This window comes from Rhinolophus hipposideros (genome assembly GCF_964194185.1).
Source record: "Rhinolophus hipposideros genome assembly, chromosome: 17".
NCBI classification, from domain to species: Eukaryota; Metazoa; Chordata; class Mammalia; order Chiroptera; family Rhinolophidae; genus Rhinolophus; species Rhinolophus hipposideros.
Genome location: NC_138063.1, coordinates 34,214,752 through 34,286,840, shown reverse-complemented (window position 1 = coordinate 34,286,840; position 72,089 = coordinate 34,214,752). Strand labels below are relative to the sequence as shown.

The 72,089-nt window shown below is 34.8% G+C and overlaps 1 protein-coding gene across 1 annotated transcript; it reads left to right on the top strand.

Moving 5' to 3' along the window:
* Window positions 1-37,215: 37,215 nt before the first annotated feature.
* DSG1 (desmoglein 1) lies at window positions 37,216-71,132 on the top strand (the record flags this gene model as incomplete). The annotated part of the gene is made up of 15 exons (XM_081078226.1): window positions 37,216-37,263; window positions 46,067-46,102; window positions 46,367-46,498; window positions 47,697-47,852; window positions 49,491-49,635; window positions 51,865-52,031; window positions 53,744-53,878; window positions 54,183-54,368; window positions 56,513-56,772; window positions 58,147-58,286; window positions 62,237-62,563; window positions 65,098-65,228; window positions 65,562-65,634; window positions 67,646-67,854; window positions 70,080-71,132. The coding sequence occupies 15 exons, from the start codon at window positions 37,216-37,218 to the stop codon at window positions 71,130-71,132; spliced, it is 3,198 nt and encodes a 1,065-aa protein (XP_080934352.1).
* Window positions 71,133-72,089: the final 957 nt, after the last annotated feature.

Sequence of the window (72,089 nt, the reverse complement as noted above, 5' to 3'; positions counted from 1 at the left end):
ATCCATAACCTCCACCCAGTTTCAGATTTTCCATTAGAATATTGACTCTCCTCTATGGACTTCCAGTACAAGCAAATGGGAAGACAAGAATGTAATGTGAACTGTTAGTTTCTACAATTGATAGATTAGAGATGTTCAGGATGCTTGACCTCTTCACATATACCTGTGGAATTCCACTTAAATAATGGCTCCCAAGTCTTTAGAGGGGATGGGTCAACACTGGAGCTCATTGCTAAGTTCTCCTGCAATGGACTTAGAACTTTAAAGATTAAGGAAAGGGCTTTTTTTTTTTCTTCTTAAAATTCTAGAAAGGTAGCCTCAGAGCTGTCCTTTCAGCTAGAGAAGAATAAATGTATATGCTTCTGGACACAAGAAAGCAAAGACTCTTGGGCTTAGGAAAGGGAATTTGCAGTGTATTTTGTTGGCCTACCTCTTTAAGTAGTTCTAAAGGGATTCAAAAAGTTTTTCTATAAAAGCAAATTTATAAGCAGCTCTGTCCAGACTCATAGGGAAGGTTTAATTACTTTTTAAATTAACATATAATATAAATATCGTGTGCCTATGATGCCTATGAAAGCATACCTATTTTAGGCTTATGGTTCAATGAATTTTTATCAGGTAACTACATCCCAAGTAACTAGATCCCCAATCAAGATCTCGAACATTATCAGAAGGCCCCCATCACTAACTTCACATGGAACTACTAGTCTGAATTCAAACAGCATACTTTTACCTGTTTTTTATTTTTAAGCTTTTATTTACTTATTTTAAATAAAATAATGCTGTATATTCTCTTCTGTATCTGGCTTCTTCCACCCAATATTATGTTTGAATGATTCATTCATATATTTGGGGGTAGTTATGGATTGGATATTCTCATTGCTGTATAGTACTCTATTTTATGAATATACTGTAATATATTATCCATTCTACTATTCATGGACATTTGAGCAGTTTCTAGCTTGGGGATATTAAGAATAGTACTGTGATAAACATATATAATCATTCATTTAGGATAGGTATATGAGGTCTGACAATTAAGCATGAACTTGTAGCAATGATATTGCTAATCTTCTTTGATATCAGAGGTATTATTCATTATGAATTTGTACCAACTGGACAGTTAACCAAGTTTACTATTTGGAAGTGCTGAAATGCCTGCGTGAAAAAGTTAGACGAAAACAACCTGAACCTTTCACCAACAATTCATGCATGGCTCTTGTATTATGACAATGCACCAGCTGGCAACCATCTGTGAAGAAGTTTTTAGCCAGTAAACAAATAACTGTATTGGAACACACTCCCTGCTCATCTGTTCTGGCCCCCAATGACTTCTCTCTTTACCCAAAGATAAAGGAAATATTGAAAGGAAGACATTTTGATGATATTCAGGACATCAAGTATAATATGACAACAGATCTGATGGCCATTCCAGAAAGAGTTCCAAAATTGCTTTGAAAGGTGGACTCAGTGCTGGTGTTGGTGCATAGCTTCCCAAGGGGAGCACTTAGAAGGTGACCATAATGATATTTAGCAATGAAGTAGGTAGCACTTTTTCTAGGATAAGTTCGCGAACTTAATTGTCCCTCCTCGTATATCAAGGAAGTGGAACTACAAAGCCATAGGGGAGATACATATTCATATGTTTAGTAGACAGTGCCAAACAATTTTCCAAAGTATTTCTACCAACTTACTATAATGCATGAGAGCTCCAATTGTTCTACATTTCGATAGCCCTCAATATTTTCCATCTTTTAATTGCAGCCTTTCTGATGGGTGATCATAGGGGTTTAGAGCTGTGTTCTAACATTTGTTGAGAAATCTTAGACCCAGGTCTTGATAATTCCAGTTGTAAATGATGTATTTGGATCTCACATCCCACTTAGGTATACAGCATCTTTTTTGTAATTGAAAATAAATTGATTTTTTCAGAAATCTACCCAGCAACCCAACTTTACCCATTAACCAAGGCTTTGAAAAACAATTGAGGGGTCAATTCTTCAATTCAATCACATTAAGTAAAACTGAAATTTTAAGGACACATTTTTTCAAATAATTTTATTTTTCTTCCTAATACTTTTACTTTTAATCAGTATAATTTCTCTCTTACGGATTTATCCAAAATGCTTTGAAGTTTTCTGAAGCCATATAAGAATCCATTAGAAAATTTGTTCTACATTAAAATGTTATTCATTAAGTTCTTAGCACATGATATCTACTGTGATAATTAGTAGAGATGGAAATACAGTCCTTTTTTATCAGCAAAGCACAGGCTAAGGAGAAAGACAATAGCTAACATCCTTTGACTGTTTTCCTTATGCACTTCACACACGTTACCTCATTTGATCCTTAAAACAAATTTAGGAGTAGGTTCTGTTATTGTCCTTGTTATAGATAAGGAAACTGAGGGCACAGAGACGTGAAGATACTTGACCAAGGTAGCAGTGATGTAGAAACGAGATTGAAACCCAGAAGTCTGATTCCAGAATACGCTTTTAACCATTACACCTTCCCTATGAGTCTGGACAGAGCTTCTTATAAATTTGCTTTTATCCATATCCTGATATTTGTTTTTTATAACAAAAAACATAATAAAATATGTGTTTAAAATAGGACTAAAAACAAAGTTTTCTGAGAGATGCAAATGGGAGAGATGAACTCTGACTATGGAATTTTATAGAAATGGCATAGAATGGGCTGGGTCTTTAACATTATGGAGTACTTTGAAGGAAAAAAAATAAGAAGAAATAAAATTTCACGTAGAGGGAACAATACAGACTCTAAATTCCTTGGGGGAAGGAACTATGTTTTGTTACTGTAACCCGGGAGATTAGAGAAAGGTCTGTAAATTAGCTAATGTAAATGAATGCAGAAATTTAGGGAATGTCAAGTATTAGGTGCATTCTGTAGCCTTGTACTGCTGTCCAGGTGGCTGATGGATGAGAGAGTGAATGAACACATAAATTGGTGAAGAGTGCATTCAGGAACAGTACTGTTGGGTCAGCATAATCAAAGTATAACCTTTGTTTGCCTAAGGTTTAAAATTTCTCATTCTGTACAATTTATTTTATACTATAATGTTGGGATTTTCGGCTGAAGTAACTTCTTTCTAAATTCTGGGAGTAGTATTGCTAAAGGGTCATTAAATTTAATTGTGTATAAACGAGGCCAAATTTAAGTTACTTTCAATAGTGATAGTTATCTTCACAAAATAGTTTTAAAAGTTATTTTCTTTAAAATGATTAAAGAAATCACTGACCCCAAATATTACTTTAACGTTAAAGCAAAGAAATACATATAAAATATGCCTCAAATAATAAATGTTCAATAGATGCTAAATAAATAATGGTTAAGGAAAGATATTTTTAAATTAGTATCCCAAAAGTACTTGGAAAAATATTTATACTTGTTTATAATCAAAGAAACATAAATCATAAATCATAACAACCTTTTTTTTTTTTTTTTTTTTTTTTTTTTAATGGAGGGCGCAGCTCATGCAGGGATCGATCCAGCAACCTTGGTGTTATCAGCACCACGTTCCAACCAACTGAGCGAACCAGCCACCCGCTAAATGATAACAACCTTGATATGACATGTTACACCTATAAAAATGCCAAAAGCGTTTGCAATGATAATGATAGCTATGTGTGGTGAAATTGGCCCAAGAAAACGTTAGTAATTTTACAAATTATACAGTGCTGTTGGGAACAATATAGTCTGAGAATCATGAAGAAATCCCTATCACAGTTATTTCATTCCTGGAAATCTGCTCATTTACTTACTCACCAGATGTTTATTCAGCACCCCTTTGAGGGGTCTAGAACATAAATATCACCAACATATATTCCCTTCTTTTAGAAAGCAAATATACTAATTGAGGGCAGACTTTTAAAAAAATGCTACTTTTTAATGTAATGGATTCTATAATATATAGTATGCATGGAAGAAAGAGAAACTAAGAATAAGTTATCCTAAGAAAACCACTTGAAACAGCAAAAAGAAATTCATGAAGATGTTAAATGGTACCTGCCATCACAACAAAATCAAGGGGGAAAATGGTCAAAAACACAAAACATATTGGCTTAATGAAACAGTTTAGAGCATTCTGATAAGAAAAGGGAGGCTATGACAACACCTCTAAAATTAAAACCATATTCAATATTATAATATAAAATGGTTCATACAATATGATTATGACATGTAAAAATATGCAGGTATAAGATGATGGATAAAAATCAATCATCTCTACTAGAAAAGCATTTTAATCAAAAATGGCATTTAATGCTATGTTTTCTTTCCAATGAAAGGAAAACCTTACTAATGTGAACACTTCCTGGGAAAGTGAAGGGAAAAACTATTCAGATTATAAAATTATAGAGATTATACTTAAATAGTAAGGTGAAAGCTCTGATATGTTAAATTGTAGAACGCTGAGGCAACTTCAATTTTTTTGCATTTGCACCATATCTTCCAAGTTCAAAATTATTTTCAATTATTATCATTATAAACAAAATATTCCTGTTTAATAAGTGGGTGTTGGTTGGTGACTATCTCCATATTTTCAGGTGAGAAAAATGAGGTTGAAATTATTTCAGTGATGTGTCATTTGTTCGATACAAGAACACAGACCTCTTTATCACAGGTTAATAATGACTTCAGTGGACTCAGGAGCCTCTAATCAGAACTTTTAAAAGTAACTTTTCTTTATCTCCCCAACTTTGAATATGGAACACTGTGTTTTTTCTGCCAGAGATTATTTTATAGCACCATAAACTCATTCCGGAAGTCTATGACTCTTCTGGGTATAAAGTGAAAAGATCCAAAATTCTGAATGTAAATTTGAGCCAGTAAAACTCTTCTCATAAACAAGCATCCCATGAGGTTTTATTTTCAATACAACATATTTTCATGATCAAAGTATATGTTATTACAAGAAAAATAGCTCTCTAAATTATGTGTATACTATGATTGGACCAGCTTTTCAGCATTGACCTCTGCTATTACCAGTTAGATCAATACTCTAAGACTTTAAAGAATTACTAGAAACACTTGTAACTAACGTCGTGGTGAATTAAAAAGTGACACTGAGACAGAATAGTTAATATGTTGCTAGGTAGACAGGGAGGTCACTGGTGGAATAAACAAAAAACCAGCCATATCCTGAAACTCCAGGCCCTGGAATGTCTCCTTCACTCCAGCACAGAGACATGGGAATACGCCTTGAGGTTAATAGATAATCTCAAATCCCTTCTGGCCGGACAAAGGAGCAGATCTGATAGATAGGAATGGGTTGGTTCGTTAATCCCTTCAGGATGAGCAAACAGGATAAACCTAATAGATAATTCAATTAGAAGGCTCCAGACCCCTTCCCCAAGCAGACAAGGGAGGGTATAAAAATAAGAGCTTTTGCCTCAGTCACTGGGCATCCCCATTCGGGACCCCCTCCTGTTTGGGAGCTGCAACCTCTTCTCCTGCCTCTAATAAACTATCCTCTTTTTAAAACTCTTTGCCTCTCCCTGGTTTGTGTGTCCACGAGACATGATCCCGGCCCACACCCAGAAACTGATAGCAGATCCAACATTATTTACGTCGTTTGGAGACTCACAGGAAAATATTCTTCCTTCAGTATTTGGGTTGTTCCTTTTTTCCCAAAAAAGCTATTTGTAGTTGTACCAATGAGTTAGATGGGTAGAATTTGACCTCTTACTCATAACTTTGAAAAGAAATGGCCCATGCATATTAGGCAACTATTTATAACAATTTACATTGGTCCCAGCTTTTAAAAAAATATTGTATAGAAGAAAGTTATTACATACTCTAATGATTCCATAAAAAAAAACTTTAACTCTGTAAAAGTTGAAAAAGAAAATTATATTTTCAGACAAAAGTTATTTTTGATTTCTGAAAAAAAACTACATCATGTGATTATTAATTGACTTTGCACATAGTCCAAATAAAACAAGTCTCTTTACTTTAAAAAAAATATGAATTCTAGGTATTGAGAATATCCAATTTTCAAGAATTGCACCTATTTATGCTTTCACAAACCCAAATTTATTAGACTGAAATTATAACACTAATGTTTTTTCATTCTTTTCAAATAATGATTAATAAGAAAAGTTATAAAGGTACTAACCAAGTACATTTCTTATTAATGTTCATTTTGGTTGATCTATTTTTATGATCTCGGTACACCTAAACATTTAGTTGTCCTAGATATAGTCTTTTCCCCTGTTTACTTGCTTACCCACTCCCAAATCTATATTTTAAGTAATTTCAATCAGGGCTTATTAATAAATCCCAGATTATTCATGAGAACCAACTGATTCAGAATGAATCTTTCCTAATTGTTTTGTGTTCACATGGGTGTTCACTCTGGCTCCTCTCCCAGTTTTCAGCCAAGGAAAAATTACCTTTCCACACCCAACTAAAAACAGAGTCAAAGAATAATTCCTTTGGTGAGCAGCGTCACTGAACAAGCAGTTTTAGTTTGGTGTGTATGTATGTGTTTAAATGAAGATTTGTTTGTAAATTAAGTCAAAGTAATTTTCCCACAAAGAATATAAGATCTTGTTGTTGCTTTTCTTAGAAATCGCATTCTCAAATTTACAACTTTTATTATGAAGTTTTTAAAATGACAAGTGTTTTTTTCCTATATAAAACAGTTTTTTTTTTTAAAAAAAAAAAAGCAAATTGTAATTCTTTTCTCAGCCCTGTTTTCTTCTTATCTCTAGCCTTCCAAAATAACATCTTCTGATACTATCATCTTTTATGTTGTTTAAATGAGCATGTCTTTGAGTTAGCTCTTTCTTTTCAGAAGGTAGAGAATAGTGCCCCAGTTTTGTTTTGTTTTGTTTAATTTCTGATAGTATTATGGCATAGAGCTTCTTACATATTTCACCCATCTGAATATAAAAGTCCAGGATTAGTTATTGTCTAGTTTGACCCAGGGAAAGTGTCTGATCCTTCCAGAGAGGTCTGCTTTAGGGTTCCTTTATCAGGGATCGCTTTGCTTTATGAGAGCAACATAGATTGGGTGCCATAAAAAAGAAAAGAGAAAATCCCTGTGAGCTGAATTGATAATCTGATAGAAGATAGAGAGGTTTTCATGGAATAATAAGGACACATCGGTAAGGTTTTGGAGCCTCCATTTTCTCTCCAAACCTACCTCCAGAAAGTATCACTCCTCTTCCCTCAGTGATGAATCAGATAACCCACTTGTCTCAGGGTGTGTTTTCTGCAGTGGTGGCTGGCAAAAGGCTCCACTGGAGGTTTGATAAACACTCCTGAAAATGGTCTGATGACAGACTGGGTGGGCTTTTACCATACAGTTTATGATTACAGGGTTTTAGATGAATGGGACTGTGAGAAATTCTAAATGAAATCATTAATGTGTGCGGATGAAGGAATACAAACAAATTTGAAAACATTTCTGTTCTCCACAAGGTCCTAAGAATTGACTTTTGACACAGAAAATGAATGACTGCCTGTAAGGTACTTCTGATGTAAGATAAAACATATAAACATCAACTACCTATGTCATTTGTATTATTCCAGAGTTTGGAGGAGGCATACAACGCTGCAATGTAACAAAGGTAGGAACTTGCCAACTAACCTCTTGTTTGGAAAAATAAAAAATCTTGTCTGACCCTTTTTCCGGGAATTCCACCCACTTTATAACTTTAGCCAGCTAAAAAAACTAGGTCTCTTTACCCTTCTTTAGGCTACGCCAAGATCTCAATCAAACTATGTAGGTTTCTGTATTATTTTTCACAGGATATAATAAGTGCAAGCTTGCATATTGCCAGGTGGCACAACCCACACCCTATTCATGAATGAATCTCAGGGAGCATTTTAAAAACAGCAGAGAAAATTGTTCCATTTTCCTTAACCACATTCTCTTTTCTTCCCTTATTTAATATCCTTTTATAGTAATTTTTTTATTTTAAAAAGAGACATGTAAATATTCTATTTTAATGTACAGAATTCAATTCAAGACTATGTAAATGGTGCTATCTAATTGTGTTTTGCAATGCATAGTAAACTGAATGCCCAAATATGTTTTTCTTTCTTTCTTTCTTTCTTTCTTTCTTTCTTTCTTTCTTTCTTTCTTTCTTTCTTTCTTTCTTTCTTTCTTTCTTTCTTTCTTTCTTTCTTTCTTTCTTTCTTTCTTTCTTTCCTCTCTCTGTCTCTCCCTCCCTCCCTCCGTCCCCCCTCCCTCCCTCCCTCCTGCCCCCCTCCCTCCCTCCCTCTCTTTCTTTCTTTCTTTCTTTATATTGTTATCCTCAGTTCAGAAAAGAACCCACAGCCATTGACTAACTTCTTTTTATATACAGGTTTCTCCGGCTATCCAAAAGTAGAGTGTTCCTGAGAGTCCTCCTCTCAGCTTTTTCATAAGCCAAAATGGCATAAAGCAAAGAAGCAACTATGATTAATTTATCTGGGAAATTTTTGAGCATTCCCAGACTTAATATTCAACATATGCACAATGTCTTTATTTCATTTACCATGATCTAAACATTTAATTATATCTAGTTTCACGCTGAGCATAACAGCCTTCCAAATTCTTTTAGGCTTTTCTGATACCTTAGGACACATCTTGCTAACAAATGCACAAAATAAATGGAGATGAAGCATAGCTACTTCACAGTTCAAAACTATGGTATCTGACGTTCAGAAGCTGAATGTAGTTCCCTGGGAAGGAGCTCAGAGGGGCCACTGGCTGCTTGGCGTGTGTGCTGACTCTATAAGTGCTGCTGCAAATCAAACACTGAATGTTGTTTTCACTATTTGCCATTTTTTATAAAAGCAAAAACCCTCTTCATATTTCTTTCAGTTAGCAAAAACAGGTACTAATGTACCATAGGTCTTTCATAAAAGTGAAGTGGTGTAATATGAACTTTTGAAAAGTGGGGGATACCTGTATTTATTCTCCAATATTAACTCTCCCTTCTCTGAATATTTATTAAGTTACAATATGAAAGGCGCCAACCCTTTTCTTCTAGGAGCTTTCATTTGAGTACGTATGTGTACGTATAAAAAAGAGGGGTGAATACATGGGGGGGGGGTATGTAAACAGTCAACTACAATTCAAGTCAGAATGAAAACAGAAGTAGAGGTATTTTGCATGTGTTCCTTCTGATTGTAAGAAATATCCAAAAGGTCAATGGAAGGAGGCAGCCTCTGTGCCTAGAGGTGGAAGCCAGGTAGTAAAGTGATGGGCAAAGAATGAGGTAGAGGCACTTTCTGCCAAGTCAGCAGCATGAAGGAAGCCCGGGAGATGACAAGGACCTTGTATGAGGGAGCTGAGCTGCCTCTGTCGGTAATTCAGTGCATTTCCATTTGCCTTCATCTCTAGGGCACTGAATGTCTCCAAGAGATGACCTGGATGACCACACAAAATGTCAAGTGAACCCATGCACACACCAGTCATGAATGAGTCGAAAGTAGCCCCTCATTCAAGTACTGTTTTCTTTTGTAGTTGGAAGTTTCCCGTTTAGTTTAGACCTTGGGAAGATAAAGTTTTGAACCTGGTTTAAGCCCTTTGTTTTATATGCTTTCAAATCCTCATTAAAAATAAAAAATAAAAACTTAATCAAAGCTTAAAATATTCAACAACAATCCAGAAAATGTAAAGTGTTTCCCAGGATTACTACGGGAGGCGGGGGAGACTGAAACAGATTTCCCTGAACCTCTTTGTGGATTCTCAACATTATTTTCTCCACATTATCTTCCTTATTCTCTGGTCACTTTGTTCTGAAACATGTTATTTTACTGATTTACCCAGCTTTTATAATTGCATATTGTGTTCCAAGCATTGTGTGAGAACGTGAGGAGTTTAAAACAATTTTGTTCTTGTCTTGTTTTGCTCTTTAGGAAAAAGAATGGGATAAATGCTCTGGCAGGGGAAGTCCAGACACTCCAGGAGCCTCTAGGAAGAGTATTTACTGACTGTCCAGCGTCGGGAGGGGTTCCAGAGCTCAGCCCAAGCTGATTGTGAAAATGAGAAGAGTCAATGAGAAGAGTCAAGCAGAAGGTAAAAGCACACAAGGGAGAAAGAGAGAACGTTAAACATTTGAGAAACTGAGGACGATGGAAAAGTGTAACTAAGGACAGCACAAAATGAAGTTGGAATGGCTGGCATACCACTGAAAGAGAGAAGGGATGACCAGCTTAGAGTTAAACATGTTGAAGTTTACTCTTGTTTGACACCATGGAGTAACCAACTCCCTCTGAGAACACTGAGCAACCTGTAGATAGGGCCAAGTCCACACCCTGTAGAAGGCATTCAAGGCCCTGCAGCCCTGTCTGTCTCCAGTGATAACTTTCCAGCCCAATCTTACAATCTTAATCTCTCTCTTCTCAAGCACAGCATGAACTCCCAAATTCTGAGCCATTGCTTAACAAGTCTCCTCTCAGCTTTACTCTACCTAGTAAAGTCTGACTCATTCTGCAAGGTCCATTTAAACATGCCTTCTCTGAAAAGCATTCTGAGACCATTTCTGATGCCTAAGTCAAAATGAACAAGTGTCTATTCTATGCTGCCGTGATACTCTAATCTTACTTCCATTAAACGAGCACCTAATAACATTTAACTAATAATAGCTAGTAAATAGCTATCCGTACCACTTGCTATGTATAAGGCATTTCTTTATAATTACATTAACTTAATCTAATTCTCATAACTGACATATGAGGATGTACAATAATTATCCCATTTTATAAATGTGCAAATTTAGGCAATGAAAGTTTAAGTAACCTGTCTGGGGCCACCAACCAATAAATGGTAGAGTCATGATTCAACCCAGACAGCCTAGCTCCAGGGTCCATACTCTTAACCACTGTCCTACAGTGAATTCCTGAAAACTAAAGACTGGGTTTCACTCATCTTTATATTCCCATTACCCCTAGTGCTGGGAACACTCCATAATCATCTATTACATGATTTATATTAATATTTTTTAATGTCAGGATGTCTTTTAGTAACTTCCTGTAATAATATGCTTTCGTTTCATCGTCCTTATAGTCAGTAAGTTCTTCCTATTATTCACCTTTGGTTCAGTTCTCAGTGGACACAAAAATGTCTTCTGGCTTTCAATGTTTCCCTCTCTACTAGATCATTGCAATCACAATATATTAGGTTGGTGCAAAAGTCATTGTGGTTTTTGTAATTATTTTTAACATTTTAAGCCACAATTACTTTTGAACCAACCTAATAAATATATCTCCATTCCTCCCATCTAAAAATAGTTTTAAACAAACATACAAAAAAATCTCTTGATCCCACTCCTCTCCCAGCTACCTCCCCATTTCCCTTTTATCCTTTATAGCAAACCTCTTGGCAAGAAGTCCATACTTAATTTCACCATTTCATCTCCTCCTATTCTCTCTTAAACCCATTTCAACCAGGCTTTCACCCCCATTATTTCTCGAAATTTGGATCCAACCAATAGTCAATTTCTCATCATTCATATAATGTGACCTATCAACATCATTCAATACTGTTGATCATCTTTACTTTGATACAATTTCCCGTTTTGAGTTACAGTATACCACATTCTCTTTTTCTATCTCCTTTTACTACTCACCACTTCATAGATTCTTTTGATGATTATACCTCTTCTCCTTAAGCTCTTATTGTTGGGATTTCATAAAATTCAGTGCTTGATTCCCTCTCCTTTCTTGTTATACGTCATCTGGTATCATGGCCTTCCAAGCCATGTAAATGCCAATGACTACCAAATTGTTATTTCCAACCCAGACCTCTTTCCCGAACTCCATATGTATTTTCCCAAATGCTTATTCAACATCTCCTCTGACAGACATCTCAAACTTATCATTTGCCAACTGAATTCCTCTTTGACACCCTCACTCTGCCCTAAACCTACTATAGCCATAGTTTACCCCCATTGCAATAAATTGCAATTCCATACTTCCAGTCATTCAGACCAAAACTCTTCATGACATCTTTGACTCCTCTCTTTCTTTCATACCGTATATCCAACCTGTCTACAAATCCTCTTGGCTCTACTTTCAAAATTTATCCAGGACAACTGCCTTCCACCTCCTTTGCTACAATACTAATTTTGGACACCAGATCTTTCACTGCGATCATGGCAATAGCTCCCCACTGATATGACCGTTACTCTTCCACTTCTCTCCAGCTTATTTTCCACATTGCAATGAAAAGGATCTTTTGAAAATGGAAGTCAAATCATTTTATATCTCTCTTCAAAACTCTAATATTTTATCATATCCAGAGTAACAGTCAAATTCCTTATGATGCCTTTAAAATGGCCCCACATTCTCTATCCTATTCTTCCCTTTAATTTTTCTAACATTATCTCTATGTAAGGTCTTTTTGCTTTAGGATATTTATATTGGATGTTTCCTTTACGTGAAATATTCATCCCCCAAACATCTGCATCCCTTTCCTTCTCGAAGTATATGCTCAAAATCATGTACTCAACAGCTTGTCCTAATCACTTATTTACAGTGGCACATTGCCACTCCCAAATTCCCCTTCCCTTGCTCTAATTTTTCCATAGCACTTGACACTTTCTTGTGTGTCATATAATTTACTTACTGTTTTATTGTAATTGTCTTCTCTGACCACTAGACTGCAAGCTCCAATTATTCAGGGATTTTTGGACTACAGATGCTCTTTGACTTACAATGTAGAGGATGTCTTAGAAGATATCTGAAAGAAAAAAATTATTTATTACTTTAATTTCCTAAATTGTTCACGCATAATCCTTTTTAAGATGTATTTAATGAGAATCAAAGTAAAAAACGTTAACTGAAAACAGTTATGTCCCATGTTATATATTTAACATAAAGTGTTAAATATATCATTTTAGAAAAGAATACTTTAGGCATTTTTCATTTAGGCATTTGGCCAAGAATTTTTATTTAAGCATTTGGCCAAGAATCTACTTTCAATGGGTATTCCTCAAGGACTTGGAATTACAAAGCAGAGAAGAAATCTCTCTTAAAAAAAAAAAAATAATCTCCATTTGAAATAAAAAATGTTTAATCAGATTTCCCTGTCAAATCATTTCAGTCCCAAAATGAAATGTTATAAAAACAAAAAACAACAACAAAAACGTAGGCAGGATTTAGAGAATACAGACTTTGAATTATACTTATTATATTTCCTATTTCTATAGGTCAATTAGTCATTGAGTGTTCATAAGCCCTGACTATTAACCCGTCCTTTTGCTAGGCACTTGAGAAACATATATGAATAGAATACAGACTTTGCTGTTCTAACAATCTAGTATGGAAGCAGACAACTTGACAGGTAATTATATAACAGAATGTATTAGGTATTATAATAAAAATGGATATTGGAACACTAGTTATTCCTAGAGAGTCAGGAAAGGCTACAAAAAGGAAGAAACATTTGAGATGCATTTAAAGAATAAGAGTTTGGCTGAATGAAAAAGGAAATGGGGGCGGGAGCGGGGAAGGTGGGGAAAAGACATCTCAAGAAGATGAAACCACAAGAGTAAAGTAACAGAGGAATGAAAGTGCTTAGCATTTGGAGAAAGGATAAATAGTTCAGTGGATTGCTGGAAGTTGAAAGTGATGAGGGCAGAAAGGAAGGTTTTAGTCAGGTTCTGAAGACTTTAGCTACCAAGTGAAGGACTATACTCTTCTAGGTAGTAATCTTCCCTTCCTCGCTAGTTTACGGAAGCGGAACCCCAAGTAACCATGCATACAGGGCTTGTAAGGACAGCTCATTAGGCACTATGTTAATGATTAAGATCTGCAGTTGTCACTCTCAATACATTTTTCTCAGGATGGGACAGTAGGACAACACAGAAAGGGTTTTGGTGGAGCTTCGATCAAAAGCTCTGTTACATAGGGAGCCTATGGTTGTTTGCACGAAGAGAACTGTCTTACTTACCCATCATATTCTTACATATTCTACATATTCTTACTCTACATATTCTTTCTTATAGGAGATGTATCTATGGTATTTATTGACCTACAGAACACATCTGAATCCCATTCAACTAATTTACACCTTTAAATGACTGATCTAATAGGATAAATGATCTGAGCATCCCTGCCTGCAAATCTGATACACTTGTTTTGTTGGTTCTTGTTTCCCTGTTGTTATGAGAGTACCTTCTTTCCCTACAAAGTTTATCCAGCCACCCTATCTATATCTGGAACAACCGGAATCCTCAGGATGTCTCAGAACATGCCCACTCGAACATTCCATGACATCTACCATTTTCTTCCTCTCCTATCTGGGCACCTCTGGTGATATTTCCTCCAGGGGGCTACAGTGCTCAGAGATGAGCCACTTTTACAGGCTTATCATCATCTTATGCTATATGCCACTGTCCTCCTGGCAACCTCAAAATGAAGACTATAATGGATTCTGCAAAGAAATGTTATAACTTTTTTTTCCCAATTGAGAACCATGTATCAGTGTCACCAGTAATCAGTATGTCTAGGTTTTAGTGAAAATATCATTTCATTTTTTTCATGAACACCTCCGTTTCCAGTGGAATCTGGCATGCACTGAGGTCAAGAGGCAAACTGATATGATGAAGACTGTGGTATACTCATGATTGTTTCTTGCCCTTCTGACAACCAGTGTTTTGTTTCCTGGATCTAATTTGTCTTCCTGACTCTCTTCTCAGGTAATGCTCCCTCCTAGGTATCTCAACAATCTCTCATGCAGATTTCAATTGCTGATGAGCCCATCCATACACAATGAACCCAGAGGCACACAGCTGCGTGGGAGAAAGGGAGCCTTTCCTATATTTCTATCCATGCTTTCTGTGTGCTGGCAGCCCCGGCCTTTTAGGAAAAACCACAGGAACAGGACATGTTTTATGCAGTTGTATATTTATTCACTGCAATTACCAAATACTAGCAGAGCTCTCTAAGAAAAAGTTTTAGAAGCACTAATATAGATATATGTATACAGATATATATATAAATATATACAATATGTAAACATATATATTAATATATATTAATATATAATATACATATACATATATATGCACATATGTATGTATACAGAGGTGCCAAAAAATGTATACATATTTTACGGAAAACACTACTAAAACTGTAATACTCAATATATACTGATAACAAAAGACAAATACAAGTCACGGTTGACTTCTGCAATTACAAGAGGTGCTCAAAGTGGTTACCATCAGCGTCTAGACACTTCTGATTACAGTGAACTACTTCTTGAGCAACGTTGACTAAAGTGCCCACCAGTATACATTTTTTTGGCACCCCCGGTATATGTATATGTAATGTGAATATACTGCATTTCCCTTTAGTATTCTGTGAAACTTTTTTTTTTTAAATAATCAAATGAAGTTATTTATAAAAGGTTACACTGTAATCAATGTGGGGTAGGGCGACCTCATGTACCTGAAAAAGACAAGCATAGTTTGGTCCAGGAGCAGAGCCTTTGTTCTGGAAGTGTAAAGAACAGTACTTGAGAACAGTACAGTGTGTGTCACTCAGAGTTTATCCTGGCCCACCCATGACTGACATTTAGGGGGACAGTGACACAAAAATTTCACCTTTGAAGGATACTGTAATGCATCATTAATTTGACACCCCTCTGACATAAAAGAGAGCAACATTCCTTTTCCTTGTCTCCAGGTCTAGCTCTGCCCAGTGGGAGAAGGGGGCACTGCGTAGGCAAGGGCAGTGGTGCACATGGCATCACCAGATCTGCTCATGAACACTTGGATGAAATCCTGCAAGAAATTTCAGAAGTGCTTGAGAGGGTGGTCTTGTTTTTTGCAATCTAAGGGCATGAATTAGCAGATGGGGGACCTGTCTGGTAAAAGATCAATTACAATTTTAAAAAATTAGAACTACTTATTGACCCATTTTTCCCACGGACTTTCCTTCTTTGCCTCTCTATGGTTTGTTTATCAGTTTTAGGGTATACCTTTGACTCATTTCTTGGGTGATTCACTATCTCCTTAGAAAAGTCCCTAAACATATCACACTGAAACCCACATCATGACTCTGTGCTTCTTCAACTCTGTGAACACTACAATTAGACCAAAGCTCCTCCTCGGTGGCAGAAACCAAATTTTGGACTTTACTAGTGCAGCAACAGCGTTTTATTCTCATACACTGCGTCCAGGATAAACTGTGAAGAGTAACATCACTTTGATTTGCCATTGTTCAAGTTAGCTCTTAATTGGCTTAAGAGCGCTGCCTAAGACATCATCTTGAGTCATAAGGAGCCTAGCATGTCAGGATTCTTACTCAACTGACTCCAACCCATCCTTATCTCTTATCCCTCAACTTCTTTCACCATTTTATCCCCTGCCCCATCTATCCCTCTTTTCCCTACCAAGTTTTCAATAGTGCTGCCCTCCTCAACTGCATCTCAGGCCACACAAGTGCTAGCATACTTAAGGGTGTTCCCTCCCTTCTCTCAGCCTGCATCCTGTCCTTTCAAGGACCGACATGCCTAATCTCAGTGGAGCCTCTCCACCCCCATACAGCCAAACCCCGAGGCTGAGCACAGGTTGCTGCGTGTTCTGGGGCTTCTCCTCCTCCACCCTGTTAGACCTCCCCACCCACCGCCTCTGCCCCTTGCCCAGTCTACACCCAGAGGCGATCGCTGCTCTCCCAAGCTACTTATATCATTATCTTCACTCCCCATCCTTAGAACCAGTTTTACTGCTCATTGTTCACTAGAGGGGAAAAAAGATCACACAACTGAGGCAGCACTCAAGTAACTTTCAGCAGGCAGCCGAGGAGGAATCCAAGTGCTCTAGGACAGTCCTTTTCAAACTTTTCCCCTCATAACCCATCACAAGAAATACATTTTACACTCTCACCCAGTGTATATACATATATACTGAAGAAAATATAAATTAATACATTACACCAGAGGGAAGAACAGAATATACCAACTACATCCTGCACAGAATTAATTCACGTGAATTCAACCCCACATTTAAGAAAAACTGGAAACATATGCTGTATATGTGTACTCTTTATTATATTATGTATATTTTGTGTTATAATAATAGTCAATACTTATTCAACACTGTGTACTTGGCACGTAATGTAAATCGCATAATTCACCTAACACTATGAGGTGAGTGCTGGTATTAGCCCTACTGTACCAATAAAAAAAACTGAGGCACAGAGAGGTAAATAAAATCCTCCAGGGTCACATGATAGGAAATGATGGAACCAGGATTTGAACCCAGGCCAACACACTGCAGGACTACTGCCCTGCCCCTTACTTTAACACATATAACTTTATATCACTACATAGGATTACGTTCACAAAACAAAGTATATTTTTTATTTATGGGTAATTTAAGGGTTTTCGTAGGTAATTATTATCAATGTGATTCTGATTTCATCCAGTTATTTTATAATCTTACCCCTGCAAGATGAAATTCACAGTAAATACATTCGACAGACACATTTTTTTCCCAATTTTGAAATGACTTAATGCTATAAATTGCTGTTAAGAATTAGTATGATATTTCTAGTTAAATATAAAAAAAACCTTTTAATAAATTACATATCCATATCTCAGGACAGATTGATATCATAAATAGAATACAAAACTTTTAAATGTAAATTTACTGGTGCATCATTCTATTACTCTAAACAACAAGGGGAAAATGTGTATGTTAATGCCAACAATATCAATTGAATAATAATTTTTTAAAAAATCACATCTACAAAACCATAACTGTGTTTGAGTGTGCAGGCAATCTTAAAATCAAAAGCATTAGAAAATTGAACAAAGACCAATATTTTTCATTTAGAAAAAACAATAAATTTGCATTCTTTTTTAGAACTATAAAGATAATATAACTTTTTTTGGTTCCTTTAATTCCGTGAATACCTGGGTCGTATCTTTATCTATCACGCTGATTGTCATGTTAGGTTGTAGTAATTTCAAACTCGTATCTGAATGGTATGTTTTTCTATCTTAATAAAAATGACTAAATGTGTGAAATCTCACATTGAGACTAAGCCAATGTGGAAGAAAGCACTAAAGGAGTCAGAAGACCTGAGCTGACTTTGGATAAGTCTTACCATGTTTCCCCAAAAATAAGACCTACCCTAACAATCAGCTCTAATGTGTCTTTTGGAGCAAAAATTAATATAGTAAAATAAGACGGGGTCTTATTGTTATGCAGGGTCTCAGCTCCCACTCCCTGCATGAGAAGGCAGGATATGGTGAGGCCGAAAAGGAACAATGGAGCCATAGATAGGGGAGTCATACCATTATATTCTCGCTGGCAGCTGGTTGAGACACAAAAGCAAACATCCGCCTGTACCCCAACAAGGGGTCTTCCTACATCCCAGTGTCTCTGGCTGCCGGGTGAGACACAGGAAGTAGGATCCACATGCTCTGCAATCTACCGTCTGCTTGCCAACCAACAACCCCACTTTCCAGCTGCAATCCGCAGTCCACTTTTCTGCCAACCAACCAACTCCCTACCTTAGCCACAGCAATTATATTAGCTCTAATGGCTAACCGGTAACTGCTGATGGCCACTCAGCCACGGCGGATGGCCATCTGATTACAGCTGAGGGCCATCTAATAACTGAGCCAGCACCTTTCCATGTGAGGCTGAGAGCCTGGAAACTCCTCTCTGGGACTCTGTCCCCACACATAATAATGGAACATAATGATTATGATATGATATGATATGATATGATATGATATGATATGATATGATATGATATATGATGTGATATGATATGATAATAATATCAGGTTTTATATTATTTTTTGCTCCAAAGGACACATTAGATCTGATTGTCCAGCTAGGTTTTATTTTCAGGGAAACATGGTATTTGTCATCTCAGGCCTCTACTGTCTTTTGTGAAGTAAAGTGGTAGCGCTATGTAATAACCACGGTTGTTCCCAAACCTAAGATTTGAATATTCTAAAGATATATTGACTACATACTGTATGGCAAGCACTGAGGTATAAAAAAAAAGTAATTTGCAATCATATAGGAGAGAAAAATGTATTACACAAAATATCATGAGAGAATTAGGTATTATGATTAAGAACTAACTGTGGCTTTACTTAAGGCAATTCTAAAGTTCCCTTTCTCTTAAATTTATAACAAAATGTACTTACAACAAAAATATTTATTTCTTAGTATCACAATTTGTGAGAAGTAGAAGGAGCCTCATATCATCCACCAGAACATTCCTACTTTGAGGAAAACAACTCTGAGACTCAGAGACATGGCAACTTTGCTCAAAGTATGATTTACTTTAAAATGAGTACTAGGAAGCCTTTTAAAAAATTAACCTCAATTTTCCTTGAATACTGCCAAGAAAATACAGGTTTAATATCGCAAATTTTTACATGAGACTTTTAGAACAGTTTACCTTCTTAATGTTTCTAGTCTTTGAAGTATATGAAATGCTTTGTCTTCAAAACTAAGCTCTATGAATAATTTAAGCTGGTACAGACAAATAACGAGTACATCTGTGAAGTTGCACTAATGGGTCACACCTACTCAGAAAAAAAAAAAACAAGCTTAACAAGTTCTTTCTGAGAACACACATTTACTCGACCTATTAATTTAGCAAAATAATAGTACTATTGATATAAAGTAACTATGGCAGGTGCTAAGATAATAAGATAGCAGAGGACTTGGAACAATGGTCAAGTCCTTTCCGAGTTTCACAGGTTTGATTTCAATTCAACATACACATTCACCACAGGCTGAATGTGAATGACCATCATGCAGGGCGTTAGGCAGGGTCTCTTGTCCCACTCCCCACATAAAAACGCAGGACATCGTGAGGCCAAACAGGAACACGCATGGAGCCACAGAGAGGGGAGTCATATCATTATATTCTCGCTGGCGGCTGGGTTGGAGACACAGGAAGCAGGAGCCACACATCCGCAACCCGCCGTCTGCTTCTCTGCCAGCCAACCAACCTCACTTGCTAGCTGCAATCTGTACTTGCTAGCTCAGCCACCATCTTCTTGCTAGCCCCCATTTGCTGCTAGCGTAGCCTCAGCAGTTATATTAGTGGCCAATGGCTCACTGGTTACAGCTGACGGCCAACTAGCCACAGCTAATGGCCATCCAATCACAGTTGATGGCCGTTTACTACCCAAGTGAGTACCTTTCTACCTGAGGGCGAGAACCTAGAAACGGCACTTCTGGCTCTGTCCCCACAGTGACATTTATGGTTATGGTTATGTCTGGGAGGGATCTCAAAAGAAGTAAATAAGTAGTTAGGCAGTAAAAGAAAGCTCATTCAGCTTCTAGCAATACTTATAACTTCAAAATCATTTTGAAATGCACGGCTTACCGTTTAAATCAAATATTCACCCAAACTTAGAGGATTTGGCAACTATCCATTACCACTTTGTCTCAGTATTGCTTTCAGGTGGGGATCTGGGAAAGTCTAATATGCATCAACCTCACAATTAACCAACTTTTAAAGTTCAGGAAGGTTATTGCCTGGCTAGATTCTGCAAATACCATCTTGGTGTTTAACTAGCCCCTACTAAGCAACAGGCCCTGAACTAAGGATACACACAGGTTTGAGAAGATGGATGAGACTGTCACAACTATTCGTTTGCTCATTGCTATCGAGTATTGGCTGGTTCTAGACATAACTCAGAGGACGGAAGCATCCACTTATCTTTTAACAAGTTTTTATAATCTTTACTTTTAAGTGCCATAACTATCTGAAATTCAAAAACAATTAAATAAACTATACATACAAGCCTTAAAAACAAAGATATTTCAAAAGATAGTTAATAATTAATTTCATAAATGTGTGCAAAAGAAACAAATGTTTCATTTAAAATATACTTTAAATTTAGGAGTTAAGGAAGTTTTCAAGTACTTATCATTTCATTTAAAAGCCTCTTGGTCGGCTACCTCTATTGCAGTAAAATGCATATGGCAGATAATTACCAGAATTTCTGATTTTATATTCAGTTTTCATTTTCAGTACTTACATTCTATTACTATTTGTGAATATAAAACAATATGATCAGGGATTATTTCAATGCATTTATTAATTTTTGAAGTTTGGAAAGTTTAAAACTTTTTACAATTTTGCATCATACATATGATATGAAAGGGTAATTCAAGCATCAGTTCAAAGACCAAATTAGAGGAAATCTAACTTTTTTTTCCAGTTTTTGTGATTAAAAAGAATTTTGTTGCATCCATTTTTATTTTCCTGCATTCATACTTGAAGACCATATTATTTATTAAGGTCAATAACATTTTACTTGAAACATTAACAACTTTATGCAAACATTAATGAGAAAAGTAGATTAATTGCAGAGAAGTTAATTTATCCATGTATCTTTTAAATAGTTAACTTACATTATTTGTCAGGTTTTATGCAATATTTTATGCTAGTTATAGTATCTAGTTGTAGGCCCTAAATAAATACTAGTGGAATAAATGAAATAATAATATTAAATTCTCAAAAACTTAGAAAATTCTCTGACTGGGTGAAAAAAAACCAATGAGTAACTCATTATTTCTTTTAAAATAAATATCTTAAGCTTATTCATTTTAATAGTTTAAGTGGTTCTCAGGTGTTTTCTATTTTTAAAGTATGAGATTTCCCCCCATGCTTTTTTTTTAATAAGATTTTATTGGGGAAGGGGAACAGGACTTTATTGGGGAAAAGTGTGTACTTCCAGGACTTTTTTCCAAGTCAAGTTGTTGTCCTTTCAATCTTAGTTGTGGAGGGCTCACCTCAGCAACAGGTCCAGTTGCCGTTGCTAGTTGCAGGGGTTACAGCCCACCATCCCTTGTGGGAGTCGAACCGGAAACCTTGTGGTTGAGAGCCTGAGCTCCAACCAAATGAGCCATCCAGGAGGCAGCTCAGCTCAAGATGCCGTGATCAATCTTAGTTGCAGGGGGCACTGCCCACCATCCCTTGTGGGACTCGAGGAGTTGAACTGGCAACCTTGTGGTTAAGAGCCCACCAGCCCATGTGGGAATCGAACCAGCAGCCTTCAGAGTTAGGAGCACGGAACTCCAACCGCCTGAGCCACCTGGGCTAGCCCCCGAGATTCCCCTTTTAAATATTTATATATTTTACATTTACCTAAAATATTTTGACTAGATTGTAATACTACTAATTAATATCTGTCAAGAAAATACTCAATGACTAAAGTTACAATTTCGTTAAATTTAATTTGTATTTTATTGTATTTTACAAGTAGGACAATTTTTATAAATATTTGAAATATTTTATAAACAATTGAAAATTAGAAGAAATTTTTGGAAGTACTAATTGTTAACTGTAAATAATAAATGGGGAATATGTAAGTTTGGGTCTATCAGTTATTTAGTCTATGGACAATGATTGGTAAATGTAAGATATAAGAGGCTCCTTGTAATAATTTTAACTTGCCAAGGTCCTGGCTTATAGGTTGGGCTCCACTGACCTAAGGAAAATTATAGATATATATAAATATATAAATATAAATATAAATTAATACTGTCATTTTCTCCACAAAGGTATCATGCTCTCTGAAGTGTGACCTCCTTGTGAATATCTTAGATTTCCAACACTTAGCATAGTACCTGACACGTAATAAGAACTCAATTCACTTTTATTGCATGAATAAATAAATTTTTAAATTTCAGTAATTGTCAGGTTATAAATTTATTATCCATCACCTTCCCAAATTATTCCACTTACGGGATTTTGTTGTTGTTGTCTTAATAATCGATGGGTATTCTTTCACCAAGTGAGTGTCTGTTGGATCAGAGTGTGAGTAAAGGAGGGGGCATTTGAAAAGCAGGTGAAATTCCTTGTTGGCCCTTGGGCCAGACCATACCATACCCTATTTGTGTGACTCTATTTGCACTACCTGCCTCACAACAAAGAAGCCTTCTGGGAAATGCTTTATTTAAAGAGAAAGTAACTCCTGCAGATCAAACTGCTTTTAATGAAGGCTCCTGGCATGGAGGAACACTGGCCCTAGCAGGTTTATGGGTAAGGTTTCATTCAATGCCAAAAAGAGCCCATATTTCTAGTATAAGAGAGAGAGTCGTGTGGGGATTTCACAATGGGATATCTAGCCCATGGGACTTTTTCCAAATCTAAAAGTCTTCATGACAAACAAAAGGCAATGAGAGAAGGACAACAGCAAAGACATTCACACCAAATGCGCGCGCGCGCACACACACACACACACACACACACACACACAGGCTGAGATCATCCTCTAGAAAGAACATACATAATAGATAAGCAACAATAATAAATTGTTAAACAAACAAATGTTTGGAGAGGAATACCTAGCATTTAAGAGAGTTGTTTTGGATTCTGGTTGTATAAATAATGGACATGAAACTTGCCCATCAGGAGTCTCATTTTCCACTTGTGCTGAGGACATGCAGCTTATCACGTGGCATCCTAAGTTGCTTCACAGATGAGTAACATAAACCAACAGTTGAATGAACCTAGGAAAGTAACACTTGACGTTCACAAAAGTAATTCTGATGTGGGCTGATGTGAGCAAGGAAGTGATGATTGCAGACACCTGCTAGGTGTGTCCTAATGAGAAAATAGTGGCAAAAAGACAATGATAACCCACAAGGCATGCAATCCCTGTGAGGCCCTTTGTAACCCCAGTCTAGAGCAAGGAAAGGAAGTTCACGTGTGTCTCTTCTTGGAGTAAAATAAAGTAGGGCTAGTTACAGCAGAGCGAACCCCAAGAACAATCAATCACTTATGAAATCCTGTGGCTTTCAATTCTACAGGTTTTGGCTCATTGTGACTTTGGCACAATCTGTTCCTTCTAGGATGATGTGCTTCTTTTCCCCACATCTTTCTCCATCTACAGACATTGTCCACATCCCATTAAGATCCATTTCAAATATTAACTCCTCTATTAAGACTCTTCTCACATACTTTCCTTCACAGACTTCATTTCATCTCTATTGAATTACTTGAAGTTCTACAAACTCACCATGATTTCTCATGCCCCTCATTTAATCCTCATAAATCCTTGCCCTATTAAGCAGATATTATCTCCATTTTTCAGATGAGAAAATTGAAACTCATGGATATTGGTTGACTGATTTGGCCAAGGCCACACAGTGGAAGAATCAGGATTTGATCTCAATTTGTCTGACTCCAAATTTTGTCTTCTTTTCCTCTACGCCAACCAATTTCTCCTAATTAATGGAAATATTCAGGCTGTTCACCATTGCTGAAAATGTCAGACACTGGCAGTAACAGCATAAATAATACAATAATACCAGGATCACTATGTCTCTAATCATTTGTGTAACAGTTGTGATATATGTCCCAAGACAACTTAGGAATAAAATCTTATTAACTAAGCTTCTATGTCAGAGGTTCTCAAACTTTAAGATACATCCAATCCACTTTGGGCACTTACTAATAATATAGTTTTCTGGGCCCCACCCTCTAAACATGTGGATTCAGTAAATATAAAATAAGGCCTAAGGATGGACATTTTAAGGGCACTTTGAGAAATAGTTTTCAATTATTTTATTTCACACATTTACCATCCAATTTAATATCTTTGGATGTAAGTAAATATTTTTGATGGTAAGAACTTTTATTAAGCTCCTCTACTTACTCTTTGATATGATTAGTCTGAGATGAAAATCAATGATATGATATTGACAGAAGAGTCCTGATAGAATTGGGAGTTTCTCTTATACTTACTTCTCAATCAATATCTTTGTATGCAGATTTTCCTGGGTGTTCTCACTGACTCTAAGTCTACAATTCTATGACTCATAATACGCAAGTTTGACTGCTTAGATGTGCAATTCCAGAGGTTAGTCATCAGCATTTCTTAGTACCTTGTTGATTATATCATGGAATTTTGATGAGTTTGCAGTTGCTTGAGATGAAAAACCCTCCCAAGAACCAGAAACATGTTTTAAAAAAACCTGTTGCCAGGTTTCTTGTTGTAACTCTGTCATAATTGCCCAAAAATATGCACTGCTTACTGACTACAACCACAGATTTATCCTTGAAATCCCAATGATAGGAAAATGAAAAAAAACAAAGTTACTGCTTGAGATGAAATGATGAGGAAATGAATGCAACAAATACTGATTAATTTTTAAAAGGTTGTAGAAAGAGAGTTTATACGGAGGTAACTGAGACATGGAGTCTAGAAACAGGCTATAAGAACTAAAGTGGCAAAATTTCTGAAAAATAGGCCTATATATAATTCAATTTAACTTAAAATATTGATTAGGCATATATGGGAGTCCGAAGCGATGCTAAGGAAGCCCAGGGAAGAAGGCATGCCCTCCAACTTTAAGGAGCTCTTAACTCTCAGGAAGCATGTACATAATATCCAGAGTACAATTTGTACTGTCATAAAAACCAGTTCCTGTGGCCACACCCTAAGCCTTGAGAAATCGTTCCACTTCTAACATTTAAATTCTAATATTAAAATTTTAGTATTACTGCCTATTATGCTTCCAGAAATCCCATTCCTTTGCCTCTAATACATATGTTTTTGATCTCATTCACACCTCTAGATCCTTATACCCTGCATTTTTTTAGAATTTATCACTTAGGGGATCTATTCCTCACTTTTTTCCCTTTTCTAGAACATATGTGATAGTCTATCTCTTTGGATACTCTTGTCAATACCCACTTTCACATATTCTAAATGATTAGGGAATTCCTAATGATCATCTAGTCTCAATTTTTTTGGCTTCTTCTTATTGTTTACCATCATCTTAGATCACTCAGCAAAGTCTGAAACACACATACTCTTCATCCTTGAAAGTCCATGTTGCCTTCATTTATTTCTTTATTAATTCAAAAATATTTATTAAGCACTATCATGTGCTAGATTCCAGGAATACAATTTTGATTAAAAATATATGCATGGTTCCTATTCTCTTGGACATAACAGTCTAGTGGTGAGAACAGAGAGTAATCACAACACAAATACATGTAAACTTGCAACTATGAGAGCTGCAAAGGACAAGATGTAAAAGAACCTTGATTTTTGTTCCCCTTTATTGAAAGAGCCATTGACAGTTTGTTAAAAGAGATGATATGCTTAGGTTTGCTCTTGGAAGGACTTTTTCCAGCACTAGTATATTAAACAGATTAGAGGCTGGCCAGAACGGATGCAGGTCTGTTAGGAAGTTAGAGCAGCAATCCAGTTGAGACACAATAATCACTTGGCTCAGACAGTGGTAGTGAAGATTGAGAAAGGGGAATGAATTTGAGAGAGATTTTAGATGTAAAATAGAATATGGTGATGGCTTGGAAAAGGAAGGATAGGAAGAAAAAGGTATAGATGACATCTTAGGCTTCTGCCTTATCCAACTAGATAGATGGTAATGCTATTGCCTTGTAAAAGAGAAGGAACCCTTTCTAACAAGGAGAACATGAATTTTCAGCCTGTTGAATTTGAGCTGTATTTAAAACTTCCAACAGGAGATGTCAAGTAGGCATTTGGTTGTATAGGTCTGGAGTTCAGAATAAAAAAGACCTGGACTGAATAGATCACATGAGACCAATGGAGAACTACAGACAGGGAAGAGGGATGTAGGACCACACCTACGAGGAAACAATGCATCAATGGTCCAGTGGGTGCTTAGAGAAGAATACACCTGTAAAGAAGCAGAATATTAAGGGCCAGAGTTGGGAAAGAAACAAGAATGTTTGCTCTTCCTATTTTTCTTCTATCTTCAGGACTGATCTGGAACCTTTTCATCTCAAAATTCTTCCTTTGATTTAAATTACGTTGGACCAAACTGGTTTTACCACTTCTTTGAAGCACCTTTTCTGTATGTTTTGTGGAATCTTCTTCCCCTTAACCAAACAAATGTAAAAATGCAGTTTTCTCTTCAGATGTTTTCATGTTTTTCTCTTCATGCTCTCCCTAAGTGATTTCCTCTATTCACCCAATTTCATTGTCGCCTTCAACCTGACAACTTTCACATACATGAAGTTTGACAATTAAATTTGTGAACTCATCCTAGAAAAAGTGCTACATACCTCATTGCTGAATATCACTATGGTCACCTTACAAGTACTCCCCTTGGAAAGCTAAGCACTGATTCCAGAGCCTAGTTTACCCTTCAAAGCAATTTTGTAACTCTTTTTCTGAAATGACCATCAGAGCTGTTGTCATATTACCCTTGATGTCCTGAATGTCATCAAAATATCTTCTTTCAATATTTCCTTTATCTTCAGGTAAAGAAAGAAGTTATTGGGGGCCAGATCAGGTGAGTAGGGAGGGTGTTTCAATAGAGTTATTTGTTTACTGGCTAAAAACTTCCTCACAAACAGTGCTGTGTGAGCTGGTGCATTGTCGTGATGCACGAGCCATGAATTGTTGGCGAAAAGTTCAGGTCCTTTTCATCTAACTTTTTCACAGTCTTTTCAGCACTTCCAAATAGTAAACTTGCTTAACTGTCCAGTTGGTACAAATTCATAATGAATAATCCCTCTGATATCAATATCAAAAAAGGTTAGCAACAATCGGTACAAAAAGTTCGTGAACTTAATTGTCAGATCTATCTTTCTACCTGTCTTCAGGTAGTCATTTCACATTATCTCATCTATTTCTAAAAGGTCAATTATGAAGCTTAAAGTATTTTCACTTTTTGTTACAAAATCAAAGCCTGCTAATGATGAAATGGATTAGAATATAAAATCAAACATGAAATTTCTTCTCCAATAAACAGATTTTCATTAATAATTCCAGAAAATTTCTATACGTATATAAAAATATATTTTCATGCAAAAGTGTGTACACACTGTTCTACATCTTATAGATCTACATCTTTTAAATTTACTGTAACTTTAAAAGATGCTTTCCACATCAGTATGTAGAGATCTGCCCCATTTTTTTTATTCTACTATGCAAATATACCCTAATTTATTTAACAAATTCTGCTCTGATAGACATTTGGGTTATTATCATTTCTTCACTATTACAATAATGCAATGAACATCTTTGCATGTGCATTTTTAATTAGTTGTACCAATGTATCCGGGACTAAATTCAGAGACTAAATTGTTGCATCAAAGTGTATGTATACTAGTATTTAAGTTTTTGTTAGCTATTGTCAAATAGCTTTCCCAAAACATTGTACCAACTTTCACTTCCACTTTCAGTTAAACAGATGATTTCCTACTTTCCTACTTCCTCCCCAGCAGTGAGTATTATCCAATGTTTTTATTATCAAATGCTAGTCTGATCTGTGAAATATTTTTACTTGTATTTGTTGCTGTTATTTATATATCTAATTCTCACTAAGGTTGAGCATCTTTTCTTCTGCCTATCAACTATTTTATGTTGTTTTAAGTGAAAGATCTATTTACATCCTTTGCCTGTTTATCTTTTGGGTTGTCAATTTTTCCTACAGATTTGCACAAACTCATTATATATTATGAGAACTGAACTTTTATTGTCACACATGTAAAAGATCATTTTTTATAACTTACCACCACTTTCTTTTCCTTTGCTTACACTTGTTTGCTATGTCCACGTTTTGATTTTTATGTTTCTGAAGTTCATCAACACTTTACGCTGTAGGATTTGGATTTAGATAAACATTCCTCTCGTCAAGGTATTTAAATCTTTACTCAGTTTTTTTCTTCTATGAATGGCTTCCTTTACTTTTAAATCTTTTTCCATCTGGAATTTTTTCTGGTATAAAGAGTATATTATTTTGTTCTAAGTATCCAGCCACTTGTTCAACTGTGATTTGAACAGTGATTTGAAAACCCATCTGTATTTCAGACTAGAGATCTTTTCTTAACCATACGTTAAATCTATTCCTGAAATCCTTAATCTACTTCATTGATCTTTTTATTCATTTTCCAATTCCTAATTGTGTTAATTACTGTAGCATTATGTTTTATACCTTGTTAGGCTTGATGTTTCTCATTACTCTATTTTTCACATACTAGAATTTTAATTTCTTTTCTTGGTTATTTGTTTGTTATTCCATATGAATATGAAATTATTTTGTCAAGTTCCAAAAAAAAAAAGGATTTGGGGGATTTCTTTATCATATTGCATCTTTCTGTACAAATAAAAACTATATCTTTCTATTTATTCATGTCTACTTTATCTCCCTCAGGAAAGCTTAAAAGTTTTCATGTACAGTTTCTGCACATTTCTTCTCTGATTCATTATGAAATAGTATACACTATAGTTGCTACTATAAACTGTTTTATTATATTTATTTCCTTATATTCCCTAACTAATAATTCTTTAGATTACTGAATATTGTTTATTAGTTAGGTATTCAGCCAGTGTGATAATATTTTATGTCATTTAAAATATTTTTAAATTAATTATCTTTTAAATTAATTGGAATTCCTATGTAGAAAAATGTATGATCTGTGAATAATTATAATTTTAACTACCTTCTAATATTTATATTTGAGTATTCCAGAAAATATTAAGTAATATAATAGTAGGAACTTTGTCCTGATTTTAATAAAAATGTGTTTATCTTGAAGGTCAACTATAATTGAAAAGAAAAAATGATCACAGGGATGTAAAGTACAACACAGGGAGTATAGTCAATAATATTGTAAAAACTATGTACAGTGTCAGATGGGTAATAGAATTATTAGGGTTATCACTTTGTGAAGTGTATCAATGTCTAATCACTATGTTGTTTTGTATACCTGAAACTAATATAAAATTATATGTCAACTGTAATTGAAGAATATATTTTTAAAAATTTAAAAAAAATGTGTTTACCATTTTCACACTAAGTATGGCAGATTTTTGTATGATACATCATTTTTACCAAGTTCATGACCATACCATTTCTTTATATTTTATTCTTTCCTTTAAAAATAGATGATAAAATATGTTGAGGTTTTTAAAGCACCTATGGAAGCTACCTTTCTTTCAATTTTAGTTTTTACAATGGTTAAATATTATAATCAAATTTTCTAACATTGAACCACCTTACATTCCTAAAGAGAATTTCAATTGGCCTTCAAACTCATCTTTCTCTCTCTAGTGTCTCTTCTGCATCCATTCATCCTAGTTTCCAGGACAAATTCCTCAAACACAACTTTGACTAGGTCAATACCTTGTTCTAAAGCCCACAGTGGTTCTTTGTCTGCCATTGAATATCATCCAAATTCTTCAGTAGGGCATTCAAAGACCTCCACATTGTGTTAACACATCAGCACTGCTTCCTCTGTACACATAGTACACATAGTACTATGTACACATAGTACACTACTGTACCAATAATACACATAGGTTCAATCTGACTCTTTTTTGGCCTGAAAAATACATCTTCCTTTCTGCCATCTTTTCCATCTACATCTTCATTTGTTGAGAATGTAGTCACCCTGAAAATTTCAAAATCTTCCATGAAGTGTTTGCCAGTGCCCATAACGTGGAAATTATTTCCCTTTTGCAGGGCTCACAAAACACTATACACTTTTCCTATAACACATATGTCAATGTGCCTTGTAATAGAGACAAGCCTCATCACCCCTTTGAGATCCAGTCAAAATTATAGCCTTCTTGAAAATAGAACCTTCTATGACCTATTTTTCTTTCTGCTGGCAATTAGCACGCTGCCTAGTAGGGCTCAAAAAATGTTGATGGAATTGAATTTTTAAAACCCCCGTAAACAATAATGAAGTAAACTTTTTATCTGCTCATAGGCTATACACACACCCTTGAATAGAAAATATTCTAAATAAATATCAATCGGTATCTTACCCTGAAATATACTGGTATCATCATCAAACGCAGTTTCTTCAAAAATGAAAGGCAATGGTAGAAAACCTTAAGACTGTGGAGGTAATTGTATTTGGTAATTGTTTCTACCAAATACAGTAAATAACCTAGGTTTTGCAATATAAATGTTTTGATTTGGTAGAAAATATGGAGTTACTGTGGTTTCTTGAGAAGAGGCATGATATTAGGAAAGCAATGTTTCAAAAACACTATTCTGGACAACTACAAAATGGATGAAAAGGGAAGAGTGAGAGGTGTAATTAGAAGTGTGGCACAGCAATGCCAGGTGAAGAGGGCCAGGGGAAGATCTGTGTGGTGTGACCAAACAATACAGTGAATGTTTAAATAAATAAAAAATTATTACAGTAAAAGACACATTGCCATTAATCACTCTCAAAATATTATCCCTTGCTTTGAATACACCATTTTTCTTGCCACTTTTTGAAGTAGCTCTTGAGTCCTCTTTCATGAGTGTCTTTAGTCGCGCTGTTATGACTGCCTCGATGTCCTGAATTATTTTGACTTTGGGGAAGAGCCAGAAGTTGAACGGTGCCAAATCCATTGGATTTGTGAATGGATTGGATTGGATAGATATTCCGTTGGATAGTGAATAAGGTGGATGAGGACATACCTTAATGTCTTTATTTGACAGAAATTGCCATATTCCAAAAGTGTCATGTGACAGGAAGCATTGTCATGATGGAGGATGATTTACAGCACCTTCTCATAACTGTAGCTCACACCTGATTGACTGCACTGAGCAAATTGAAACTTGTCACACACTGTTACTAAGGTTTGATGCGCCACTCCCCATATTGAAAATCCCTGGCTTTCTGTTGGATGGCACTCAGCAGCAGCATTCACTCTATTTTGTGATCATAACGGAGAGGCTCCGTGTCACACATCGCTTCTGGTATGGCAATTTCTGTCAAATAAAAACATTATGGTATGTCCTCATCCACCTTATTCACCAGATCTGGCATCGTGCGACTTCTGGCTTTTCCCCGAGTCAAAATGACCGTGAAAGGTAAACATTTTGAATCAATTCAGGACATCGAGGCAGCCACAATAGCTCAACTGAACCTACTCATGAAAGAGACTTCCAGAACCGCTTCAGAAAGTAACAAGAAAGATGGGATAAGTGTGTTTGAAGTAAAGGGAAGTATTTTGAGGGGGATTAATGGCAATGTGCATTTTACCATAATATTGTTATTTTTTTAATTTAAACAACTACCATATCTTTTATCACATTGTTTGGCAGCAGAAATGAAGACAGAAAGGCAACGTTGAGACTAAAGTAGATTATAAATTTGAAAGTATAGCGTGAATTGATTTAGGGAAACAACGAAAAAAAGAAAAAAATCAAACATTTTAGAAATTAATTCTATTATGTCATAAAGGTGTAGCCTTTAACATCAGTACGTCGTCACTTAACATCATCGATAGGTTCTGCGACTTGAAGCAAGACAACATAAAATGAAATCAATTTTACCACCGGTTAATTGGTATAAAGAAGAGTTAAGTTCCTACGGTATCTCATCAATGCTATAACAAAATGACATTAATTATGTGAGGGCCTGTTATATAAGATTTATCTGACGTCATCTCCAACAAAACTGGGCTAAAGGTTCCCATAGCACTCTATGCATGCTTCCATTTAGCAAGTTGGGGGAAAGTCTGTTTTCCTCATTCCAGCTAGTCTGGAGCCACTTGAGGGCAAGAACCATGATGCAGCCATTTTTATAACTCCAGTCTCTAGTATAATGCACGGCATTTGGTAGGCCAAAGAAAAAATTAGAACTGAACGAATGGTACCTTATTATCTAGAAAAAGGAAGAATTGAATTTGCATTTGCAATCATAAGGGTCACTGGGGTGGTAACTAATACATATAGATGTATGAGTAGAACAGCCTTCCAGAAAGGAGTAGTAGTATTTCTATCTCAGTATGTTTGCAGCTATAATGTAACCGCTTTAAGGGCAGAGTTCAAAGTTATTTTGAATGTACTGCAGCATCTAGGACAGTAATGAACATGCAGGGGACGCTTAATTAGATTTTTTTTAAAGAGTAGTAATAATTTAGTCTCTTTCCCTACTCTTATTTATCATACACAATTTAATTATTAAGATAGAGTCCAATATTCTCAAAATCATTTGAGATTTTCCCCACTTATGAATATTCTTTCTGTACAGAGAAAAATACTTCAAGATGTGTTGCTGTTGAACTCTTATCCCAGAACTGACTGGACAGAAATAAAATTAAGGTTTTCCTTAAATCTGGTTTAAAAGAAAGTAAGAAGAGTTAGGCTGTAGATCATTCTAGTCAATTAAATAACGTCTTTCTGAAAACATCAAACTAAAAATATAATTTGATCATAAAGATGTATCTTTTCCTCTGATTAATTGCTTTAATTTTAATGGTTGCTCTAGTCATCATAATTTCTCTTCACTCTTTCAATCAACTTTGCAGACTCTCCTAAGATTGACTAATTCACTAACAGGTCATATTTTGTATGATAACCTATTCATCTAGTTCATAGGTGAGCAAACATTTTCTGTAAAGGGCCAGATAAGTAATTATTTTAGGCGTTACAGGCCACATGATTTCTGTCATAATTACTCAGTCTCCTGTTGTAGAGGGAAAGCAGCCATAGACAACACATAAACAAATAAGAATGGTTGTGTTAAAAAAAAAAAAAGGCAGTGGGCCAGATTTAGCCAATGGCTATAACTTGCCAACCACTACTTTAGTCCATTATTCTTCTTTTACCATAAAAATTGTCAAATATATATATATATATATATATATATATATATATATATATATATAGAGAGAGAGAGAGAGAGAGAGAGAGAGAGAGAGACAGAGAGAGAGAGAGACAGAGAGAGAGACACACAGAGAGAGATACTACCATTTAGATTTGATAATTGTTAATATTTTGCTATATTTACATCTATTTTATTGATGAATTACAATAAAGGAAACTTTTGTGTCATGAGGTTTTGCTCCTACGTAATTTAACATGTATCTTTAAAAATAAAGACCTATTACTACATAATGTAATAAAATTGATAATAACTCCCTAACAGCCAGTATTTAAATTTCTCTAAGTATCCCCAAAATTATTTGTATAGCTATTTAGTTCAAATCAGGGATCCAATTAAAGATAAGACACTGCATTTGATGATTATATATTAAAAGAAAAGCCTCTTTTATTCTAAAACAGCAGCCTCCATCCTCCAGATGTGACTCGTTGAGGAATAATCTGATTTTAAATAATGTAAACAAGATCTGGACTCAATACATGCCGCAGGAACATTAATATAGTGGCAAATACAAAAAAAAATTGTTTATATTATTCTCCATATATTTACCTCAACTTCTCTACTTTTGGGATTTATTTTTACGTTTCACTTATTTTTTAAACAATTAGTAGAGCTTATTTGTGTAATTTGGACACACCCACGAAACCAGAGGTTTACATGTAACATAAAAGCATATTCCAAAGGGTTTCTGTGAAATGTATGAGTCCATGCTATGGGTGCTATGCAAGTGAAGGAGAATAGAGCAGTCAGTTACTTTAATTAGGCTTAATCCAGATCAGTAAAATCCATCACCTTTCATGAAAGACGCTGATTATTTTTTTCTTTCAATAGGATATTACAGTATCCCCAGCTGTGAACAGATACAGAAACGTAGGCACGTGGGATGATATTCTAGAGTTTGCAAAGCCTTATGAAAGACAGGAAAATCCTTTTCCCAGAAAAATCTTGATCCCTGTGAGAAAATCTATTAGTTTACCAGGGAAATTCCAAACAGAAAAAATCACCCCAAATTTCATAAAATTTCCATGAAATGAGAACTGTTGGTATGCACATGGAGTTACATTTAATAAACAATGCTCAGAGTAGAAACAGGGCATGAGACCAGACTGATGGAGCAAACTTTTGTAGCACAGGTATGCGACAGTGTAGTGTGAACTTACAGATAAGGTGGCTGGGAAATGTGAATATGAAAATGAAAGGGGTTTGTGTTGCCTATCTTTTAAAGTATCCTAACTCACTAGCATCGGGAAATAGGATCAGTAAAGAGTCAGGAAAAAGGATTGGACCAACTGAGATAATAGGAGTACATAAAGAAAAGGGAACTAAAAAGTGCTGATTGGAAACTGGAGGAAAGCTAGAATTCCCTCAATTGAGAAAAGGAATTGAATTTATAAAGGACAGAAAGAGTTAAAGCACAGAATGAGATAGAAGAGAAAAGCACTGTGCAAAACCACTGGCCGCATGTGGTTATTTAAATTTAAATTAATTAAAATAAAAAAAAGTTAAAAATTCAGTTCTTTAGTCATGGCAGCCACATTTCAAATGCTCAATAGCCACATATGGTTAGTGGTTATAATATTGGATAGCACGGATAGAGAACATTTCCACATTTCAGAAAGTTCTATTGGACAACGCTGCACTAAAGATGTTAAAATGAGTAGGAAAGAGAAAACAGCAGGGAAAGAGGTAAAGGAGGAGGAGTGGTGATTCATCAACTCCCTTTCCCACTTGTGTTTAATGTCACTAGTTCTCATGTGATGGTCAAGATAGCCACTGCTCTACAACCTTGGGGTTCTGTCACACCTCCTCTCAGAAAGGTGCTAGAGAGGTGGCTGCCTTATAAATGCTCTTACTGGTTGGGATTGTTGGAGCAGGACGTTAAATTGGGGTGGAGCCAAGGTTGGGCTTGGGGGAGAGTCATTAAATGGGTGAAGAGAGCCTGTGCACACCCTAGTGCCATGCCCAGAATTCAAAGTGGATAAAGCATTCACTTGCCACTGTAAAGATGCAAGAGTAGACTTTTTTCTTCTCTGGTGTCCAATGAGTCTTCAGTCATTCATGGTCATACAATCTTACTACGAATATATTGTGCAGATTAAGTCATAGGTCAACACTGTCTATTTTATTCAACCAATGAGAAATTTGTCCTGACCATCTTATTTCATTTTATTTATTCATATCAGCCAGTTCCTATTATACTCATTCATATTCACTGCAAGTAAATATTGGCAGCCTACCTCCTTACCTCCACGATGAATAGTATGGAATTTTAAACTGCTGTTGAGTAGCCCTCTTTGCCACACACCCACAGTGAAATGAAAGCATTCTGTAGAAGCTCTGCCCTCAGAGATATCCTTCCTTTTTGGGATATTTTTGGCAACTTTTTGGCCATAATCAACTTCTTATCCAATAGGTCTTTTGTTTCAGACTGCTATTTCAAACTCCATAGTCTTCCTGCCACTCATAATATTTATCCTAGACATTGCGAGGTGAAGACAGCATATCCCAAGAACACTATCAAATTATGCCTTGTAAGAGTCACTAATTATTTTCACAAACTTCAGGGCTGCGCAGTTTCCCATTTGCATGTGTGGGCAGCAGTTTCTTCAATGTATTCCCCATGTTCTAATTGGCTCACTATACAGATTCTTGGCTCTGGGCTTGGGAATCTTCACCGACTTTTAACCCACCTCACCTGAAGAGTAGCTTTCTGTGTTCCATTAGTATTTCAGGCACTGATCCTCATTTTTATAAATTAGCAAGAGGATTTTAATTGGAGGTTTTTATTGTTTATTTTTAATCAAACTTAGTGACATTAAAAAAATCACTGCTCTTGAAAAGGGCAGAACTTTAAAGAGAGAAAATTAGTTGGGGAAGAGAAAATATTCATTTAGAGAAAAAAAATAGACTTTCTCAGACTTAGACTGGTCACTTAAAGGGAACTGTGACATGCAGAGGACCTTATAATTGTGAGTATCATAGTTTTGCTTGTTTGAATTAATACTTTCTAAAATATCCTCATTCTTAACATTGGCAAATTTTCTGTCTCTCAGAGGACAGCTTTGAAAATGACTATTTCCTAACATCCCCTGAAATGGAAAGTTTATGATTTTCTACTGTGACCTGAGTGTCTGGCTATGAGCATGGGTCAGATAATCCTCTGAATAATATGACCATCCAGACTACACTTGCCTTTTTAATATGCAAAGAAGCTAAACAACCTGTGAATAAAGCATAGGGTGAAAAGCCCTCATCAATTGTATCATTCTCCATATTTCTGATCTTTTTAAACACCTGCCACTGGAAACCTTCAGAAAAGGAGTGAATCTTCCATGCCCTACAGAGAGTTACCTTTCAGCTGGAAGCAGGGTGTGTCCCTAAGCTTTTACCTGGGAGCAATGATGATCTTGTCAAGCATTTTAGTGAGACCAGCCCAAGTTTTTAGGGTGGGGATCTAGACTGGTTATACGTACCTTCGGTCCTTCTCCCAGAGAAGGCAGAAACACCTCAAAGCCTGCATGTAAGAACATCTACTGAGAAATTATTTTAATCAGACACCAGCTGAGTGGGGGAAAGAAAAAGAACAGAGAAGAACAAACAACACTCCCCTGGTCCTGGATGTAAGAGAACCCAGCAGCGATGAACTGGCAGTTTTTTACAACAGCTGCAGTGCTGTTCATTTTTCTGGTAAGTGGATTCTGTTAAAAATCCTCCACGATCATTCTCGTTGTAAAGTGAGAACATTTTAAAAAATGTTATTTCTTGTTATTTCTAATCTAAACCCATTAAAAGTTTATGTTAATGACGAGGTAATTTTTATGAACTACATGTTTAAATAGTGTTTCTCTCTTTAATTGAAGACTCAAGATCGTATTAAGGCATAAATGTCAATGCATCATATCACATCTGTGACATCGAAATCTTTGTTAAGTCATGCTGGGAAAAGATTGAATTTGAAAAAGTCATATCACTATTTAATAGCACTTTGCTGTTCAGATTCCCTTTTGCAGGTGGGCTTTTAAAGTAATATTACAGGTGTGTCCTGATTTTTTTAACCTAAATATTATTTTTTTCATTCTTTTGGTATCTTTGCTGGTAGATTCACTGTAGTTTTTAAAACACACAAATAGGATCCCTATGAAATTAAAAGCACAGCAGTTTGTGATTGGCCTGACTATCCAAATAATCTCATTGCTTTCTTGTGTGGTTGGGATCTATGTCACCAATATGGAAAGCCCCGCACTGCTGAACTATGATTTTATTTAAAACAATATTATTTTATTTAAAAAAAATGGCAGTATGGGAGATTTATAAATAACATAGTAGGTGAAGGAATGGCTATAATTAAAAAGTAAGTATAATTATTACAATACTCGTCCTTACTAATGGAAAATCAGTGATGACTGATATGCAAGTTGTATGTTGATGTCAGATAAATGTAATGAAATGTTTTATCATTGTCCCCCTTACACGTTATTAGTTCTCTTTTCAGACATAAAACTAAGCGCAGCGCCAATGTGTTGCATCAATTTCACTTATGTCAAAAATATTAAAATTGTAGTCTCACAGTAAGGTTAATATAATCCAAAGAGACAAATGCCAGTTAAATCACTATCCAATTTGGCAGGATATAGTGCTGTGGTTCATATTTGTTTCTACTTGCTTAATTTTGGAACTGGATTGTTGGGTTTCTATAATAACAACTTAGATCTTTGATATGTGGTATGCTGCTTAGTCTGAATTCAGTTTATTAATTAAGAGAGGTCATAACCAGTGGGTTTAGTTATAAATGAGCATCATATAAGCTGGTAGCTTTAGTTCCAAGCTGCTCTTTAAACATGAGCCCTATTCCTTGGACTTTTAATGGGTCTTTAGGATCAATTGATATTATAACTTGCGATGTGGCAGGGATTAATAAGCATTATACAGTATGTCATTTGAACATAAGCGTATTTGTGTATCATGAAATAAACAAACGCTTTTATTTTTAATTTCATATAAAGTTGATCCATTAAAGCTTATTTTAGTTACAATTGATTAAAGTTTATTCTGATGCTTACGTATTTTCATTGAATCTGTAAGATACCTTATTTCATTATTTTTATGATTATTTTTAATTAATTACATCCTATACAATCCATTTAATAAGCCACTTTCTAATTAGTCATTCTTTAGTAAAATGTATCTTTTTTATCAAAATCATGTATGCTTATTGAATTTTCTCTCCCTTTGTAGAGAGGTTTCTGGGCATTTGTATTTTATTTTCTGTTTTTGGATAGGTTTTATGTGGATTGTTTGTTGCCATATTTTACTTTGGAATCAATAACAAGTTTCTCATATGCCTTATGAAAATTATGTCTCAAAGAATTTGTTCTATAATTAATTTAAATGTTTCATTTTTACATTATCATAACTTTTTTTATAAAATATTTCACTTTTTAAGGTTTTGGAAAATCATAATTTATTTTTACTACTGATATTACCAGATGATTTAGATAAATGTCCTTTGGAGTTATGTAGTCTATTTGTGCTTTAAAATACTATTTTTTTCTGAAAGTTAACCACCATGATAGCAAATTATTCCACTTACCTTTCTGCCATACTCACTGTGAATATTTACTTTCACCAAACAAACAAACAAACCCATGTAAAGTCTTTATATTCTCTGCTCAAAGTCGATATAAATTAAAATGTATAGTAGGGAGCATATCTGGACAATTCTGAAGACCTTTAAGATACTTAAACTGGTAGTATCTTTAAGGCAAATCCATTTGAGAGCTGGGTGGCCATCTATTTGTATGTTGTGTAGTCTGCTCAATATATCTGAAGGTTTTAGACCTTGTTCAAATTAAAGGCCCAGATTGGGGAGAATAAAGAACCTGCTCTTACAGAGACCAAGATTGCCACATGACTATTCCATTATTTAGAAAAGTCTTCTGGACAGACACTAGCTTACACCTGTTATAACGCAGCAAGCCAAATAAATGTTACTGATTCTGCATTTATTTTTCTTTGTTTTTATTTTCATGAAATTAGTGTAGGGGGGGTGAGGTACAACAGAGAACAATGTTATCTATGCATCAAATATAAGAAATCTCTGAGAATGGTTGTAGCAGTGGTATAAGGAATGGCCTGGTCACTATGGGAAAGCAAAATAGAACCAGGAGAATTTTTATAGTTCCAATGATTTCTAATAATTACTTGCAATTTTGTCAGGTCTAACTAGTCAACTTAAATCAGTACAATAAATCTCAAGATGTCTTTTCTGTCAAGGCCAACTTTTACAGCAAAGAACTCATATAAGCCTATCTTTATCTAGTACCAAGAATGATCAAGTTTCTTTAGTTCGTTACATCAGTCTAGCTTCCTCTCATTCCATATTTTCTTTAAAAAAATAAAAACAAACAAACCTCTCTGACCACCTGATAAAGTAACTCCACAGTTTGAACTTAGCTGAAATTCTTTGGTATATAAGCAAGCGTTTGTCAGAGTATTTCTCAGCACTCAGGCTAAAATACGCAGAAAATAATATATACTTTATTACATAGTCCATCAATTTATTTGAACCAAACATTTTAAACTCCCATAATTGGGTCCACTAATGTCTGAAGCAAGGGAAGGACTAACAAACTACTACAGGCTAAGCAGAAGACAAACAAAAGAAGGGATTCTGTATGCTTTCTTGAGAACTTATTATAGTGATATAGATTATAGATATTATAATTTCAGTAAAATATTCTATAGAAAATGGAAGCAGTATTTCCATTCCTCTGTTCAGTAAAATTATAAATTGTATTTAAGCAAAGTCATTTCCATTTATATGGTGTTCTTAACTGCATATTTCACTACAGATTTAGAACCAGCATTTTCTTTTACTCTAATTAAAATAGAGTACAAATTGATCATCATTAGTTGCCACAGAGTAAAATCATTTTGCCATGTCAGATTTAGCTATAGAAAAACCTACAACACTGGGAAATGCTGTCTTGCTCAATCTGAAAGCTTGGCCCCTGAGGGACAAGATTCACGTATTTAACAAGGCTCATGAATCTAGAAAAATCACACCCTTGTCTATACCCAAAGCCCTTCATTTCTGATAACTCTTTCTTCACTCTACATTCTTCAAGGCCATTGTTGCTGAATATCCCCATGTCCTAACAGCATTGCCTAACATGTAAGCAGGAGGCATGCTCAGCATTGCAGCAAGTCTTACTGTGCTGCCATCAATGAGGTAACACTTTTACAGAGTGCTGGGTCATACCACCCTTGCTGGTTATGTGTGGCATGCAAATTCCTTAATGGACTTAGGCAGGTCAAAGTAGTTTAAATGACATTGGCTGATCTATGCCCCTCTGAGAACTGGTCTATGAAAAAAGAGTCTTTTACACTTATCTAAAGAAAAACCACATCCCTACAAATTAATGGTTGCTTGTTGCTCATAAAACTACTTGACTATAAGTTATGTGAGGGCAGGTTCTGTGTCTCATTTACTTGTATCCATCATAGTGCTTTGTACCAGTGCAAAATTACTCAACAAATGTCTAATCACACAAAGTAGAAGCATCAGAAAAGAATTTTTGGATAGTTTATATTTGTCTTCCCCCACACATTCCAAAAATCATCAAGGTATTAAACATAAAAATAATCATGTTAAGTCTGCCTAACATTTATTTTTATGGTGTAGTATTACATTTACTTTACATTTCATGTAAGGCTTACCATAATATTTTCAGGGTTTAAGCCCTTTAAAAGGCTTAATCCAGCCTTGGAAACCACACAATACCTATTAGGCAGGTATTTGCCAAATAAATAAATAAATAAATGAAAAAAGAAGACAAATCAACCTATCAGGAATTCAACTCCAGACTGACAGATTTTGTCCAAGTAATATAAAGGAAAGACAAAAAAGGAACTTTTTTAAAAAAAAAGCAAATTGTTATATTTTAGCTTTGTCTCAAGTTCATCCTTGTGATGTAGGTAATACATTAGAATTTTTTTAGTTAAATACATTAGAATTTTTTTCTTTTTTTATGTTGCATGTTTTACTTTTTTAAATTAAAGTTTTTTGGGGTGACAATTGTTAGTAAAGTTACATAGGTTGAAGGTGTACAGTTCTGTAAACCATCATCTGTATATCACATTGTGTGTTCACCACCCGGAGGAGAGTGGTCGATGAGGGTAAAAGGGATCAAATACATTAGAATTTGATGCTTAACAAAACTGCCAAGTGACTGTGGAAGTTCACCTCAGTTATTAAATGGAAAAGGTTTTCCTTGTAAAAATTATTTATTACTACTTTCAAGACCATTTTCATTATAGGCAAAGAAATGTAAAACTCAATATCCACAGAAAAGAACTAAAAATAAGTATAATTAGAGAATCATTAAAATTAGCATGGAATTTTTTGTCATGTAGCTTTTCTTTTCTTTTTTTTTTTAATATGTGGATTGGCTTCTACAATAAAGAGACTCATTGAGGATGCACTTCAAGTGAATTATTCACTGCTTTCTTAGAATTTTTGGATTCCAAAGGGCTTTAGTCTCATATACAGATGAGGCCATGCAGGCAAAGAATGGCTAAGTGACTTACCCCAATGTCCAGATCCAGTGGGCAAGACAGCTGAGATGTATTTAATGAATACTCCTGTATTCATCTTGAAGTCAATCTCCATCACAGCCTCGAATTTTCAACTTATTTCAGAATCCAAACTACTCTTCTAATTACCAGAGAATAACCTTTCCCTTGCTCTAGGGACGAGGTCTGATCATTCAGAACAGTGTCCTACTTCCCTTTCCTAATCAATTTATTTTAATCTCCATCCTTCCTCTCTTCCTCACCCTCTGTCTCTAAAGTCCTTTCTTTCCGCCTATTCCCTCCTGCTCTCTCCCTCACATCTTCATCAAGTACTTTCTCAACCTCTCCTGTTTCAAATCAGAACATCCTACTGTCCCCTTTCTCCACCTTCAAAAATCCATGTCTTCCTCTCCCCAAATATCTACTTGGATGCTACATCTAATTCTACTAACACTTCTTTTCCTTATATCACCAAATTTTTCAAAAACGTGGCATCTTTATGTCCTCTTCCCCTCCATCTTATTCCCCAATCCCTGGCCATCAGGAAGCGCTTATTCTATCCAACTGAAATCATTCTCCTTTCAGTTGAGGTCACAGAAAACCTCAGGATTTCCTCACAATTCTCTCTGCTCCGCTTTTTTAAATATCATATCCAACACTAGTTTACACCATATGTCTTTCAATTCTCCCTTTCTCTCATATCTCTGACATTGCATTTTACTTTTCTCTTATTTATTTGGCCACTTCTTTTCTATCTCTTTCTTTGTTTCATGTTCACTGTCATTGTTCCTAGTTATATAAATGTAGGAATTCCCCTAGTTTCATCCTCAGCCACAGGGTGTTTCTTTGCAGTATTCTCTACTTTAGGGATTTCAAATTCTCCCATGATTTCAACCGTTCTATCTGAGCAGATGTCCCTCAGATCTATGTCTCATGCCTGAACTATTTGCTCATGGTCTGACACATATTTCAAATCGCTGAACATCTCTACCAGTCATTTCTCTGGCATCTTCAACTCTGTGTTCTAACCTGCTAAATTCTGCTTCTGCCTTGCTCCTGACCTCCTAGTTTAAACCTGCCATCCCCTGATATTCTTCCCTCTCTTCACTCCCACATCCCATTTGTTCTCAAGCCCTGTCAATTTCAACCTTGTAGTGTCTCTCCCTTGATCTTTCCCAGTCTGTTCCCACTGCCACTGTTCCAGGTCAACTCCTTCTCATCCCTGGACTAATTTGATGCAGAAACTCAACTGCTTGTGGCCTATAATTGCTGCCTTTTCCCGCCACTCCCATCACTGTTGTCAAAATCCACAATTTTATTATGCTTTTCCCATAACCAACAAACGTCAATATTTTCCTACTGCACACAAGGATTTGGTGTTAGAATGGGAAAGGTAACTATATAATTTAGTCAACTCCTGTCATTTTACGAATGACAAAACTAAAGCTCAGAGAATTTAGGAAGTATATTGAGAGTGTTCTAACTCTACCAAGTGCTCTTTTTATCTCCTTATTTTGCCTTTGAAAGTCAAAGAGTGACTTTGTTTCAAAGTTTATTCTGGATGCTGAGCAAAAGACAATACGGTTATGCCAACACAACATATTTTTAAGCATACTTGGCAGTTTTTTAATTACTATTCCAATTGAGAGACTGACACTATGGTGAAACCTACTTGGTCTTCTGCCTAAGTTGGCTCTCATGGGAAAAAGAATGACCCAGCTTCATAAGGTTGGAAGGTTAGTCATTTGGCATAGTTCTCCAAAACAAACAGCAGGCACTGCACTTCAGTGTGGTAAGGGAAGTGCAAGACAGATAACACATGACACAAGTTCAGACACATGAACACACAATTCTGTAGCTATGAAGAAATGGCTTCCAAACAGACAAATAAGGTATCTCCACACCACCATCCCACACCCAGAAATGAGAGGAATAAGTGCTTAAGAGTTCACAAGGAGCAAGAAATACACATCTGCATTAACATCATTTCAGTTCTGCACCCAACAGGGACTCTATAGTAACATTCCAGTTACTTGTCCAAACCATTTGGGCTATTTATTTTTCTTTCCTCTTCCTCCAGTATGACTATTATTCTTGTTGTTAGTATCATATATACTAACACAAAGATATACTAACACAAGGATATCCTAATCTCAAGGATAATATGAGATTAGATGAAAATCAAAATTCTTTGAATTCTCAAAGTTGTAATGTCAGTTCTTTGAAGTATATTTTACTTCATAATTAACTTAAAATAGGATATCTTTTGCTTTATTATAAAACCCACACCTCGAGCACAAGATTAGGCTGAATTGTATTGGATTGTATTTAGCCACAAATTAATATCCAAACCTCAGTTCCCTCAGCTACAAAATGAAGATAATTATAGTATTGACCACAGGTAGTTGTGAAAACTGAATGCATGAGTTTCTCTAAACCTGTTGTCTAATACTTAGTTATCATTCTGTGAATTATAATGGTGGTAATGATAATGATTAACATTAAATATATACCATGAGTATATAACTCCTATAATAAAAATATTATCTCTTGAAACTACTCATATTAACCATAAATACATATTTTCTTGAATTATCAATTATAGCAATTTTTAAAAACTATGTACTTGGACACTGAAATTTTATTTTCAATTTAATGGTGAAATTAAAACTATAAAAAGTAATTTATTATATTTTGAAATTACTATTATTAGTATTTTTTAAAATGCAAACTATATTTTTCTTTTATCAGTAATACAGATAAAGCCTGATTTTGATAACAACTTTCATACTTTGCAATTCAGAAAAAAAAAATTCAAATGAAAGTTAAAAATGTCTTATGTAGGGAGAAATAACTAAATATTTATACCATATTTAATTAATTCTAAAATTGAAAACTTAATATATTCAAACTAGCCTTCAAACCCACACCTAATTTTTTAGGGAGATATTTCTTGTTTTAAGTAGACTGCTATATTAAACTTAGCACATTAGTGTCTGTGTTTTTAGAAATGCGTTTGGTTTTTAGAAAAAAATAAGTTAAATTATCCTGATATTACAGTTAAATCATATGTAAAGATCAAGGTCAGAGCTGAAACTAAGCAGAGCTCACTTACTTAATGCAGGAGGAAGACTAATGGAAGTTGCTTACCCAGAAATTTGTCCCTACACTCCTTCAATTTCTTCTCCTTGCTTTGAAAGGATGAATTTATAGCGTCTATTTTGTTTAGTTCTAACAATAAAACATCAAACGTGAGCTCATTTTTACATAGAGGAAATCATTTACTTTTCTTTCAGAACATTTTATTTTCATATTTCAAAGCAGGTGAAAAAATTTATCATCTTAAGATTTTCAAGAATACTAGAAAAGCATCCATTTAGAATTGGAATGTGAAGAAGCGAATATATTGAAGCTTTCTGATACTTTCTGTTTCATATCCTTTCTTCACTACAAAACTTTTTCTTTTCTATTTCTATCTGTGGCTATTCAGATGCTAAATCTATGGTCAAAACTTTTTGTATCATAATTTATTGTTGAACATCACTGAACAGCATCAGAGTATCCTCCAGCTCTTCAGACACAAGATTTTCTAAGAGAACCCATTTCCAACCGTTATAACCACTGGGTTCTAGCTTCAAATGTCCTAGCTCATATGATTACAAGTATCTACATAGGCTAAGATGAAAAGGTGGTTAAAAAAACAAAAGTAATAATAAGAAGAGCAAATTGAAAGTAAAAACTAAAAGGAAAGGAATCCTTAGCGTCATCATCAGACCTGAGAGATAAACCAGAACCAGTTGTTTAGACTGAGAAAATAATTGTAATGACTCAAATTTGTTTGATTTTTTTATATGATTTGATCACATGAAAGTATTTCATTAAATATTAACTTATGTTTATCTTATTTTTTTTATAGGTGGTGGTGGAAATTAACAGTGAATTTCGAATTCAGGTAACATATAGTAAATCTATTTCTTAAAATTGAAAACAAAAGAAAATGGTTCGGAAGTAACAACACATCCCCTCCCAAAATATGTCATTCTTACGAGTAAAGTTAATGTTGGGCTAAAATTAATAGAGTATGAAAATTATCAATTTTCTTAATTAAACATCCTTTCTTTCTGACATTACAATTACTCCCTCCTCCAAATTCTTCAGTGAAATGAATTATGAATAAAAATTAATAGATACAATTACTTTACCCTGCCCACTCAAGGTAAGAGATTATAACACTAAAAATGGCACCATCAAGTGGCATTCAATCAGAAGGCAAAAACGTGAATGGATCAAGTTCGCTGCAGCCTGTCGTGAAGGTGAAGACAACTCAAAGAGGAACCCAATTGCCAAAGTAAGTATCAACTCCAAAACATAAAATTGAAAATCAAAACGGGTGGACTTAAAGTTTAAATAGAATCTTTTTTTAAAATATTTTATGAATATATCTCATTGAGTAGTTATGATACAGAACTATAGTTATTCAGATGATGAAAATTGAAGCTATTAAAAGGATAAACTAAGAAATTTAGGCACTCAGGTAGACAATTAAACACTGACTCACCTCACTGGTGAAATTACTACATATTAATATGCATTAACCCAAACTCTAGATTTTAAAAATATAGTGATTTAAATCATAAATTTAACATTCAGCACATTCACAGGAACTGTTTCAATGTGTGCTCTTTCTGCCTCATAAACTATTAGAATTAAATTCCTACTTTTGTCTTGTTTGTGAATATTCACGATGTACCCTTTCATATTCTTTTTCCTTGCATTTCCCTTATATTCCTTTGTATACACACACACACACTCACATACACACCCAGAAACACATCCTTACACACAGATTCACTCAAATACAAAATATATATGTACACACACACACATACAGACACATTTTCACACAGATATACACAGACATTCCCCATACAACATTTTATTTCAAGAAGTGAGTCCTGGTTTCTGTAACCATTTATTTGAAGTAGTTTCCTTGCTTTCCTGCTAATACATTCTCCCTATTTTCAGAGTTAAGAGTTTCTACACAGAGTCTGCTATCTCTTGTTGCCCACAAAAATCCACTTAGATCTTCTAAAATCACATTTTAAAAAAAGTTTTGAATTGGAAGATTAATGTTATGTATTGACAACAATGGCCAACTCCTTAAGAAGGCAAGGGGTTCCTTGTTCCAGACCTCGTGTAACATACAGCCTGAAAATAATACAATCATATTGTAAATATTGAATGAATTAATGCATGCATGAATGATGATTGCATAGACTTAGATTTATTAGGGTGATATTTTACTTTTTTCTAAGTTGGTAGAAATACATATTGAATTTCTTGCATTACACTGTCAGTTATCGTTGAAAATGCTAGAGCTATAATTACTCCACTTTCCTAGGAAAATACTTCTCTATTTTCAGAATTCCCCCCAAAGTGACAAGGACAGCACATTCAACAATTCTCAAGAAAAACAGCTATCATATATCAAACATAGCAGACTTTATTTACTCCCTGTAATATTTTCATTTATGTTCTTTCTGCAGATTCATTCAGACTGTGCTGCAAACCAGCAAGTTACATACCGTATCTCTGGAGTAGGAATTGATCAACCACCTTATGGAGTCTTCATTATTAATCAAAAAACTGGTGAAATTAACATAACATCCATAGTTGATCGAGAAGTCACACCATTTTTCATTGTAAGTGGGTGCCATAGCGATATATAGGTTCGGGCCTAAATTATTTTTGGAATATCTTAAGCTCAGATCATACTTGATTTGATTTCAAGAGTCTCGGTATTAGGTACTTTTGGTTGTCTCTTAATTCATGAGCAGCCCATGACCCAAAAAACACACAGAGAAGACTGGGAGACAAAGGCTTGTTTTGCTCAAGTGCAAAACTGCAAAAATGCTAACCTCTGGTCTGGCCCCAAGTGGTAAGCTAAAGTAGTTGCTTGGAAGGGCAAGTACTCAACTTTTATTTCCTTTTCTTAAATTCAATCGAGTCGCTTTCCTCTCACTCCAATGCAGTGATGATTCTATAACTACTATGGGAGACTTTTCTGAGTTAACCTACTTTATTATAAATATATATTACTCAAGCTCATCTGAGCACAGAATGCGCCATGAAAAGACTTCAGTTCCTCAACTGAATCTTAACCTATTCTTTACAGTAGCTGTGACAAAGCTTAAGTATGTTCACTCTTCAAACTCTTCATTTTCCACCTTAAGCAGATGACCTCGTGACCAACGTCATTAAAAGATCCAAAGCCCCTCACAATCTCCTACAATTAATTCTCTCTCCTCAAGCTCAGAAATGTTCTACATTAAATCCAAAAGGAAGATAAATTTTCTGTTTTTTTTCCAGTTTATCTCAGGAGATTTCCATTGTCCCATAATTACCTGGTTCTTCAAGAACCTTAGTCTATCAAGTTTGCTTTTTCTTGCCTTTTCTGCTTGCTCTGTTGATCACTTCCATCATGGTCAACACTTGTTAATATTTAATATTAAAAATAAAGAAAGAAAATCTTCCTTAATCTTGTAACCTTTTCTATTAAAACTCTATTAATCCATATCCCAAAATACCTTCAAATAGTAATCTATGCTTGCTGTTTTCACTCATACTGCTTGTCTATATTCCTTAAACTATTTTAATTCCTTAGTCTTCTGTTCTTAATTTATATTCTTGCCTTATTTCCCACAATGTTTCCCACCAAAACTCTCTAAATCAGCATGCCAGCCTATTAGCTTTTCTTGAAACACAATGCATTTTTATATGAAATATACCAAATAGATAAAAGTACTTTTTTTACATTATACTTATGTACACTTCTAATAATAATAATATTAATTATACAAACAACCCGTATAAGCACCACCTAGCTTATGAATGCTATATTTCTTTGAAACCTCTATGTGACTAATCTTTACCACAGCCTCAAACCCCCCCCCCCATTGGTCCCTATTTCTAATTTCAAACAATGCATTTTCATCATTCTGTTTCTTTCTTTACATGAATCCTTTTGCTTGGAAAACCAGCCAATTGCCACCTCTGCCTGTTGAAATTCTCAAAGTCCATCTCAATCATTACATCCTACTATGAAGTCACAGTATTTTTGTTCTTCCTTTTGTAACTGATCATGTTATCTTTTCTCAAATGGTATTTTGAATTTGTTTTTGCCTCCCCTTATTGATTATAAGCAGTGCTTGTGCTTACACTCTAGTAGGAAATAAATGTCTTATTTTTCTTTTAATTACCCACAGTACCTAGTATAGTAATCAAAAAGTAAGAACTTAATATGTGTTGCACCATCTAATTATTCCTCTTTTCTCTCTTAGATCTATTGCCGGGCTCTGAATTCACAGGGCCAAGACTTAGAGAGGCCTCTTGAGCTCAGAGTCAGGGTTTTGGATATAAATGACAACCCTCCAGTATTTTCTATGACTACTTTTCTAGGACAAATAGAAGAAAATTCTAACGCAAGTAAGTATTCAACTTTAAGTAAACAAGAATATTCTGGCTTCCAGATCATTCTGAACAGCCAGGCAACTAGAGGCTAAACTATGTCAATATACTACATCACAAATGTAAGAGATAATCATAGGAAAGCATGCAAAAGAGAAAGTTGTGAGGAATTCTCGATAATGGCTTTCCCTTCAACTGTGGAAGCAGCTCCAATCCATCACACACAAGGAGCAACTCCAACGTAATGAAAAGAATTTTCTTGTGTAACTCATACACAGCTCTGTCATGGATTCCTAAGGAGAAATTCCAAAAGGACTTTGCAGAGTGGTGGCAGGGGCGGTGCGAGCATTTAGCCTTTCGGCCAGATTGCTTTGAAGGCCATCTTACCCACTTCTGTTCATATTGCTTTTTTCTTTTTTTTTTCTTTTTTTTTTTAATTATAGTTTATTGGGGTGACAATTATTAGTAAATTTACATAAAGTCACTCATAGAAATCACTTCCAGGCAATCTATTTTGTGGCCATAATCTTCAAGAGCTTTTGTTGACAGCAAATAAATGCAAAACCATGGTTTCCCTTTCTTATATATGATTTAATAAATATAGGTTTTGTTTGATTTTTAGTCAAGTCACTGATTTCATATATTTCAAATGTTTATAAACCTAATCCTTTGGCCCACCATGCACTTTTAAAGCTGATTGTCTCATGGCGCTAGTTGAGGGGCACTAGAAACCTATAACTAGATAGAGCATTTACCTGAAAGAGCTTCGACAATCATTACTAAAGGTGTACTGGCCTCCTTATGGATTACTACAAATGGCAACATTTTAACTGCCAAATATTCGATCACTGGAAGTGATAGTATATTAGCTACTTAGCACACTATTGAAAATTGTCCTAAATATATTAAAAACAGCAGAGATCGTTTTTTATTTGAATTCAAAACTTCAACTTACCATGGTTACTTTCAATCTTTAAGTGGTATAATTTCTTATAAATTCAAAAAATCCTTATATTTTACTTCTATTCATTAAAATACTATACCTATATTTTGACCTTTTAAAAATATCATTCTAAAAATGTTTTCTGAAAATATTCACACAATATGAAAAGTAAAAATGGAATAGAAATTTGTTGATTTTTTTCTCTTCAGAGGCAAGCACTATCATTAGTTACTCAGGTACATATGTTCTTAATTATGTAAACATATATAAACATGTCTTTGGAAATAAATGGGACCCTTTTCTATATGCTATTCCACAATGTGAATTTTTATTTAAATATGTTTTTCACATATTTCCATCTTAGGAAATATAGATTTCTTCATTCCTCTCAACAGTTGTATCAGATTCTTTGTATGGATGTACCATAATTAATTAATTAATTGCCTATTGAGAACTTTTTTGAAGTGGTGCTGAGAGATAGTGAAGGAGGGAGAGAGAGAGAGACGGGAGATACTCTGGTGCATTTGTGGTTATAAGACACAAATTGTGCTTAAAATAGTTTGAGTGTAAAGGAAAATTCTTGTTTATGAATATTGGCTGCTTTTCACATTCTCTAGTGTCCTTTATCAAAACTGCTTATAAGATGAATGGAAAGGATGAGGGATAGGACAAAGTATGTAGTTAAACAAGAATTTCTCTAAACTTACTAATTACCTAGCACTTCACTAGGAGTCATACAAAACACAACAATAATATATATATTTATTGTGTATGCACTATTCAGTATGAACTCTACATAATTTTCTCTCATTAAGCTGTTTAATTCTCTCATGAACTCAGTGAGGACAGTATTATTATCATCCCCTCACAGACATGAAAACTGAGGCCAAGATCATGTAGAAAGTGCTATAATTGGGAAAGAGTTGTCTGGCCTTAAATTCATTTTGTTTAAACGCAGCAGCCTTAAAAAAAAAAAAAAAACAGAGAGAGAGAGAGAGAGAGAGAGAGAGAGAGAGAGAGAGAGAGAGAGAATTATACTAGAATAAGAAATGGAAAGGCAGAATAAAACATTTCTTTGTTTTTTATCAGCAACGTCTATGTTCTTGGTAAAATGTGATCTTTTTGTCAATGCAAAGGTATAGAAAGCAGCTAAGATATTAGTATGTTGAAGAAGTAGAAAGAAAAACGGTAGAGTGCACATTATAATGACCAATTAACCTTAACACTTTGTTGGAAAAGCGATAAACTATACTATAACAAAAATGCAAACTGTCCACTTGCAATCAATATTCCTTGATTTCTAGATACACTGGTGATGAGACTCAATGCTACTGATGCAGATGAACCAAATAATTTGAACTCAAAAATAGCCTTCAAGATCATAAGCCAAGAACCTTCTGATTCACCCATGTTTATTATCAACAGATACACTGGAGAAATCCGAACAATGAATAATTTTTTAGACAGAGAGGTAATTTCTTTTTCTGTGAATGTGTTTGGTGTTAGTCTTATAGGAACTGATTTTAAAAGTAGGACTACCTAAGAAAGAAAAAGGAAAAGGAAACAATATTTAAAAATTTTAATCACATAGCCTTTTCCCATAATGGTAATGATGTAAGAAATCTTTAAAATGAAAAAATGGGGATTCCTCAAATATATTTTATACTGTCATTTTTCCTTTTTTTACTTAGGATTTGCCTCAGATTAAGAAAACTATATTCTGAGAGTACATAAAAATATGCATAAGGGAGAGGCAAAAGCTTCATTTTTTTAAAAAAATGTGTTTTTTACTGAAACAAATTTAAGAAACATTTGCTATTATATCCTCCATCTTGGTGAGTCACAATGCATGTGAACATGGCAGAAGCTCCAAAAATTTTTACTGGCTAAGAAACTTGTTTATCATTCTTTAACCCAGTGTATCCTAAGCTCATTTGACAATAGATATCTTTTTTCTTCCTTTGTCGCACCTACTGACAGCCCACTGATTATTTTAGGAAATGAATTACAGGATCAGAATGATAGATAGAAATTAAGTAACATCCTCATCAATCTTTTCTTTTACAAATAAGAACGTAGTGATTGTTAGCAAATTAGAATCAGCATTACATGGTTTCTAGCCTGACATGCGGTCCCACAATTTAATTTAAAAATATTATATTTTTCATTATTTTTTTAATATTGATAGAATATAGCTAAGCTGTATGTATTTTAGAGATATAAGAAAGTTTTATTTTCTAATTGATACTGAATTAATTTTTTTTAATCATTATAGTTATATAAAAATGACAGTCTCCCCGTTAATGATTCCTGTGGAGGTCTAGGATAAATCAGATTATTTTTACACTTTTTAATGGTCCAACTGTCATCAGTTTCCAGGTTACCTATAATTCTTTTTTGTCTGTTTGAAAATTACCACCAGAGGAAATTGACTAGTTAGCTCTTTCTCAAGCTTTCTTAAAGAACTCAGTGAAATTCCTTTAATGTCTAAAAGGTTTTAATGGTGAAGACCTCTAGAAAGTAAAAGAACTCTGCAGTCACTGGGAAACCACCCAACATTCTTAACCTGGGGTCCATGGAGAGACCTCAAGATGTCTTTAACTATGAATCCTCTAAGATTATGCCTACAATTTTGAATGAGGATACAATTATGCATTTGTCTGGGAAAAGATTCATAGCTTTTACCAGCTTCTAAAAATTTAAGCACCATTTAGTAGAATCAAAGATAGATCATCAATAATTCCACTGCCACAATCTGCCACCCCCGAGAAATGCAAACCATTTGCTATCTCTTTATTCTTATTGTGCATTTAGGGCTGATTATTTAAGTTGTGGACTTTTCATGCCAAAATCCCTGGTAAACCTTAATCTCTCTTCTCCTGATCATTTTGATGTGATTTACCCTTTACATATGTTTTCAAATCCTGAGCATAGGATAATGAATGAGGCCTTTACAGAAAGTTGCTTCTTATAAGAGGCTGGATAAGCGCTTTTGGGACTAGAAGTGGTGACTTCTATATTGATTCAGGTGATCTTTGTGGATTTTCAATCATCTGTGTTAACCCTATTTCCACCATAAATTTATGTAAATATTCAGCCAACATTTTAAAAGAACTTTGCATCAGACAGAATAAGGATTGCCTATGTCAACTGTAATATTGTTTGTAATGTGTATTTTTTTAGCAATATAGCCAGTATTCTCTTGCTGTAAGAGGCTCAGACCGAGATGGCGGGTCAGATGGTATGTCAGCAGAGTGTGATTGCAGTATTAAAATCCTTGATGTCAATGATAACATCCCATACATGGAACTGCCTACGGTAAGTATTTGTCTTTGAAATTAATAACTTTAAATTCATCACATTCTAAAGCTTGTTTAAACAATTCTACTTACAGATGTATATGTTATCTTTAGTCACATACAACCCACCTGTGGACACACATTTTATCTTGTGCTTGTTTGTACAATGCATAGGGAAAAAATGTTTGAACAATGAAAAGTGAGATTATAAACACAAATCTCTTTTCTAAACAATGAATAACTATAAGCATTCAGTATAAGTCTAGTATAGTTCTTCTCTCACTCACACAGTTTGTTAAGATTTTCTTACTTCTTTTTTTCAGTATTCCATAAGTATTGAGGAAAACGCTCTATATTCAGAATTGCTCCAGATTAGAGTAATTGATTTGGATGAACAGTACTCAGCTAACTGGATGGCAGTAATTTTCTTTATCTCTGGAAATGAGGGAAATTGGTTTGACATACAAATGAATGAAAGAACAAATGTGGGGATTTTAAAAGTTGTTAAGGTATGGTATAATTATCCTAAATATTTTTGTTTCCTTGGTCTTTTTCAAAATGTCAATCTTAAAATGATGTTAACATTTCACAAACTTAAGTAGGTGAAAGAATAAAAATTACTGTTCTTCAAAATGATATATGATATAGAGTTTTTCTACTTATGTCATTTCATGAAAACAGGCATTGAATTTTAATTTGAAACTCTTTTCTATCAATACAGTACTCCCTCACAGATCATATGAGTTGAAAGAATTTTTAAACATGTATCTTATTGTATGCTTGCAACACAGTATGATTGGTCCTTAAGGTTTTGTTTTAGAAGTTTGAAGAATATCTTTTAAACAAATTTAACATGGCTTTTAAAAAAAATGTGTCCATGTCAACATTGTAGGTCAAATATTATGCACTAAAAATATTCATCATGTAAACTGAAAGTTCTTTTTTCCTCCAATGTGTTTTGTATAAAATTAGGGTTAAATTACTGTAATTGAGGAATTATTACATTCCCATCTCACTGTGGCTGCTGACCAAAGTTTATTACTTGTATTACATAAATACACTACATACTTGGCCCAACTCAATAGAGTCCCCCTAATATTAATGATCTACCACATTTATCTGCAGTAGAATTTCCTCTGAGATGTGAGAGGAAAAAATGTCTGAGTCTTAGGGAGCTAACATTGAAGGAGTCACCCTGTGCTACAAGATGTATTGAGTTTATATTTTAAATTTGCAAAAGCCTTACATGGATTATATGTGATGCATGCAATATGTATTTTCATAGTAAAATGTAATCTCTTTTTAAGTATTTCTTTCCTTCAGATTAGCCCTAGGAAATAGGAATTCTGTCCCCATAGGAATGTATGATCATTTGTCTCATGTCTTTGTAAAGTTTCCTATAGCTTCCATTTACTGAAGCCATGTGAACACACTTTATTTCTCACAGAATCCCTATCAATTAGGTTATATGTCCATATTGCAGGTAAACACATTGAGGTCAGAGAGAGGATATAACCTGCTTAAGTTCTCGTAGCTAGTAAATGGAACAACGGACATTCAAACCTACATTTCTCTAGCTATTAAGCCAATATTCTTTCCACTGTACTACCTAGGATTCCATGTTTGGGAAACTGAGTCCTAATCTATTTCACCCCAAACTACTATATTACTATAGAAAATTAATCAATCTATCCTCAATATCTCTCTCTGTATAATGGGAATGATGTTGATTTTCCTCCCAGATATATATTAGTTCCTTTGTTATGATTATATATATGTAATACATACATGTGTTTGTGTGTAGTGCATATGTGTACATGATTTTATAGCCATTCTTGGAATTGCAAATAAAGTCAACATTAGAGCAAAGTTTGAAATTTTTAGCTAAGTGGAGAATTCAATGTATGAACTGATAGTCATCTAAATTACTCTATGTGAAAATTTAGAAAAATATATTTGGTATGGGCATAATGACTAGTTATTGTGGATTTTATGAGTAGTGGACATTGACACCATCTTTTATAATGAAATGACTGCTTGATTATTTTACAAGATAAAATTTTTTTCCAGAATATGTTGAAAAACATCAAGGATTTCTTTTTGTTATTTTTATACTACATTCTAATACCTGACTTATTCAAAGAAGTCCTACTTACAGAAGTAAAATTTCTTCTAAATAGTTCTTTATGGATAAAATCAGTCAAAAGATTGAACTTACAAATGTATCTGGCCCATACTTTGTATAAACAGAACTACTTTCTAAAAAAACATGACATGATAGAAGCTAACATAAACTGTCTTTGCACTACAAAATGCAAGGATTGACTATATTATTTTAAGGTTTTAATTTGGTGACAACTAGATCTCATGCCATATATTTTCAACTTTTTCAATAAAAGATCTAGGACAATTGGATTTTTTCTTACTATATTTTTATGTCTTTGTATTGAATTAAAGTAACAATAATAAATAATATAGTAATAGTAAATAAACTACTTTATAGTAAATAAAGTAATAATAGATCGTGTATATGTATTTATATTTAATTAAAGAAAGAGGTATAAGAAATTTTTTGCCTGTTATCGAAGGATTTATCTTTCTTCTGGAATTGTTTTCTTCTTAGAGTAAAACTATTTCACTCTGTGTTTCCTAGCCTCTAGATTTTGAAGCCATGCAGAATCTGCAACTTAGTATCGGTGTTAGAAATAAAGCTGAATTTCATCATTCAATTATGTCTCAATATAAACTCACAGCGACTGCAATCTCCGTGGTTGTGTTAAATGTAATTGAAGGTCCAGTGTTCCGTCCAGGTTCAAAGACATTTGTAGTAACTAGTAATATGGGACAAAATTATAAAGTGGGAGAATTTACAGCTATTGATCAGGACACAGGTCTTACTTCAACAAATGTTAGGTAAGACTGACGTTTTCTAACTAATTTTTGCCACATATTAAACTTAAGTACATATGCTCTTTTTAGAAATTTTAAGTATCTGAATTAAAATATTTTTCATTATTTTTGAAGCTATCGTTTAATCATAAAAAGTACTAACTACTGAATTGTTACTTAGAGTGCTTAAGAAAACATAAAAATTGTGCAAAACGTAGAGATGTAAAATGTGAAAATATTGTATTTTGAAAGTTTGACCCTCCTGTGTTTATATATGTTATTGACCTGATTACCACATATCAAGGTTTTAGCCCTGGAAGATTTTATGGACTGGTTTTCCCATTGCAAATTTGCCCAGTTTGAAGTCTTATATTTGTCAGTTACTTTCTTTCCTAAATCAACACTCATATAGGCCAATAATAACTTTGATGTGGAAAATATGTTATATTAAGGAAAAATTGTGCTATGCAGTTTTTAAAAACTGCATATTCAAATATTTCTGCTTAACCATAAAAAAACGTGTGTACATGTAGACATGTATTTTGCACATGTGCTTGTGATCAAGAATAACAGTGAGAGAAAGACCTCACAAAGGAATTTTAAAAGTTCTTCCTCTGTATTCTTCTCACACTAGTATTTCTGTTATAGCTCTTCTCACACTGTACCACCATTGCTGATGAACCTCCTTGTACCCCGAAGATGTGGATTCCCTGAGGGCAGATACTCCCCACCCCTGTCTCCTCCGAAAGTTCTATTCCCTAAGTTTAACACAACGCCTGAGACAGAGAGTTATCTAACTAGTATTTCTTTAACAAATGTAAATGAGGGGGGGAAATCTAAGTCAAGATGAGGAGAGAAAGGGGAACAGAAAATAGGACAGAAGCACAAGGCAAAGGGCATTTGTAGTTTGGTTTTCAAAAGAGGTCCTGTAAAGTCATTATGTACATGAGGAGGGGGAGTGGAAACAGGAAAAGGATGATGGCCAAGCTGATGAGGAGAAGTAACTTCTTTTGTAACAAAATAGTTCAGAATTAGGAGCAGCCCAGGAAGTTCTAGGGTCTTGGTCTTCAAAGATAGTTCTGATGCTGCCAAACACAAATGAAAATAAGACTGCTAGCATCAAAGGGTTATTCTGACATCCAAGTAGGCATAAGAGACATTCTGTCAGACAGGGCTGCTCAGTCATTCTTTTTTCTTAAACTTAAATCTTTGTCTATTACTGAATGTCCTCAAACAGCTGAGACTGCACTGAAAGAAAAAAAAAAATTCTCTAGTAACTGAAAACTATACGCAGGGAAAATAACTGCTGACTGGAAACATATGTTTTATGAATAAAACCTCTTCTTTCTTCTTTTTAGATAGCTGACATTAATTTGTACTGTTATCTTTCAAATACAGATATGTAATGGGAAATAATCCAGCTGACCTGCTCATTATTGACTCAAGAACAGGAGTAATTACTTTGAGAAATAAAGTTACCATGGAACAAGTTAAAATGCTTGATGGAAAATACCAAGGAACAATTCTATCTATAGATGGTAAGAAATGAATTTAACTTTTTACCTTCTAGAGGAAGATTATATGTATATGTATATACACACACACATATTAATATATATACACACACACATATTTCTTTGGTATGAGAATAGTTTAGAATTAGAAACAGCAATATACAGTGGGTGCCAAAAGATGTATACACATTTTAAGAAAGGAAAAAACTGCATTAAAATTGTAATACAACGAATGATGCTAGCATTCATTAGCATTCATTTGATTAACACCATCTTTTGAGAAAACATCAGACTATACATTGCTACCATAATTCAATTCAACTTCAAAAAGTAATACATAGGTAACATCTCTTAAAATGTGTACATCTTTTTGGCACCCCAGTATATACGCAGAACTTAAAATTTTAATCATTGTATTTTGAAGTAACCCTTTTTCCAACAAAAGTTATCATATTGGGCATTATAGAATCATGTCTTTAATGTTATGAAAGCCAGCATAATTTAGTGGATGAGACTATGAGCTCGGGAGTGAGACTGGATTAGTATATTGTACCGTCTTTTACTAGATATGGGATTTTAGAGAAGTAATTTAATCTCTCAGTCTTCTCTCTGGTAAAAGGGAACAATAATATTATGGATTTAGAAATATTTAAGGAGTTATTATGTAAAAATCTTAGAAGAGTGCTGACATTTAATAAAAGTTACTTCTTAATGTCAATAGAAAAATTTAAATTGTGTGCATTGTAAAATTATTTTCAAATCGTAGGCAGGCGATAAGCTATGTTAACTTAACTTCACATAATCTTTGGAAAGTTTATGTAAAACTTTTGTAAAAACAATTTGGGGATAGCATGCTTGTATTACTTTTCAAAACCAATAAAATTACATTAGGCTGGTCACTAAGGAAGGAAAGTTGCTCGAGGCTAAGTCTACTAAGCGATGCTTGCTACTTTGGCTCCTCTTCCTTCTTTATCCTCCTCTCCCTTTATCCTTCTCCCTCTCTCTTTTTATTTCTCTTTCAATTATCCTAAAAAGGGGTTGACCATTTCCACTTGCTTTACAGATTTGAAAAATAAAATAAAATAGCATTTCTTTAAAGTCATTCAACAATTCAGAATTTTTTTACCAAATTATACTATTCTTTTCCAGTCAAAATAAATGTAGTTTTAAAAATATATATTACAAATAGAAATGTTGATCCCTTCTACAGATAAAGCTTATTTTGATTCTGTGCTGAAATTATTTTAAGCAATTGCTAGTTTACTCCTTTTCTTACAACCACCATCAAGCTTAAATGGATGCATGAAGAGAAATTTCAAACGTGGCTTATGAAATTGTTAGGCTTATGGCAAATAGTGAGCGTGCTTTATGTCATCAAAAAATGCAAACTTCTGGGGATAAATATTACGTATGATGATAAAGATAAAAATATCCAAAACAATAACAATAGAATCAGCATAGCTGAGCTGAAAAGAAATGGGTTGTGCTTTATATAATTCTATACTTTTCAAATTATGTATAATACCCAATGACTCACAATGCAAAGAAATAATCAATAGTATTACTAGTAATGATAATAATGTTGATCGTAATTATAATTCAAAAAGTTGTTGAAAAAATTATATGCTATGACACATGTAAAGTGCCATAGTATGCACATAAGTATTGTTACTTCTGTTCCCATGCAGTTGGACAAAATGTACTTAGCTTTAAATTACCTGAGTTTATAGACAGGAATAGTGAAGTGTGTTTATAATTTGAAAAATAAATCACATTTTCTTTCAAAATAAAAGATATGCCATAATGACTTTTGCTGCAAACTTAGCTTCATAAATATGGGTTGCAAAATATTTAAAAGAATAAATGTTCAAAATATTAAATAACAATCTACATGGTTCAAAAGCATTTAAGATAGCAGAAAACGGGCGGTGGGGTAGGGGAAATGGGGAGATGTTGGTGAAAAAGTGAACTTCTAGTTACTATATCAATTAATTCTAGGGTTCTAATGCACAGCATTGTGATTGTAGATAACAATACTCTATTGTATGCTTGAAAGTTGCTAAGAAAGTAGGTCTTAAATGTTCTCACCACAAAAAAGAAATGGAAGCTATGTGACTTGATGGAAATGTTAGGTGACACTACAGTGGTAAACTTACTGCAATATATAAGTATATCAAGTCAACACATTGTACACTTTAAATTTATACAATGTTGCATATCAATTATAGTATCTCAATAAAGTGGGAGGAAAGATACTAGAACAAGGTTACCATGGAATTTTTTTTTTAATTGCTTTAGAGATAACCATAAATAAATCATTGCAAGGGCTACGGGGAAGGATAATGTTCCATCAACATCATTCCTACACTATCGCAAGAATTATTATGACCACCAAAGTCTAGCCAGAGCCTCAGAGTTATGACAAATTTCTAGCCTAATAGCACAAGTTGGTGAAGGAAAATACTGGATGCTAAACTTTGGAAATCTTATCTCTGAAAAAGAAAAATATCACACCTAGAACTTTCAGTATTGTGGTGTTTCTGCAGTGAGCAATTCCTTATCATGGATTTTCGTATTCAAATCCTGTGGAAAGTAAATAGGGCAGATGTGATGAATAAATCCCTTTCAAGACAACTTAGTAGAGAAGTTAGAGCAACAACATACAAAATACAAATACAAGTAGCTTCCATTCATTTAATCAGTATGTGAAACATGACTGATTTTATCAAATGTGCGTGATTGCAGCAATGTGTTTTTAATATTGGTCTGAGCAACTTTTCTCATTTAAAAATATCTTTTTAAATCACCTACTACATACTATTGTTTGTTAAATTGTTATAGAATACCTGACTATTTGATAGCTTTTAATGGACCAATTTTGTTACAAGACAAGGACACAAATGTAGGTTCAAATGTATTTGTTATTCAACTTCATTGAGGTATAATTTACAGATAATAAATGCACCCTCTTTACTTGTACACTTGATGAGTTTTGACAGATGTATACATCCATATGTACACTGCCACAAACAAGATCTAGAACATATTAATCACCGCAAAGAGTTCCCTTGTGCCCTTTTGTAATCACTGCTCCATTTGTGCCCCAGGCACCTGCTGATCTAAATGTAGATGTATTTTGATGTACGACCTTTTGTATCAAATGTACTCAAAATCAATCTACTATTTTGAAATACTAGTTGGTTGGTTGGTTGGTTTGTTGGTTGGTTGGTTGGTTGGTTGGTTGGTTGGTTGGTTGGTTGGTTAGATGACACAAACAGCAAGTGTGGAGACATTAAGTTGAAAAAAATAACAAATGTCCCTACACTTGTGTTCAGTAAATGAACACAACTTATTTAAACTTTGAAGGACAAGAAGAAAGTAAATTTGTAATCTCTGCTTGTGAAACAAAAGTGTTTCACCTTCTTATTGATATGAAGGTTTCCCTTCCACCTCCAATAGTGCCAGTTCCCTCACCTATGAGTTATTTGAACTATTGGTTGTAAGTTTGGGGATATGCTGCTTTTCAACTAGGAGATTTTTATAGAAATTACTTACCAACTTGCTCAAAATCTGTTGGTTCTGTCAGCCCATAAAAGGAAAAGAATAAACAGAACTGAAGGGAAAAAAACCATAAAACAACAACAACAAAAATTAGCTCTAATATATAAAGTGTGCAAAAAATAGCCTAGGAATGGCTCCACTGAGGCTTATAACACACCACTGCCCATTACATAATGTGGTGTTTACCGTTTATGCTTCTCAACACATGAGACAGCTTTTCAAGGGCCCTCATATCCATAGTAGTTTGATTTCAAAACTGAGTCATGGACAAGGGACGATTTCAAAGTTACTGAGTTGATGGGAATGAAGACGTGGACCTAAGTATTGATGAAAAAAGAAACTTGTTTTGTATCATCCAACAATTGTTACACTGAATGTATAAAATATTTCTTCAACTTTGAACCTTGTTACAGACTCTCTTCAAAGAACTTGTACTGGTACAGTTATTATCAACCTCGAAGGTTCTGGCTGGGTTGAGCATGGAACTGATACTGAAAACAACAATAATGGAGATTTAACTACTACCACAAATGGCAATGGTATCGATGAGTCTCAGGTTACTACCAACACAGAAGGCTATGACAATGGCTATGACAATGGCAATGGCAATGGCAATGGCATCGGCCGCACAGATATTTATGATAATTCAGGGTTGAACGCAGGGGGAGGTCTCGACGATAATGTACATTTTGGTCCTGCTGGCATTGGACTACTCATCATGGGATTCTTGGTCCTAGGATGTAAGTACACAACAGTCCTATTTCTATATGTCCCCCCTCACTTCCCCCCAAAAAAATGTTGAGAGTAGGTAAGTTTTCTGTTCTTTTGATAAAATATATTTTACAAATTCTTATTTTCTGTAATTATCAAAAATTTCTATGTTTGGTGCTGGATTTATAAGATAAAAATATCCATCTGCCTGGCAGTGGAAGATAAAAGCTTTTTGCATTCAATTGCAATGTAATGGGAAAGTCCAATAACAGGCAAGTTCAAATTGCTAGTGAGTGAAAAAGATAATCAGAAAAAATTGATTGAAACAATCAGAAAACCCTATATAATGTAAACTTTGAGGTGGGTTTTAACAGATGAATAGGAGCTAGCCTCACGGACAAGAAAAAGCGAACACAATGCAAGAAGAAAAGAATCTATGTGTGGAAACCCCCCCAAAGAATGAGAGTAAAAGTTACTGAAATAAAGGACTCTAAAGAGGAAGAAACAAAGGAGATGCAGGACTGCATGGTGAGAGTTGAGACTAGAAAGATAGGCAGGGGCCAGACTTTAAATGGATTTCATGCTATGCTAAGACTGCATAGCCTAATAAAAGGAAGCGTCAAATAGATTTAGGGTTAAACTTTCGCTTCTAAATGTAATTGAGTCTGTCAAAGTTTACCTAACTTTGCTGAGACTCGCTTTTGTCACCTGTGAAATAATAAAAGTTACCTCTTAACATTGTGTCAACGATGAAAAAGAAGAACCACATATAGAAGCATTTAGAGACAGATCACATTTTATGGTCACTAGAGTAGACCTAGTTAAGTATCTAAACATGAGGCTATAATATCCAATGGATTCTCTATGTGGTCTTTCACATGGCCTTGGATGATAATAGAAATTAAGAATGGTGATGAGCTAGATACTCCAGTATCTGAGGAATGTGACCCTAACCCTATAATTAAATTAATGTAAACATGCCATTTTCAAGTATAAAACCATAAAAGCTTAGTGTCAGAAGATACCTCAGACATTATCTAATTAAAAGATACACACATAAAATATGAATTCAAAGCACTTGCCTATGAAATATTTTTCTACCTCCATTTCTCTTACTACTTACACAGCCATGAAATAGATCTCATTAAATTCATTAGTGAACTGGATTTTCTCTGATTTTTAAATAACTTTCACTTGTTTGAATTTTTTGAATAAGATTGAATTAATCCAAACCAGAACGAGTTTGGACATGCTGGCATACAATTTAAAGCTGAGGCTCTTTTTCCACAATTTAAAATAAATTTCAAAAAACAAGAAATTTCTGGGTTAAGTAATAAGATTTCATTCTTACTGGCTCATAGTAAATTGAAATATTGACTATGAAAAGCTCTATGAAAGGAGAAACAAGGTTAAAAACAAGGTTCATTTTTTATTAAAATGAACCAAGGCAAGAAAAAATGCTAGCAAATTTGTAGAATGTAACATAAAAACATGTATAAGAAGAGATAATTTTCTAAATTCATGTTTTTGAACATATTAATTATCAACCATCATTTAAAAACTTTAAACTTAAATATTTTTCAAAGTAACTTAATTACCCAGGTTCTGATTATTTCTACTGCAAGTAATATGTAACTTTCACTTTGAGTTTGTTTTTTATATTGGTGACCTTTGGATAGTATGGTTAATAAAAGATTTATAAATTATGTATGGTCTTTAAAGTCAAAACTGCTAGATTCAAAACTATCTATAAGCTTGGTATATTTTCAAGAAAGTAAAACACAGGATTATTTTCCTCCTTTCCTTCCTTCTTCCCTCTCTCTTATTACTGTCCTTACTATGTTCCCTACTCCCTACCTTGCTTTTTTCGCTTTTTCTTTCCTTCCTTCTTCACATTAAAAAAAAAAAAATACACATCCTTTCCTTCATCTATCTATTCATTCCAAATCACTTGTCAAGATCATATTAAGCAAAAACTATAGGATAGAAACTTACAGAGATGAATAAGAAAAATCCAATTGATGAATAGAAAAAGACATTGTTAAGCAGTATAATGTTCTCAAATGGTGAATGAGTAATTTCAAGAAAAGATATCCATGTGGGGAAATAATAGCCTCACAGAAGATAATTGCTTGGAGCATGAATAACATGTTATTATTGAAAGAAAAAGGCAGGCATGTGTGAAAGGAGAAAAATAAAGACAAAGAGGAGAGAACACACAAAAATATCAAACAAATTGACTGGCCTCTTCAGCTTTCTTTCTTCTCTCCTTTATTCTTTTCCTAAGTAATGACGGAAAAGACTCATCCATTTTAATAGTATAATACTATTTGTAATCTGAATATGATATAACAAATTAAAATTGATTGCAATCTAGTATTCTGGGGCTCACATTGATTTTGGTAATTCGCCATTCTTCAGTTTGTTTTCTGAAACTTTCATGATAATTTTAGAATCACATGAAGTTATAATAAGGATCCAAATTTAATCACAAAAAGCAGGGTTTTTTTTGTTTTAATATGGCCCTGTTGCTAATTTCAATATTCCTGTCTTTCTCTACCAGTGGTCCCATTTTTGTTGATCTGTTGTGATTGTGGAGGTGCCCCTGGTGGTGGAGCCGGCTTTGAGCCTGTTCCTGAATGTTCAGATGGAGCAATTCACTCATGGGCAGTAGAAGGACCACACCCTGACCCTGTAAGTGCTGATTTTTGAGAAATGGCCTTTGGTAGTCACCTAAACTCAGTCTCCTGCACATGAAACAAGATGTTGGTGATCATTCAGTCTATGCTGTTTTTTGTTCTGGGATAGCCAATGGGGAAAATAAAGAGCAATCAGAGGTACATCAGAATTAGGCGGAAGTAACCAGGGAAGGCTTTCTGCATGAGGTTATGGTTTTAAGTGGATTTCAAAAGTTCCTAAGGAGTGTTCTTTCAGAAAACCTGGGGTAATCTGAGAACAAACCCAATGTATAACTATAGAAAGAAAAGAATCATTACAAATGGGAAAATGTTGTTTCTTGTCTTTTAGGGGTTGACTACCATTTGTATTCCACAAATACAACCCACTAATGTAAATATGATTGAATGCATTGACAACTCAGGTATGAATTTTTTTTTTTAATTGTAACAGCTCAAAAGACTAGGAATTTTGTTCTCTCTTTGCATACCATACTATTTGTCAATTATTTTATTTGTCTTTAAAATTGTTTCTATTATTCCTTTTTAAATGACTGATTTGCAAATGAAATGGTAAGGAAAAACATACAGTAATTATTATTCTCATATGTTGAATTTTAAAAATTGTCCTCAGTCATCTGAGAGTACTTAGGAGATGTCCTGATCAAGAATCTATACGTAGGAGAAAATAACTGGATTATAACCACAAGTCAATTTTGGCCCTGGTGTTTTTGTCCAATGGAGCATATGTTATTTACCAAAAAAATACTAATTATAATTAAAGTATACTCCAAACAAAATAGATCTGTGCTCATTTATTGAGACTTGAATCTACTTGTACAATTCGTGAATGATTCAAAATCACTCTGAATTTAGTTGCTATCATGACAAAATTAAATACTACACCTCAGCATCAGCATAAATATTGACTTAAAAAGATTTGTCCAATTTCTTAAATTAAAAGTAAGTGGATGAAACGTTATCAAAATCTTAAAGTTCTCAGCTGAGGTTGTGTGTATGTGGTAGAGATTCTCCTTACCCATGGGTAAGATTATCAATATGACTTACCTTAAAACAGGAGTCTAGACCAGTTCACAGGCAGAAACCAGGGAACAATTAGAATTTCACAGTAAGTGGATAACTACCACTCTAATAAAAAGAACAATTAATTAAAAAGAAACTTATCATATCTTTGAAAAACTTGTACCATCTTTCTTTTTTCAAGGAAAATAAATATTATTGATTCTCTTATTTTTCTCTCAGTCTTTTCCAAACTTGAGATTATGACTTTTTGTAAGAGGGATAGGAGTGTCATAACTTGGTAAAATTGGACCTTATTCAAAGGACTGGACACGCTAGTCTTTAAACTTATTTCTCTTCCTGATGTATCCATTTTTGTTAATGATACCAACATCCCCGCCCCTCAAAAGCACAATCTTACTGTTGACTCTTATAGCTCCATATTCATTGACTTCCAATCAGTTCTCAAGACTTGTCAAATCCACCAGGATTTATTTATGCATTTATTGCCTCATTAAGTTTACAAAACTTTGCACAAACCTTGAACAAAGCACAGTTAGAGGTACCAGAGTAACAGAAGTATGAAACACACACAGTCCCTAAAATCAAAATCTTTAAAATGTTAAAGCATGGGACACCTACCATGTTTCCCTGAAAAATAAGACCTAACCGAAAAATAAGCCCTAGCATGATTTTTCAGGATAACATCCCGTGAACATAAGCCCCAATACGTCTTTCGGAGCAAAACTTAATATAAGACCCAGTTTTATTTTCGGGGAAACACGGTATCCCACTGTCAACACTTCCCCTGTCCATGGCACCTCCACAGTCAAGGCCATCATTTTATCTCACCTAACTAGAATGTTGTAGTAGACTCCTACTCACCCCTCACATCCAAGTACAAATTCAAAATTCTCCATGTAAACCTTTCCCTTTGCCCAACAGCCATGGCTTCTTCTCTGAAAGCCATGGTTATTGGGCCTTCTTCTGGATGCCCTGTGCTTCTAATACTTTGGAGTATTCTTACACTATTTAACTTTTAGAATTTAGGTTATTTTCCCCCAACTTTCATCAACTTAAAATCAAAATCTCTAAAGCATAGGTTTTTGTAACCTCTATGCAGCCCCCCTCTACTAGCACAACATATAATTACCAACAAATAATTACCAACAATAATTACCAAGTTAACAAATTGATTAATATTATTTTGATTAATAATTTGATTGATTAATAATTTGATTGATTAATAATAATATTTAGTCATATTTATAGCTCCTGTATTTAGGTATCATCATCATTTTTTTCTTCACTCACAAATGCATCCTTAAATGAAGAAACCACACCTTAAAGTAAGTTGTTGATTTTTAGTCTACAATATACTAGAGAAAGTAAATTTAATTTGATCTACACTTTAAGGAGTTTACACAAATGAGTATTGTGGCAGAGAAATGCAAGATCTGGGAGGAGAAGAAAGACAGACAGGATTTGAACTAACAGACGGAGTTCACACATCAAGAGCACCTGAGATATGTCAAGAATATTCTGGAACATTAAGAAGAAATTCTATGAGGGAATGTAGAGAAGGAGGTCTGAATATGAACTTCATGGAAAGTTACTTCTGTCAGGTAAGGTCTCTCACCCCATACTTTCCTCTTCATCCTGCACCCAAGGTTGTACTTCAGGTTCCACTACTTCCCAGTGGGGCTTTGGCAGGCATCTTCTAACTAGGTTCTTAGCTTCTAGTCTTTATGCTTGACAAGCCAAGGTACAGCTAAATAATGTTGCTAAAATTCTGACTTAAACCTGTTACTTCCCCACTTAAAAACAGTCAATGACTCCCAGCTGTGTTATTTCTATGTCATGAAGTCCAAACTCCTTAATACGGTAACTGACGTTATTCACAAACTGAGCTCTTCCCTCACATCTCCAGTTACTCTTTACCACCAATTCGACTTGCTTGGTGGCTTTGCCTTATTAATACCGGTCTATTCCCCTCCATGTCTTTGTTTATGCTGTGCCTGTACTGGAATGCTTTTGTCTCATTGTCTCTCTCACAAATGCCTACCCATTTTTCAATACCCAGTTCAAATATCACTGCCTTTGAAGTTTTTGTTGTTAACCATTTCATCCAAAATAGTATTCATATTTCCTTATCTGTATTTCTGTAGGACAGATAACCTCAATTTACTGTGGGGTTATGTCCCAATAAACTCATCATAAGTTGAAAATACATTTAACCTGCCAAACATCCTAGCCTATTTCTACTAAAGGCATATCACTTCTACACCATCATAAAGTAGAAAAATCGTAAGTTGAATCATTGTAGGTCAGGGACCATCTGTACTTTGTTTATACATTTTATAGAATACACCATGGCTAAAATCTATTAGTTCAGATGTCTACTACACTTTTTAGTGCTTCAACCATGCTCTCTACATTATGTCACCAGTACATACCTCAGTTCTAGGCACATAATAAATATTCAATAACAGTGGGTTAAAGAGCCATAGTTCATTTCCAGCACATTCTAAAAACTAGTGAGAATTAATTTCGCCATTTCCAGGTAGAGACAGAATTGCCCATGGTTACACACTATATGATACTGAAGCTTCCAGGAATTTATTATCTCTGATACACTTATGTCCTTGTACATCCTGGCCTAAAATACCTTCATGAACTCTCCTAATGGTTTAGATATGGCTGATATTTTGAACTAAGATACTCAAAAAGCATTTCAAATAGCAGTAGATAATAATAAGAGGCCTATTGCTGAAACCCATAGGAATACTTCCTATTCATGTCCCTACAAATAAATATTATTTTCATGAAAAGTACAATTCTGACTCAAAACTTTTGCACTTGCAGCAATTTCTGCCCAGAACACTCTATCTTTTATACTCAGCCTATCACTTGATTGAAATGTCTGATCAAACATCACTTTATGAGATGACATCTCTCTCTGAAAGAGCAACCCCCATCACTTTTTATCCTTTCCCCCTGCATTTATCACCTCTTGACAAATATGTTTATGTATTGTCTGCCTCATCCTACTAAAATATAAGCCCTATGCGAGAGGGATTTAATGTGGGTTTGTTCATTACTTCATTACCAAGTTCTTCACAGAGTGTCTGACAAATAGTAAGGACTCAAGAACTATTTGTGAATGAAACGGCACAATGAGTTGGTCTGCTAATAAAGACATTAATCAGAAAGTTTACAATCCAGTATTACGAACAACAAAGATAAAATGAAAGTGCACAAGTCTGTGGGCTTTCACTTTGAACTGAAGAGGATTCTACTTTTAAAAATTGTCTTTGGTCACCTGCAATTTTAAATCCAAAAGTGGCATAGACCCAGAGTCATTTTTCCTGTTGTTTTGCTGATAAAGCCACAGAGAAATAAATTTCACAGAACCACCATAATCACTCCATCTGAAGGAAGGAAAGCACAACTCATGAATGAACTCAAATCAGCTATGAGCTGTCTTTTCCCACAAACCCAAAAATACACAATTTGCTGTACTTCAAATTCAATGTTTTTAAGTACCTTGTTCTAACATGGTTACAAAATAATTCACATGACTTTTTTGTACATTGGTGTCTAAAGTGTGTTATTATGAAGTCCATCTAAATAAATTTTAAAATCAAAATGAATTATTGAAATTATAAAGTAATTTCTAACGAAATTCTTTCCATCCATATGATTTTTAAAGGATTTCTAGTGGATGTTAGAATTTTGTTTTTTATATTCTTTGGTAATGCCCTGGGGAAAAAAGACATAATGATAAAGACTTCTATTATTGTTAAATATTCATTCATAATTTCATTTTCTCTTTCCTCTACAAATTTAGAAAGCATATGCTTATGCAGATGAAGACGAAGGACGCCCATCCAATGACTGTTTGCTCATATATGACATTGAAGGTGTAGGTTCCCCCGCTGGCTCTGTGGGTTGTTGTAGTTTCATTGGAGAAGACTGGGATGACAGTTTCTTGGACGCACTGGGACCTAAATTTAAGAAGTTGGCAGATATCAGCCTGGGAAAGGAAGCTGAACCATACCCAGACTTTGACCTCTCTTGGCCACCTGAGAGCACTGAACCGATTTGCCCTCAGCAGGGAACAGAGCCCCCTGCTAGTGGATACCCACCCACCTCCTCACATTACGGCACTACCACAGTCATTTCTGAGGGTACCTACCCCTCGGGACCTGGTGTACACCATCCGATGCCTATTCCTGATCCTATGAGCTATGGCAATGTCACTGTAACCGAATCTTACAACACCTCTGGCACTCTGAAGCCCTCTGTCCATGTTCATGATAATCGACATGCCTCCAACGTGGTGGTGACAGAGAGGGTAGTTGGCCCATTCTCTGGTGCTGACTTGCATGGAATATTAGAGATGCCCGACTTGAGAGATGGGTCAAACGTTATAGTGACAGAAAGGGTGATAGCACCAAGTTCAAGTCTGCCCACCACTTTGACCATCCCCGATCCTAGAGAGTCTTCAAATGTGGTAGTGACAGAAAGAGTAATCCGACCAACTTCTGGCATGATGGGCAGTCTGAATATGCACCCCGAGTTATCAAATGCTCACAATGTGATTGTGACAGAGAGGGTTGTTTCTGGCTCTGGCGTAACTGGCATTAGTGGCCCAGCTGGGATCATTGGAGGCAGTGGCACAGTCAGTAGTGGCCTGGTTGGCGGTGTAAGTGGTGGTGGCATCGGGCTGAACAATCTGGGAGGAGGCGGGGGCCTGAGTAGCAGCATGGCGGGGACAGCCACCATTGGTCATATGCGGGGCTCCTCTGACCATCACTTTGGCCAGACCTTTGGATCCGTCTCTCCTAGCACAACCCGGAGTCGAATCACCAAGTATAGCACAGTGCAATATACTAAGTAGCCAGGATCCCAGCACACTTTTTCTCAGTACTTGTGATTTCGGTTTGGTTCTCACCAACCAAAAAACAATATGATTTATGATGCACAACGAAGTGCGAAGGTAATTATGGAGCACGGTGAGAAACCACAATGAGAAAAATAGGTGGAAACAGTGCTGCTGGGCAAGAGCTCTCCTTAGCATTTGTAAACTTTTTTCGTATATTACTACTAATGGAATCCTGACAGCGAACTAAAACTTGAGACAGGAGTTTCTTTGTGCCTGTAAGGCCTGCAGGGTCATCTTTGTTTCTGTGTGACTTGCAGAGCATCTCCAGGACATGGAAGAAAGAAAACTCGGTAGAGTAAAAGCACTGGCCTTAAGACAGCAATTGGCATAATTCTCCTTGCTGTTTTGATTTGCTCAGGCAATATTTCAAGAGAACTAAACATGCAATATGTGTTCGTGTATGTGGGAAGAATTTGAAATCTGTGCCAAATACCCTATCAGTTTCACAGATAATGTAAATAAAAATCCAACCACCTATTCAGACCTAGGTTAACCATTAAAGAAAAAAAATCTGGTTACTTAGCCAGGTCCACAAGCCACCAAAGCTCTCCTACCTTAATAATTGCAATAGGTAAAATAAACCTTAAATTAGGAAATGCTTCTTGGGAGGAAAATTCCATAAGAGTGGCAACAGGGTGACATTCGTTTGGGGTTAACTGGCGATGTCTGAGCCTGAATCTTGAGATAGGGCTGCAGCTACAATTCCTATGGAGTCAAGGACTTTTCTGCTTCTGGTTTGTGTTTAGGGTAGATGCAGTATTGATTAATATTGCATACGGGTAGGGTTGCAGGATATCACACTCATTTTTCCCTTTACCACTGTCGCTCTGACTTAATAAAGGACAGCTTGCCAAGGTACTTCTCAAATTGAAGCAAGTAACAACTGACATGGTTGACCTCCCTAGAGTTAGA